This window comes from Hevea brasiliensis, chromosome 7 (assembly GCF_030052815.1).
Source record: "Hevea brasiliensis isolate MT/VB/25A 57/8 chromosome 7, ASM3005281v1, whole genome shotgun sequence".
Taxonomy (NCBI): Eukaryota; Viridiplantae; Streptophyta; class Magnoliopsida; order Malpighiales; family Euphorbiaceae; genus Hevea; species Hevea brasiliensis.
In genome coordinates, this window is record NC_079499.1 from 4089066 (window position 1) to 4141733 (window position 52668).

The following is a 52668-nucleotide window of genomic DNA, read 5'->3' on the forward strand; positions in this document are numbered from 1 at the left end:
TGACTATGAGATGATCTATGGTAGTCGCCACTCGCAAGTGGGTCAAAAGAAACTCCCTTATTTTTTTCTTTAACAAGTCATGGTACATGCATGGATCGGCTTACTTCTTATGCCATCAGTTTGACAGGAAGGAAATTAAGGCATGGGAGACATGTTAAGAAGCAAGTCCATATGTTTTCATTATTTCTTTAAAGGGAAAACTTAGCTTGGACTTAATCCATTAGTGAGTCTCACTCATTCTACGTATGAATCTGACTATATCCATAGGCCAGTCCAATTATAAACTTGTATTCTATCACATCAGCAATCTAATTATGCCATGTCTTAACATGATAAGAAGGAATGTTAAATTTAAAGATCTTATATTAGAAAAATAAATAAGAGGTCAAAAAAGGGCATGAGGAGGCGATGTAGTTAAAGGTTTCACATCTTTTACACATATATAAAAGGGAGGTGAAGTGCTTTCATTATATCCAAGGGAGTACTATTATTTTTTAGTACTTTTAATGTATGCAAAAATTTTAAAATATAACATTTAAATACAAATTGAAGAGAGTTTATAATCATGCCTGCGCAAGAGAGCAAATGACTACATAACAACGAACACAAATTCCTGAACGTCTGCGTAACTTTTGAAGGATTTACCAATAAGGCTCACTATACATTCCTTTACAAATAAATACACTTGTGAATGTGATATAGCCAAAAATTAGCTTAGTTTGTTTCTAGTGAAATCCGCCAGAAATCTTTATTGAAAATTCCGTATGAAAATAAACCAAAGTTGTTTATATATCAATCATTTAGTTAGGGCTGCAAACAGTGTAACCTCTAGCCGGCCTCTTGTTTAACACAGATTAATATTATGGTTTCTTGGCTCGTCATTGGTTTTGTCTCTTTTTGTTTGAGTTTCTACTATAAATAGAGTGACTATGGGAAATTTCTCTTCAGAAAGAGAGCTGCTATCGATATAATAAAAGCCTTTCTTCAGAGAAAATATATAAAGAAATCAAGGAAGATATGGCTAAGGCTAGCACCAAAACAACCATGTTTTTCTACTTGGTTGTGATGCTCTCTTTTCTTCTTATTGCTTCCATTGCTGAAAGCCGATCATTGTTTGGCAGTAAGATTCCATTCGACATATATTTTTCTTTCCTCGCTCCACTAACTGCATTATTTATACATGCGTGACCTCATAAGTTTAGGACTCACTACACTTTTGATAGAGTTTCACTTTTTTTTGTATATCATAGACTCAAAACATAAATAACATGTGGGTCTCATTTATTTTATAAATAGATCTCATCATACATGTTATATTTCGACGGATATTTTGTTCATTTACAATATTGACTCACTACACCAAGTATTTTTTGTTGATGATATAAGCAGTAGGATTGACAGGGAAGACAGCTACCCCAGAGTGTGACTCGGTGTATGGAGTGATCAGTGGAGACACTTGCTTTTCGGTTACACAGATGTTCAACTTGACTACTGCCTTCTTTGACTCCATTAATCCCAATCTCAACTGTGACAAGCTCTTTGTTGGTCAATGGCTTTGTGTTGATGGCTCTGCTTAGGCTGATGACAAATGGATATGCTTGAATAAGGAGATTATGAAACTAATCTCCATGTTGTTTAATTTTGCTTCTATTTTTATTTTCTGGCTTTTGATAGTTTATTTGGCTGCTGAATTATGCTCCAGCAAGCATAACCCATTGGAATCTCAATGGAGTAGCTTCTTGATAAATTTAAAGCATGCCATGTACCCTTTTTTCAATCAGTAGTTGAATTTGCCTCTCTTCTTCAATGGTGCTTGAGGATTCAAATAAAAGCTCTTTATCAAAAGTTTTCTCAAAAAAGAAAATGACACATAAAAGAGAGGGCAGCTTGCTCTCTTCTTCGCAAAATTCTCCTCAAATTTTTGTGATTAAAATGAAAAAAAAAAAAAAAGAAAAATTTAAATCTCTGAATGTTGGCTTATGTCCTTAAGACTCTTCTAAAGAGCGAAATAAATAAAATTGTACATAAATAAACCTCGAAGCTCACGAGCAAACTATCAACTTACAATGATTGTCATAGATATAGTTTGGTTCCTCTGTTTTAATTGGTACAAAAGGAAAAAGGGGAAGGGAGACAAGTTGGTGCAAAACACTGCTCTTGAGCAACTACACTTCCTTTGGCTAATACCAGCATTAGGCCAATGTCATGGGCACTACATTCCAATTTCTCCGTACTATGAAATAAGCTTCAAGTCCCAAGCCCATGCCCACCACAGCCCAGTTGCTCTTCGATCTATGGCTGTTAGTGAGCTAATTTTAGCATCTCTTCTTTCTTCGCTTGCTTTTGCAGCTGCACGGAACTCGCAGAACCAGCAATCCCAGGCAAAGCTGTAGGCATGGTAATTATTTCCGACCCGTGACAGACTAGAGGGTTGTGTATGCTTTTCGAGCCGATATATGCACAAACGAGTTGGTGGATGACAATGGAAATATCGTAATGGATGAAACAGTTAAAAGTAAGACGTTTGTGATCCGCCAATTCTATGCCTACGCTGCACGAGCAGGAAGCAGCCGATTCGAATATTGCCGTCCAACATCTTTACCTACGCAGCGGTTGTGAACATCTTTTGCATATCGCAATATGAATGCCAAACTTAAAATTGGTAAAAATATGGATCGACTATAACAGCTTATTATTCATTCAATAATTTGCCTACGACATAATTCCCTCAACAACCTATTGATTTTAAATCCACTGCTACCACGTTGGAAGCATGCAATAGCAGCAATGAACAAAGTCACGTTTCAAGCATAACGTCCCCTACCTGGGCAACATTCACAAAAGTAATGTAACATACTCTCAATGAATAACAAATGTGCCCAACGCAAACAATATACCAGCAATTAAGTGAAAGCATCACCTTGATTAATATGCATAATTGTATTTGAACCATATGCTACCATTTTAAGATAAGCAATTTGTCATTCCAAATGGCAGCAGCTATCTCCAAGCATTTGATCAATTTAACAAGAAATATCAACCCTATATAAATAGGCAAAGTACCCCAATTCTTTATTTGATCAAAATTATAAAGACACATCACCCAAAGCTTTCCCAGGAGTGACAAAATCCAGAGAAGCAGTACAAAAGAAGTGACAAAAATGACAAGGGGAAAAAAAACTAGAGGATTTTCTAATCATACATCATCTCTCAGTAGATTGTGAAAGTGAAGTCTAGATGAGGGCTTGGATACCAAGTTGCTGCATCTCTCTTAGCTTCCATATTGGGTAGATAGCGCCTTCCCCGAGTTCTTCTGGATCTACTTGTTGCATAGCCCATGCATAGTAAACAGTGTGGATTGTATCCTACAAGACCCATAATTCTCAGAATGCATTGAAAATCTATAGGGAAAATAATAAAGAAACAAGCAAGAAACCATCTTTTAAGCCACAATAAGAAAATTAGATTCATTCTACAAAGTAACAAGGTGATACAGCACAAGGTTATTTAGATTATGATTCTCAGTTTGTAAAATTAGTCCATAGTTTAGGACTAAAGGCTTAATAGGGAAAAAGTTCACTCAAATGTATTAAGATTAATATATAGACTAAAACTGTCAATTGTGTTGTGCTATAAATTTTGGAAAATCCCGTCTGCAATTGTTAGCAATACGATCTGGTGAACAGTTTCCCCATCTTGTAAGATCTGTCCAAAGATGAGTTTCAACATAGCAACTAAAATGGCAGTCCATGCAAATTTAGCTTAAAGGTATTTTAACCTACTCAATTCCACACTTGGAAATTATGCGGACAGTGTTCGATACGTGTTCAAATTGTTTAGGAGATTGTTCAAAAGGTTATACCTTGCCCCCTTCTGTTATTGCACCATTTCGATCACGTACACAGTGGACTTGCTGTGTTTGGAACTGCAATTACTCCAAGAAACAGAACCATCAATTACTGCAGTTTTTGGATGCCTTCAATCAAGTAATCAGGAAAAGAAAATAAGAAAAATAGAATGAGTACCGCTACAATAATTATTGGGGAGGTTCCCATCATTTTGGTCTCTCTTACTTCGACCTCTGATACATGTAGAATCTGCACCAAGTCAAAACATGTGTTAGTAGTAAGCATCAACCCATATATCTTTAGGTTGTAGACTATATTAACCATGTCATAAAAACCAGATACAAACTAATCACTCTGATATCTGCCATTGAAATTGAGATTAGAACCATAGAGGTATATCTTCCATTTTCATTATAAGTGCATGTAGCAAGTTAAAAACACAGCTATTTTAATCTCAAGTTACATAAAACTCAAAAAAATTGGAAGTGCAAAATTATGCACCATTATTGGAAGATGTGCACAAATATGCATTCAGCAGTGTGACTGTATATATGGGTGTATCACCACATTCTAACAATCTTCTATACTCCTCTATTTTAATAATTGCAGGGACTGGCATAATGAGAGCAATCGGCTTGGGAGAACACTGATAAAATATTATTAAGCCCAACAACTCATTTGACAAAATATTGTAGGAGGATAATTGGGCAATTTCAAGATGGACACATCTCATTATATAATAGCATACATGAGAGGGTTATCACCCATATGACATCCAACCTCAACCACACATAACAGACTTCTTTCGTCTCGAAAAGTAGAAGATGCCGATGAAATGAATTGATTTAGCAAGCATCATAAAGGGTAGAAAACAGATATTTCTTTCATCCATACAAAGTGAATACTTAAATGATTATGAAATAGCAATCAACTATGGTAATAACATAGTTAAAGCACTGCAATCCTCTCAAACACAAGGGATAAATAAACAGAATTGAACAAAAAAAAAGGCGAAGTCCTTACCTTGTTATCAAAAAATATACCATGGCTCTGAAAAGCCTTGTGCTCTGCCTCACAACGAGTAATGACTTCAGGGCTGCAGTACTTCTTCAAAGTTTCCAAGTCTCCCTGTACATACAAAACAATTTATATTACTTCACAACTAGACAATCTGAATGACTCTTAAATGGGCACCACAATGAATGATATCTCCATGACGAAAATTCAAAAAATGTAAGAAAAGCCATGAAAAGAGGGAGCAGATCATGGCACTCACAAATAAGCTCAACTCAACACTCACCTTCATGTAAGCAATAAGGACAGGTCTAACAGCTTCCTGAACTTCAGCCACAAAATCCATTAAAGAGAATGATCTGATGCAAACAAGAATAAACAGATAAAAAAGGGGAAATCAGGATAAGAACAGGGAGGCAATTAATAGGTTGTTAAAATTCTGAAACAAAACCAAAAAGATCATATGATCATACGGATCTCGACGACGTATTTCCTTCAATGATGCCGCGGCATCGGTTTCTTGAAAGATAGTATCACTAACACTGTCATGAAAGGAAAATGTCATCTATGTAACTCTTTAGGGAACTCATGTGACATAGAGAGAGAGAGAGAGAGAGAGAGAGAGAGAGAGAGAGAGAGAGAGAGAGAGGGGGGCATACTCCTGAATTTTGTGAACAATAGGATTATCACTGGTCTCCCATCTTTCCCGCATGTCCTCTGCTATCTGTGAATTTCAGCCGAATGACAGAACTATGCATTATTGCAGAGCATGAAAACTCAAACTCACTCTCAAATGAAAGACATATATATATATATATATATATATATATATAGAGAGAGAGAGAGAGAGAGAGAGAGAGAGAGAGAGAGAGAATAGATCATACCTCTTGACTCTTCGTTACAACAGGCTCACTAAAGCCAGCAAAATGCTTGAATAAAGGATGGCCTTGCATCTGGTTTAGAAGAAGTTCATTCAACATGAGATGCAAGATGATTATAATATGTAGTTTTTCTTTTCATGTTAGTGACGTATTAACAATCGAGCATAAACTTGCCTTTTTTCTAAATGCCTCCCATTTTTTACTCCATCGAGACTGCTTTGTGGGTAGAACAGCAATGTCAGTTCTTGTGCTTGTTTCACCTTTGAAGGAAGGAGGGGGGGTAAATTCCAGGTGTTTTCTCTTACTAGGATTACCATATAACTCATCCTTCACAACATCATACCCCTTCTTCACAAAGTCGGTGACCTTTGCTTCCTTCAATCTCTGGAAGGCTAAAGATACCTTTGAGGAAGGTACACTTGACTTAAATTTTCCAAAAATAGTCTCTGCATTATCTCTAGTCTCAGTTCGTTTGTCTGTCTCTTGACCAGATGCGGCCTTCCTATCATCTTTTACATCTGCACCATCTTTATCCGAAGTGCCAGTGGACTCAGAAGACTCTTCCTTCCCACTTTTAAAAGTTTCTTTGACCTGAATCGCACAATTACAATAAATAATTAATGCTGGCAATTAATAGCATGGTGCAGCAACTCTATAAAAGGACTATCAATCTAAACAGCAAGCAAACCTCCTCTTTTGCAGCTGAAATCTTCTCTTTAACATTGGCAGAAACCTGCAAACAACACAAATACCAATAAATCACATTCTACTAATGAATATACTATTTTAAATTCATGAGAGGAAGAGGCTTAATGAAGTTTGGATGATAAATGATTCACCAAAGAACTGTAAAGTAAAATTACAGGGACTTTAACCTAAGCCAGCATCACAGACTTACAATTTCAAGGCGCACACATGTGTGCAGATATCCCAGATAAACTATATATAGACCATATACATTGGCAAGAATGCTAGATTAAAGGATTATGACTGCTGGCAGAAGCAGAAGCAGGAGCAGTTGTCAAAGTGCTATCTTTTATATCAAATAGGATCCAAAGCAACATAAATACAGGTAAAATGCATGTGTTTCTAAGCATTTTAGTCCGTATTTTGTGTTCCATAACTTAAGATATCACAAAAGAGCATATTGAAGATAACCAGAAGAAAGGCATCCCAGTGTGTACTGTGTAGATCTTGTGTTCAATGGAAACATGCATATAACCAGAAATACAAATTACTCAAAACTCAATGTGGACATATATAATATCTGAATATCAATTTGAAAAAACACCTTTTTTGCTGTAGCTTCAGCCTCTGTCCAAACACCATCCACATGCTTGTACAGCTTCTCAGTTGTCCGCTTCGTTCTGCATTCGCCATTTCACCATCTCAGGCCCTCCCTTGACATACAAAAGTATGTCTCAGCCTATTAACTAATAAAAGCTAAAATTACATAAGGCATGAACATAATAATGCCATAAAATTACCTAACTTTCAGCTCATCTTTCGCTCCTTTCAGTTCTTCTGCTTTCTCCTTCAGCTCCTTGACTGACTGTTGAAATTCTTGATTTCTGCTTCCAACAAAATAACAATCAGATTAAATCTGTAGGTAGCAAAGAGAGGAGAGAAAACTGAAAAAGAAAAAAGAAAACCCACAAAAGTACTGGAGAAAGAACAGAGCTTAACAAAGCCATGAAATTGAACTGGGATTCTTAGAGGAGACTTGCTCACTCGAGCTGTTCAAATTAGAATAATAGAAACGATAGAAGAAAATAACAAGAGAAGGATTTATGTGGTTTGGGTCCAGAGAGCATACATCCACGGACACAAAATCTCAAAGGGTTAAATTTCATTCACTCATGTGTTCATATATAAACCATAACTCACTCCTTTATAAGCATTAATCAAGCCAATGATTTCGATAATCAATCACATGATTTTCTCATAATCATGAGATTTTTTAATTCTCCCCCTCAAATTGTGCATGAGTGAAGTTCACAACTTGCAAAATGTGAAGGTCGATAATTGAACAGAACCAGAATGCTTATCAATGCAGAAATTGGACAAAAATGAAGAAATAGATGAAAGGGGAAGAAAAGAAGGAAGATTGGGCTGAAAGCAACAGACAAAAATTTTGTAGCAGAACTTGAAGAAAATCACAGCATCCAAACTGTACATAAGAAAAAACAAAAACTGAATTCTATAGATCAGTAGAAGCAGAAGCAAGAAAAGTGAGCCAGCAGTAGACAACCAACAGCAAGCCAAATCAAGCAACAAGTGGAGGCAGTAGACTAAAATAGCAATCCAAATAGGAAAAAATATGGCTTTCAAAAGCAGCAAGAACAGAGGTCCAGCTTACTACGATGAACAGGAACTGAAGTAGAGACAGAAGAAAGTAAAATACTACTGAAGTAGTAGTATTTAATCCAAACAATAGCATAGACCCAAATTCAAAGAAGACTCCGCAAGCAGAAAGAGCCAAACAATAGACCAAGACTAAAAATGACTGTTGTGATGCTGAATTAGTTGAGGATTCATGCGACTGAGATGAAGAATAGAAGCACACTGGAGAAGCTGGGTTTGATGAACGTAGGCAGGTGATTTTCCAAAGTCAGTAACGAGGCTCTGTTTTGTGAGAAAGAAGCAGAGTGCTGGGCTACTAAATGTAGATCAAATAAAGAACAATAAAGGAAAGAGGGATGAGAGGAAGACCAAGAAATCAGAACTTAAGGCTCTGATGCCATGTTGAAATTTAGAATAATACAAAAGACAGGAGAAAATAACAAGAGACAGGATTTATGTGGTTTGGCTACAAAGAGGCTATGTCCATGTACACGAAACCTCAAAGGGTTATATTTTATTCACTTGTGTGTTTAACATAACACAAAAGAATCCATATTTCTAATGGACAATAAAATATATATGACATCGTATCAATAAACCATAAATCACTACTTTATATAAGCATTAATCAAACCAATGATTTTGCTAATCAATCACATGATTTTCTCATAACCATGAGATTTTTTATTACAAGCTACTGCCATAAAGATTGCTCATATTCCACATTGAAATTCAACTCCACAAAGCCTTGTATCCCAAAAACTAAACTTCACGTGAACAAAGGAATACAAAATTAAACTCAATAGCAGAAGAAATTATCTCAAACTTCAACTAGTATTTCTTTTCCTTTTCCCCCCCTTCAAAATCCAAATCAGATCAGTTATGGGCATAGCCTTAGTTAGATTTACAAAGCCACTCACAATCCCAGAAAAAAAAGAAGGGTCATGATACGTGACAAGCAACATAAAGATTAATCACAAATCCAGAAGTGAATCCAAAATTATATAATGTTAAGGTGTGTAGGATATAACCTTAAATTGGATGGTATGGAGGAAAAGGATCAATATAACCTATCCCAATTACTTTTGGGATTAAAGCTTATTTAAAAAAAAAAAAAAAAAAAAAAAAAAAAAAAAAACCCTTTAAAAGCTCAACCAGCATTCCCACCAAGCAAAAATCTAAAAATTTATAAGTCATCCCTACTAAGCACCCAAACAATAAAAATCTGAAAATTCGAAATTGTACACCCTCTTCTAGCCTCTCAGGAAGCATGTGCAGAATTTTACCAGTATGCTTGGTACAGGAAATATCCAGAGAACATACTCAGCTATAGAAGTTAAATAGAGAAATGCAGAGTTCTCAGCTTTAGATGGGCACAAAAACACCATTATCCTCAGTCCAAAATAAAAAACCTAAGAGAGTATCAGAAATATAACAAATAACAACCCACACATGCATACATCCATAAAGAGAACCAAAGCCTAAACGGAAGATTACCTAGTGGCCTCTCCTTTTACTTTCTTGGACAATTCATTGAATACACCAAATTGACGATAACCCGAGTACCCATTTGTCGATGGCAACCGTAATCTCGCACTTGAACCCTACAGCAGCAAATCCAAATCCAAATCCAAGAAACAAAAGCACTTTTAACACTAATTATAATAACAACAAAAATGACAAGTTTCCCCTATTGCACAGTTGATGTTAAGTGAAGAACCTGTTGAGACGTTAGGTGAAGAAAAAGGGGCTGCCTATAAAGGAACAAATCTCGAACCAGCTTCCTACTAGCCATTAAAATTTTCCCGAGAAATGAAGGGGTTTATATTTAGAGTTGATGCTGGGTAGCTATTTTATATCATAGATTTTCCTCCCAGAGAAAGGAAGGAGAATGACAGGATGTTTAGTTTTCGTTTCAACCAAACAATCGCTAGGGAACTAATTTGCCCTAACGTACCTGCAGCTATGATAGAGGCGACTTGTTTGGCTAGCTGGATAAGTTATACGTGACTAGGGATTTGGAAAGCCGCAGTCGCATGTAACTGTGGGCTGGATAAACTGGACTTGTCGCCTCGTATATAGGGGTGGCCGATTATCTGAATAGAAATTGAATTGGCCTGTAGTTTTGATTTAAATTTAAGTCTATTTTCATTTTCATTTTAATTTAATTCTAATTTAATTCTCAGTTATAATTTATTAAATTTAATGGTTAAAATTAAAAAAAAAAAAATTTTTATGAAGTTAAATAAAATAATTTCGATTCAATTTAAATTTAATTTTAATCTGATTTTAATTTTAAATTGATTTAATTTTTCGGACCAAATTCTAGGGATAGCCACACGATCGAAAAACTAATCTATCAACCAGCAGACAATAAAAATTTAAATTTCCAATCGAATATATATATATATATATATATATATATATATATATATATATAATTTATGATAATAATAAAAATAAAAATAATTACTTTTGAGGATTTTTAAATAAAAAATAAATTTAAACCAATTAATATAAAATAAATGTAATTCATCTATTTAAAATTTGACTAACCATTCATAATTAAAAAATTAAAATTAAGTAATTAAGTAACTAAATAATTGGTATAAAAAATAAATAATAGATGATTAATTGGTCCATCCTCTTCCCATTTATATATATATATATATATATATATATATATATATATATATATATATAAATCATATAGGTTATATACAAATAAAGCATATAGGTTTTCCCCTTATGCTGACACTAGGATTCTAAAGCTATTATATTTATGCCACATGACAATATTTAAAATAATCAAGTTTTTTCCATTATTATCACATGGATTTCTAAAACTGTTATATTTATGCCACAAATGGCAATATTAAATTAAATTTATTGCTAATAATTTTTTCTCTCACTACATGTGTTAATTTCATTGATAGCGATTTTTTATAAAAAGTAAGCTGAATTGAATTTATTAATATTTATTAAATTTCATTGAATTTTAAAATTAAATATTTTAAGTTACCAAATTTAAATACTAAATCATCTACAATTAAACACTAAATTTAATTGCAGTAAATGTGTTTAAAAATATTTCATTTTTCTTTAAAATAACTGTTATTGACATTTTTAAATTAAAAATTAGGAAACCTTATATTGAATGACAATTATATTTAGTAATTAATATTTTTCTATTATTTAAATTTGAAAGATCAAAATAATTAAATATTGTGTTTAGAAAATTAAATTATATGATAATTGTATGTTACAACTATTTAAGAAATATAGAAAAAATTGTCATCATTAAATTTAATTAAATATTGCTACTTAGTATAAATTTGTTAGACTTATAATCATATTTACTCTTAAATTTATTTTACAAAAATTTAGACTGCCTCTTTATCAGAAAGTAAATGAAACATATATAAAATTAATATTTATATTTATTGGGTATAATTAATAAATTGATCTAATTAACTCTTAATTTTTATCTACCTCTAATCAAATAGAGCTTTCTATGCATTTTTAATAATTAAATAATAATAATAATAATAACTTATTATAATAGTAAAGTGCAATAATTAAATATTTTATAACTTATATATACATAATTGGAGAATTAATAACTTAATCATAATTTAAAAAAATTGTATAATTAATAATAAAAATAGGAAGAATTTAATGAAATTACTTCACGCATATATATAATTTAAAAAATATTAATTACACTATAAAAGATATAAAAAAATAAAAATTAAATATTAATACATATTTCTTACTTATCATAACTATAAAAATAAAATTTTATTTCATTTTTTTATAATTCATATATATATCATTCAATATATCACTAAAAATATGTCTTTATTAAATATGTAACAAAATAAGATAAATAAAAAATAAAATAACATTAAAGTAAATTAAAATTTATTAAATATATAAAAAGAAGAGGGAAGGCAAAGTATTTAGTTTTATGTGATTAATTTTATAGTATAATTTTAAATTATTTTATTAATCTTAAGATATATAATTTTTATTTTTTTATAATTAAATAAAATAATTAAAAATTTAAATATCATTAAATGAGAAATTTATAAAATTATTAAAATATATCTAATATTTTTAATTAGTTAGCCATAAAAGTTGGTAACAATGACAATAATAAAAATACTTAATGGCAATAGTAATTATAATAATTATTTATATTAATTATTATAATTATTAAATATAATAATTTCTATATAATAAATGTCACGTGGCAGCACTAAAATTTATACTGCCATGTAGCAATAGCAAAAGGAAATTTTCTTACTTTATAATGCCACGTAACAGCATTAAAATTTAGAATGCTAGGTGGCAACAATAAGAAAAAAAACCTACATTTTTTATATATATTGTCACGACCCAACCTATGGGTCGGACCGGCACTATGACTTGGGCCAGCCTAAAGCCGCCGAGGCCCGTAGTAAGCCTAACTATTCCTCAACCCAACTCTAAGGCCCATTTGGGCTCAATTTCAAGAATTCAACCAAACATAGTTTGACAATAAAATGGACCTTTCAACGGAGAGTTTTTGACTCACCCGACCTGTAAACACAATATATAATCAATTGGGGAGCTGAGCTCACCCTCCACATATTCAAATGTCATAAAAATAAATGAGAGCTCAGCTCCCTCATCCAGTCCAATATACATGCATATAATAAGTTTACAGGTCCAACATGGTAATTATATTACAGACCCAAATCAAATAAATATTTCTAACACATGCGAAATTCTAGGAGTTAACAGAATTATACAAACATAAATAAACGACCTGCAAAGAAGAAAAACAGGTTAACCACAACAATAATCCTCCTGTAGCCTGGAAAAATAATGAACAGGAGTGAGCGTTCAACTCAGAGAGTAAAATATCAATTTTTATCCATAATCTCTATAACTATCTAAAGCTAATGCACACCTGTAGAGTGAAATGCAACATCGGCAATATTTTCACATCATAATAGCAAAAAGGTAATTTGGAAAAGTCACACACCCGATAATGTCAAACAATACATATATGGGAGCTGATCCCCTATTCAGCCCTCTTAATCCAAACTGTGCCAGCGAAGAACTCAAACTCGGACTTTCGCTTAATAAACCAAATCGGAGTCCCAACGAAGAACTCAAGCAGTGTCTATCCCAAAGGATCGGGTCCCAGCGAAGAACTCAAGCCGTGTCTACCTCGAAGGATCTAGTCTCAGCGAAGAACTCAAGCCGTGTCTACCCGTCCTGTCCATAGCCAACACCACACCACACGCATGCCAACTCACGCACACTGCTCCAAATTACCATAACAACATCCATGGCACTTTAACAGTTGTGAATGCAACATAAAACGTGCCTAGAGTTTAACTACATAGATACATACATATAAGTGATGCATGGCATGCTTAAACATATAATAATATTGAAATTATAATTAAAATTAATATTTTACTCACAGACTCAATCGAAATCACTGTGGCGGCTGGACGGAGGAGGAAGGCTATCCCGACTCACCTGACAATTTTATTACAATTATTTAATAAATTTAACTCAATACAAGCTAAGAAAAAGACCAAATACATCATAAGTTGTGCCGAAAATCCAGTAGAGTCTTCCCTATACCTCGGACCTACCAAACCTGCAAAAAAGCTTAAAACACATTTCTATATCCACAAAACCATATATCCACAACTCAATCATATCACGCAGCCATTCCTGGGCCCATCCAAATAGTCATCAATCACAATATATAAAATTACAGTTTAATCTTTATGATTGACGATTTTTGCAAAAACTACCCAAATAAACTCTAAAAATTCTAAAATTTTGCCCCGCGGTCCTTGGCAATATTACTAAGCTAATGCAAAAAGAATCATGATTTTCTGAGCCACCACAAATATTTTATGAATTTTTAATATAATTCAAGTACTAGAAAATTACGAAAAAGCAAGGTTCGATTTACCTATGCCGATTCCGATTTCAAGAACGCACTCGGGACATCTGATAATGGTGGGGTAGCCAAAATATCGATCAAATTTCAAGACTTTTTTGATAGCCGGTCTGTCTTGCCAGAAATTCACAGACCCGAGCAACTGTCAAATTCCCCATGAATTGAAGGTACCTACACGAAGCCCACAACACGGGGGTTAGTATATAATTTTTACAAAATTTTCTAAGTTTATTTAATGTTCGGAAAAACACTACGAAGTCTCATGGGACCCACCAAAAAACGGTGTCGGAAAATTTTAAAATTTGTATTACCGTGAAGCTCTCGACGAGTGGAGGGCTCTGGTACTCTCGGTTTTCTCGTGGGGTTCACGGTTTGCGAGAAATCTAGCCCAAAAATCAAAATGGACTAAAACTTCCTGAACAAAAATTGGACAAATCGCTCGATGGATTTTGGTGTTCTTGGTGTTTATAGAAAACTCTCGAGGTGCAGATGGTGTTTGACACAAGACCCGATCCAATCAGTGACCGGATCGACCAGATTTCATCCGGGAAGCTAAAGCGGCGCACGTGCGCAGGTGAGTCTTCGCGCAGGTTTTCCGGCCGCCTGGAGCGTTGGCCGGCCGTGGGGAGGTACTGGGGCGGTGTGCCGGCGAGGTGGGGAAGGCTGGGTGGAGGAGGTGCGGCCTGGGGAGGAGGGAGGAGAGAGAAAACGGGAGAGAGAGGAAGGAGGGTCGGGACGCGAGGGGAAGAGAAGAAAAGAAGAAGGGAGGCCGATCCGATTTGATCGGTCCGATCCCATCCTGTTCGATTCGGCCAGTTCGATTCAGGATACAAAATTTTGAATTTTTACTCTGCCTTGGGATCGAAACGATGCCCAAAAATTTTGAAAAAATTATAGAAAACTCAAAAAAATTTGTAGAGTCCAAATATATTTTTAGTTTTGCCACGTGGTCTTTTAATTAATTTTTTAAAAATTATCAAAGTTTTATATTTTCGGGAAATCAAACCCGATTTCGAAAATTCGAAAAATTTCAAATAATTTCCTAAATTTTAAATAAAATAAAATATTAATATTACTCATTAAATAATAAATTTAAAAATTTATTATTTTGTGAGTAATAAAAATTTGGGGTGTTACATATATATATATATATATATATATATATATTATTTTTTGAATAAAATATTTTTATTATATTTTAAATGAAATAATTATGGAAACTACTATTAATATATTAATACATGTATAAAAAGAATTAAATAAATATTTTAATTAATTATATCATAAATTAATTAAAAATCTATTATTATAATAAGTAAAAATTTATTCAAATTAAACAAAAAAGAAATTTTAATTTAAAATTAGCTTAATAATAATAATAATTTATCTTATTTAAAATATAATTAAAAATTAAATTCAAAAATAAAAATTATAAATGACCACGCATAGTATGGGTATTATGCTAATTATGTAATAAAAGAAATTATATAGTTGATTAATTATTTCATATCTATCAGGTTTGATTTAGTTTAGTTTAATAATTGAAAGTATATTTTTCACCTGATAGATTTATATCCGAATTATAACTCTCCTATTTCTTTACTAAAAAGATTTAATATTTAATAAAATATATACACATAAATAATTATAATTATTTTAAATTATACCATTCCATATTGTTTTATATGGAATAATGGATGTAGGATATAAGAGGAGGTAAATTGAGGGAAGAGTGGGTGTGATCCAGCCCAGGTTAGCAATATTCATATATTTGGATTGAATTCCAGGCTGGAGATTAATACGCAACCAAATGAGTCCTAGCGCTACGCAGGCGGGCTCAGAGTTGGCACTGGCAGGCAGCCTGCCTTCTCTTTCCCAGGGCAAAGCAGCCGTGTTCAGACTTCAGAGCTGTGAGACAACTCTTTCCAAGGTATCAAATTTGTGTTGATGGGCGTGTTGATGGGCTTGTGCTTTGTTAGAACATTTACACGATTTTTCTTTGGTCAGGCCTTTCCTCTATTTTGGATAACCCTTGTCCTTTAAAAAAATAATAAAATATTAAAAGCAGTTTCAACTCAACTTTTGAGAGTCATTGAGATTGAAACACCAAAATTGCTTTTCGTGAAATTTTTTTTTTCCTGGAAAAACAGCTTCAACACCAATGCCAAGCAATCCGTTTATGATCTCAGGATCTTGTCTAGTTTTACCACTAAGTCAAAATCTCATTGGCATAAGTATATAAAATCCATAGCATATGTAAAATAAGCAAGCTCCTATGCAGTTATAGACAGAATACAGAAAAGAAAATTCCAAGACAACACCAAAAAGGAAAACTAGAATTGGTATTGGAGGCATGTAGCCACTAGCTAACTAGTTACAAGCCTCATTGGCAATAGAGAAGAATTTGGCTTGTCTGGCTGCAGCCTCCTCCGAGACCAATGCTTGTATAAACAGAGTCTTCACTTCCCAAGCTGCATATGGAAACCCCTTTCTAGCATAAGAGTTGAGAAGGGCTGCACTCCCCTGCTTTAACAACCCAGCGAACGCATTCTCATCATCGTTCCTACCCGTTGATTCTAACAACGTCAATCCAGATCTGTACCGCTCAAACGTTCTCGACCCAAACACGTTCGATACCGTCGACGTCTGTGGGACCATCCTTGGCCAATCCTCTCTCCTGCTGCTCCAGTACCTGACTCTCACACACACACATCAACATTTCAATACCTCCTGGGTCAACTCAGATTCAACCAAGTTTTTGTATACATCTATTAAGAGGGAGAGGAAGAGATCTTACTGTGGAGTGCATCTTCCTCTGGCTCTTGTGAAGAGAAACCCAGGTCTTGAAGCTGCTGCTCTTGTAGCTGCAAGAAAGAGAGTAACGAGCAGTAGTCGACTCAACGAAAAAGACCTCTCCATCTATCTTTTTAGGTTGCTTCCAAATCTAATCAAGCTTCCATTTTCTTTTGCAGTTTCGATTTGGGATCTTGAAATCAGTTTCTTGTAAGTTAGTATAAATGGTCGGAGCGGAGAGCACTTTGAATTCCAGATGGATTATGGAGGTGCTTTTTTGGAACCTGAGCCATCGTGTTTTGTAAACAATTGTTTTTTATAGAACCATTTGGACAATATTACCCTTCTCATTTCCTTTGAATTATTTATTTATTTATTTAATGCAAAAATTGCATTAAGGGTAATAAAGAGTTTTTAATGTATAAAAATGTAAAATTAAAAAAAAAAAAGGGGGGAAGTTTAAAGATTTAGAAGCAGGGGAAGGCGTTGGCTGTAAACAGTGAGATTCCCACGTTTCACGTGTCATGACAAATCAGCAACTCCACCCAAGCAAACGAGCATGAATATCAAATAAAATACTTTAATCACCAAAAATAGTTTCCAACTACAACTGCTATGGCTCCCAACTTCCTTCCAGCATTGATCCCAGCATCAAAATTCAACTTTATGAAACCAATAGGAGGGGGAGTCCAGATGGAATGCTATTGATCTCCTAATTAAGGAGATGTACGCGGCTCCTGCTGAGGCACAGGGAACTCTTCATAGAATTTAATTGCTTTGGCTATTACCTCTTGATAAATTAGAGCATTTCTGCTCTTCCAAATAGCCCATAACATATGCACTAACAACAAAGTGATTTGCTTCCCCTGTGCTTGATGTTGCAGGAATGAAGTTAACACAATCCAACAGTCAGCCATGTGATTACTAGTAAGCAATAAAGATTTAAGTTTTAAAGAGAATTTACCCATATTTCAACTGCTCTCGGACATTGAAAGAAAATATGCTTCAAGGATTCAGTCTCACCACAGAACCTCATCGTTTGTTCCATTCCACAGGATTTTGTTTTCTATTGATTGTTGGGTAAACTCGCCAATTACTAGATCCTGAGACCTGCTATAGGTGAACATCGATTATTTCAGCTGGAAATTTGAATTAAATTAAATTAATTTGATTTAATGCAATTTATTAATTTTAATATTAACCTTAAATCTATTTTTCATATTTATTTTAAACTATTATTTTAAGTTAATTTTAGACTTGATTAAAATTATATTTATTTTGATTTTGGACCCAATTTTGAGCCGTTTTCTGATTTTATTTCAGATCATAAAATTACTAAACTATTCATTTTCACTTCTTCAAAAATTAGCAATAAATAGAAATTTCAAAATAAAATTAATCTCAAATTCCATATATCCCAAATAAATAATTAAAAACCTGTATAAATAATTAATGATTCACTTTTTAGAATTATAAAATTAATTAATCGTACGTCTGAATAAATGATCTCTTCAAACCAAACTGATTAAGAAATTTTTATAATACAAATTAATTAATAAAAAAATCAAATTATATATATATAATCTAAGAGATTCAAACTGTGATTTCAGGGAGAGAAAAAAAATATATAATATTATTCATGGCAACCAGAGTTCCCTCTGCGTAGGGGGAGAGCAGTTTTCGGTTTAAATTGAAAAATTGAATTGAATTGATTTAATTCAGTTTAATTGATTTGATTTTAAAATTTAATTGGTTTGGTTCAGTTTATAATTTTTATAATTTCTGTTAATCGGTTCGGTTCGGTTCGGTTCGGTTATTTTCATAAAAAATAAAATAAACGAACCGAACCGAAATTATTAATATATATAGAAAATCAAAGAAAATCAAACCAAATCGAGTTCGTATCGAATTGAATCAAACCGAAATCAAAGAAAACCAAACCGAACCTTAAGATTTTTGAGTTTTGATTTCTAATTTTTTTTGTTTTTATGTTTTATTATTTAGATTTAATGTTAAAAATATGAAATTTTATAAATTTCAGTTTGATCGATTTTAAACTGAATCGATATTTATCGATTCAATTCGATTCGATTTTCTCTTATTAATCAGTTTGATCGGTTTTTAAAATTTTTTATTTTTAATTTTAATTTTATCGGTTCGATTCAGTTCAAAATTAAATCGACTGTTTGCACACCCCAACCTGTGCCAATCACTTGCCATTTGAAGACCATCAGAAGTCCCTTTTTACTCTCCACCTTATATTTACCGGAGAAATTATAAAGTGTGTATGCATATTTTTTTATATTTGTTATCTATATCGTAATAAGGATATACTTATGTGGGAGAGATAGCATTATTTTTTAATACTCTAATATATTTAATAATTAACCTATTTACAAACGCAAAGAAAAGGGGGATAAAAAACACTAAATTTATGTTCATTTTTAATAGTTTTACACCTAATCCTTGAGCATCTGCCCTCCTACCACCCTGACTGCGACCTTTAACTAGCAAAGATTGGTCCCTTGACTTGAGTGTCATTGCATCATTTCCCCGAAGACCGAATGCGTTGGTGAGCACGTCACTCGGAATGGCCCGGATGAACGAGTGCGGCCAACAACAGGGTTGATCTTCGCATTGCCATTGGTATTGAGGACTATATGTTCGAATCTGTCACTATTCGCACACGTAGCTGCTACATAGTCTTGTGGCACCACCAGGACCTGCCCTTTCGTTACATTGCCGTCGAACACACTTCTTCCTTTCTCATTAACCACCTGAACCCGCGCACTACCCCTTGTCACGTAGCTTATGCTGTGGCCGTTCATTTCCAGCTTGGCAGCATCATAGCATCCTGCAATATATAGTAATAATAATAAAAAGAAGAAGAAAAAGAAGAAGAAGAAGAATAAGAAAAGAAGAAGAAGAACGTTTGAGAGTATATTTTGTCGTAGATCAGCAATTTGTCCTGTTGACTTATTTTGTGTAGAACGACATGGTTAGCTCTGAGTTGGAGCAACTTAAGAATGGGCAGATTGTGGCTGTCCACGGTGCTTACACGACCAACCCCTGGGGAATACACGTCGGCGCTTGCGAGATTATCTATGTTTTCTTTCATCCTTAAGGTGCAGAAGCTGTCCTCCAGGTCGTATAAACCTCCTCTTCCTCCTCCTCCTCTTGGGTTTTCTCGCTTTTGTTTCTCCTCCCTCTCTCCATCACTCTTGGATATTGGCTTGACTAGGTTAAGTTTATCTCTCACTTTCACAATGTTACCCCCGTTGTCATTCTCTCCACGAAGTTTTCTAGCAATGCTTGAGTCGATATCGAAAGCTTCAGAGATTAAACTCTCACCCATTACACAGAAAAGATTGTTGCAAGAGCCCTGTTGTCGCTGGCGAGGGCGACGAAGGGAATATTGTTGCTGGCCACGCTCAAATCTGCTTTCATGTTGTTGTGGGAACTCATCTTCTGGGTTACCAGCTAGATAGAACCTCTGTAACACATAAAACAAACCAAGAAATTATGTACTATTATCTAGCCAACCCCAGGCTAAACCCAGTTTAAATATAGAGAGTTTTTGTTTCTTACTCTAGGCGTCATGTCAAGCTGGTTGGCACTGTTGGTTGTGCCAAGGACAGAAAGGGCAACAACGTCTTCACTGCCGTTGTTGAAGAGCCAAATGGGTAATCCACCAGGCACAGCAACAATATCGCCCTTACCGTGATAATTAATCTTCTGGTGCCTGTCCTGGTCCTTATTGCCCTGTAAAGTTTCGGGGCATCCAGGAATTACGATCCCTAACACTCCTCTACCTGCATAAATTCACAAAAACAACAATTTCAATCACGGAAAAGCATGCAGCTTGAAAGTTGAAACTAATTTTGAAAGTGAAATTCACATTTGGAATCAATTTTAATTACGTACCTTTGATAACGTACATGATTTGGGGAGCATTGCTGGAGGATAAGGCCAGAGGTTTTAATGGTGTGCTTGACGACGGCCACACCAGCGCATTGGAACTGGTCATCATAGGGATTCCATGATTCAATCGTGCCGGCTTCGCAGGGAGTACTTTTATCAGGTTTTAGTGTATCCAGTCTATCAAGTCGGCACAGGTGTTGCTGCTGAAATTGCTGGCGAGCAAGGGAGCCATGGAAGGGAAGAAGAAAGCAGAGAAAAAGAGAAAAAAGGAAAGTAGGCGTCTAGGTACGTACGTAGAGGAGTTACATTACGAAAATGGGTTTTTTTATAAAAAAGGTAATAAAAACAAAATTTTATCAAAATAAGTGAATTTAAAATTAATTATAAAAAAAGAGTGAATTATTTTTAATTAGACGAGCTGAGTATAAATAACTAATTATAATAACATTTTTAATATTTGGATACTATTTATAATAGCGTCAAGGAAAGTTAGATACTATTTAAAATGGCATTCAATTTTTTTTAAATAATAAAAAATTAATAAAAAAAAATTAAAGGTTAGATACTATTTACAGTAGCGTTCAACTTTTTTTTTAATTTTTAATTATTTTATTTTTATATTTTAAATAAAATATAAATATTATTTTAATAAATAAAATTATAATATTTAATAATATATATTATAATATTTTTATTATAAATATTATTTTTTAATATTTATAATAACTAGCACACAATCATTCTAGATTGGAAACTACCCACTCCATCACCCTGCATATCTGAAGAAAGAATAGGCGGTGGATCATCACGGAAGGAAATGAGCCATGTGAGCCAAATGGTCAGCACAGACATTGGCCTCTCTATAATTATGCCGCAATTGCACCCTCCAGTCCTTAGCTAGCAAGTCTCGAATGGAATCCGCTAGATGACCATGGTGTGAAAGATCCGAAGAAGTTCCCAAAATGGCATTAACTGTAGCCATATTATCAACCTCGGCAACTAATTGTCTGAACCCAAACTGCCACGCAAGTTGGAGCCCTTGCAAGATCCCCCACAATTTCGCACTATAAATGTCACAACCACCCAGATTAAGGCCAAACCCGCCAACCAAAACCCATTCGCATCTCTGATAAAACCTACTGCCGAACTAGAATCAGCAATGACACTTCCATCCGTGTTAAGTTTCACCCAGTTAACAAGAAGCGGAGACCAGCTTATCTGAATCTCATCACTACAGGGGCCAAGAACTGTAGAGCGAGACAAAGAGGCAGCATGTACAAAATTCGAGACTCGTTTCATGATTAAAGCGATAGGAGTCGACGGAATATCTAAACCCGCAAAGATACATTCATTTTGCCATTTCCATATATACCAGATAGCCACACCAAAAACAAGATGCCAATCACAATTCTCCCGCCCAAAAGTTCCGCTTAAATTAGCTTCAATCCATGTCCGGATATCACCGGAGAAAAAAACAGACCAGAGACATTGAGGAACTAGTCCCAACCACACCTGTTTCGCATTGGGACAGTCCCGAACGGTGTGGAAGGTATCTTCTCTAGCCTCACCACACAAAGCACAACTGGGATCGGAAGACATTCTGCGATGCACTTGCTGAACATTAGTAAGGATCCTTCCATGATAGGATAGCCAAAGGAAGGTACGAATCCGCTCTGGACTAGCCCAGCTCCAAATAACTAGACAAAAAGGATTGACAGAATGACTAATATTACCTTTAAGAAAAGACAAGGCTGATTTGTTACTAAACCTGCCATCTTTAGAGAGACCCAAACCAGCTTATCTTCCCTAGCATAAGGAGAAGGGGGTAAGATAGCTGCAAACCGCTTCACAACATCATCATCAAAATCCTCAGTTCCAATGACCTGAGTCCGTAACAAAAGAACAAACACATGCTTCGGTATCCACTACAGTAACCTCTGGCTTGATAGATCAAGTAGAGGAGGTAGGTCTGGTATCCAGCGGTCTAGCCAAAACCAAGCAACATCTCCCTGCCTGACTAATTATCTATTATTCTGGATAACATAGGGCCAGACAGAGGCAATACCCCACCAAATGAAAGAACCTCGACTGCTATTCAACATTAATGGAAGTGGAAGCGTGTTACTAACATACTTGGCCGAAAAACTCTAGACCGGAGATCATTACTACCACAAAAGCACAAGAAGCCTAGTTTCATCATAAATGCTTTGTTCACGTATTTCAATTTGTTAAGACCCAGCCCACCAACTTGTTTAGGCAGACAAAGAGAGTCCTATTTGATCAAAGAAGGCATAGAGGCTGAAGAATTGGAGCTCCAAATAAAGTTGCGTATAATTCTTTCAATTTCCTGGCAAGTGGAACTCGGAAGGCACGTTGTTTGCATCCTATACACAAGGATGGCACAGAGAACAGACTTAGCCAAAGTAATGCTCCCAGCTAGTGATGTTAGCTGTGAAATAGCTTCCGCAATTGTACGGATCATAGTACTATAGTTTTAAAAAAAATATATCATTCCCACAGGTAATTGTACTTAAATTAGAATTAAAAGAATAAGCTAATTAGAATGTTAAAATTTAAAGATATTAAAAATTGAAATTTAAAATTAAAATCCGTATTTGAGGAATTTAAGCCAAATCAAACAATCAATTAAACTAATTAAACTAGATAACTAAAATTTGAATTAAAATTACTAATTATCAAATTGGGAGGAATTAAATATAACTTCAATAAAAATTAAAGTGATTCTAGACATAGGGTTTTCAATATTGTTTGTATATGATTTATCCCCAATTTAGCCAAACACATGAAAATTGCAATTTTGAGGGAAATCAATTCTTAGTTCTTTGAAACATTTTTTAAGCATTTCAAAGTTGGTATTCATCAAATCAAACTCTGTTTTCACGGTATTTCAAACCTGATAAAAACCCAATTAAAGCTCTAATTGATTTTGAAAGTCCCCTTAATCCTCTTAGCTTATCTCTAACACTAAGAAAACTACATTTATTGCAAGATTATCTATCACAAACATTCACTTTTCAGTTCATCTGTCAAGTATTAAAACTTAACTTAATGAGAGCCCATTCATCAAGTAAGGCAACAAACTCACAAGCAATAAATCAAAATGCAGCAAATCTTATTTAAATGACTAAATCAGTTCAAAGACCACAATACAAAGTAATATTTACAAACCCATCTCTAGAATCTTAAATATCTACTCACAAATCATGGTTTCAAAACAAATCGAAGTATAAAAATGAAGAAATAACGAAAATCTAAGCTAAGAAAAAGAAAAACCCAGTAAAATAATGAAGAATCTGCTGCTGGAGTGTTGCAGAAAATATCCTTTACTGCTACTGCAAAACGATCTTACGTGCTCTTCTTCCTCTTTTTCTCTCTTGCAAAATCTCCTTGTTTTTCTCCTTCTGGAAAGAAAGAGAGAAAGAAGTTTTTTTTATGGTTCAGAGGTCTGCCCTAGAATGGGTTAAAAGGTAGAAGATTCTGGAGAAAGTGATGTATTAAATCAGAGGGACAAAAGTGCTACGTCAGCCATTTTCATTAAAACGACACAAACTGAATCGGTTGTGTTGCGCCTTGTATCGCAAGTTGTGTAACTTTCTGTCTGAGAAAAACTTCATATCTAACAACGACACAACCTGTGACACAAGCTGTGTCATAGGTTGTACAACTTTCTGTTTCTTTAACTCAACTTCAAAATTTTACAATTCAACTCTAATTTCTTCCAAATGGTTGCTCTGATCAAAATACACCAAAATTCTCTAAATTTAACATACAAAACAAATAAATTCTAAAAATTAAACTAAGAATTGTAAAAAGGTAAAATTAACTAAATATATGCTAATATCCATAGTAATAGCAATAAACAAGGTTAAATTATGTGCAAAAATTATACCTAAATGATGATATAAAATGCATGTATCAGCTAGCGAAGGTAATTTTCCTTTCCACCAAGATAGAGATTGAAACACCTTCTCCACCAATGGCACATAAGTATTTTTGGAAATCCGCGAGTGCACAATAGGAACACCAAAGTACTTGCCCATATTAGTGACCACTGAAAAATTTAAATTAGTTGCAATACAATCCCTTGTCTCTGGTAGGACATTTAAGGAAAAGAAAATGGTTGACTTAACATTACTAATGGTTTTTCTTGAAGCTACACAAAAGCTTCCTAAAATATCCTGAATCACACCAACATGAAGAAGAGAAGCTTCAGAGAAAAGAATAAGATCATCTGCGAAAAATAGATCACTGAGCTGAGGGCCTCTCCTACCCATATGAAAACCATTCCACTTACCCGACTGAACAACAAGTTTGATGCTATGAGCTACACGCCCAATACATAGAACAAATAAATAAGGCGATAGAGGGCAACCTTGCCAGAGGCTCTGAGAAGGCTTGAAACTAACAGAGCTATCGCAAAACATGATCAACTGAGTCAACTAAGGTGGGAACTAAGCATCTAGGAGTGTATCATGAATAAAACGCTAGCTTAACTTATTATAGGCTTTCTTTAGGTGAAGCTTGGGGGAAATTACCTAAAGAATGCAATTTAAAAATTAAATTACCAAAAGGGGGTGAGGGAAAAAATATTTACCAAAAAAAGTATTTTTGATGACATGGAGGAGAGAGACAGGCAGACTCAATTATGAGTAGCGACTAAGGACTAACTTGTAATAATAATTTTTTTTTACTGAAATGTAAAAAAATAAAAAATAAAATGGCAGGGACAACTGGGTGATACCCATAGTAGAGTCTAACTGCTGCTGTCAACAGTACAAATTTCCTCGTTTTGCGAAAAAGTTTATCATTTTACGAAAGACGAAAGAGGAAAAATGCCAAAAAAAAAAAAAGAAGTATGGGCAGCTAGGTGCTACCCATGGTACCGTCTAGCTGCCACGTCGTCAGATGCGGCAGCCAGTCGCTACTATGAGTAGCACCAAGCTGCCCAGCTTCTCCTCCTGCGTCTGGCATCAGCTTCTCGTTCCACATGTGGCATCAGACCCGTGAGGAGTCAAAACCCATGATGGAGGGGTCTCGTCGTGCAGGTAGACGCGAATATTGGTAGCGTCTTGGTCCACTATTTATACCACCCTCCACCACGTCCCTCAACAACCCATCAGCCAACTTAAGAAAAAAAAAAAAATTCAACCCTACTCTGCTCTCCCTCTAAAATTTTGTTGTAGATCAACTTTGTAGGAAATTTAGTGATCATTTATTTGCTTATTTCTTTTTTATTATAGAAGAAATAAAAGGTAAATAAATATATTTATAGTTAATCTTTTATTATTCATGATATATAAATATTATATAATAATATATCTATCTAACAATATTTGATATATTTTTTTATATGCTAATAATATTTTAATCTCTGTGTCTCTCTCTCTATTTATAGACAAACTAAAGTCCATTGAATTTTGAGGTAATTTTATTTTGAGACAATTTTTTTATTATTATTAATGTTAAATAATAATGATAATATAATAACAATTACTGTAGTATGATTTGTTATAATACTCCAATAAAAATACTATTTATTAAAATTTTTACACACTAATAAATAAAATAATTTTTTATAAGTGTAATAGTATAATTTTTTTTATTATTGTTGTTAAATAGTATTTTTATAATAAAAATGACTGCAACATAATTTTTTATAATACTTTAATGTCTCCCTCGCCCTCTCTTTATCAATATCTCTTTCTCTCGGCTTGTAAAAAATGTAAAATACAGTGCATTTTGAGGTATTATTTTAATTATTGATTTATTTTATAAATTGTTATAGTATAATTTTTTATGACTTTCTAATCTCTCTCTCTCTCTCTCTCTCTTTCTCTCTACATGTAGATAACTTATAGGTGCAGTGAAGTTTGAGGTAATTTTTTATTTTGAGATTTTTTTTTTTTATTTTTGATGTTAAATACTAACTTTATAAGAAAAATTAGTATAATATAATTGTTTATAATATTGTAAAGAACTACTGTTTATCAAAATTAGTAGATACTGTAAAAGAAAATAATATTTTGTAAGTGTAATAGTTAAATTTTTTTTTATTATTGTTGTTAAATAATAATTTTATAATAAAAATTACTGTTATATAATTTTTTGTAACACTTTAATCTTCCTCTTTCTTTTTATTTTTCCATCAATATCTCTTTCTCTCAGCTTGTAGTGAAAGTAAGTTCCAATGCATTTTGACGTATTTTTTTAATTATTAATATCATATTACAAATTGTTGTACTATAATCTCTCCCTCTCAATCTCTCTCTCTGCCTATAGAGAAATTAAGGTGCAGTGAATTTTGAGATAAATTTTACTTTGAGCTATTTTTTTTATTATTCATATTACATTTTTTTTAATTATTAACGTTAAATACCAATTTTATAATAAAAATTACTATAATATAATTTTTTATAATACTGTAAAAAAAATTACTATTGATTAAAATTCCTGCACACTCTAAAAAAAATAATCGGATAACTGGGTTTGACACACTACTGTTATAGTAATTAACCAAATTCAAATTAGCACCATAAGCATCATTACTTGTGTCATCATCGTAACAAAAAAATTCATCTTCGTCTTCTGAATCTTCCTCATATTTTTCATTGATGCAATAATCATTGTCATCCGATTCATGTTCGATATCCAATTCACTTGTACCAACATCATGACCTTGAATTCAAACATCAATTGCACTGTTATTGACATCATCCTCAACCTCAGCATTTTCTGATGTACCAGCTTTTGATGGGCCTGCTTCATCTACTACATTTACACTACCATCGGGTACGTAAATGTCAACGTACAATTCTATCTATTCCAAGCCTGCAATTTGCTCAATGAAATTAAACATTATTGACACTTCATCATCATTTCTCAAATCCATGCAAACCCAATTCAAAACACCTTTGCTCAGTTTTGGTTCCCTAAAAATGATACGCTCAATGAATTCGCGTCCTTCTATCAGGGAAATTGTGCGTACTATTCTCATCGTAAGATTTGCATGTTTTAATCTACTACCAATATTAAACACAGATAATCTACCCCCACAATAATCATATCTATCATCACCTAAAATAATCTCGTCGTCCCAGTACATAGTACCAAAATGTGGACTTGACATCTTCACATATAAAAAATAACATTTCTTACAATTTATAATATACATGTAGAACAACACATAAACAGGATATAAATTTTGAATATAAAAATTTTAATACTGTTTCATACAATTAGACCCGTTAATGTATGAGGGTAAAACAAAACATAATATAGTTAGCTTTCCCATTAAACCAATTGGACCAATAATTGCAATAATATAAAATTTTAATGTAATTATTTGTAATAAATTTACGATTAACTAGGCAAAAAACAAAAAAAATCATTTTTTTTGTAAATCAAATAACTTATTCACAAATAAGTTATACAATTCTATTTTTTTCATAATAATAAAAATGTAAATATTTTAATTATAAGACATATTAAAATAAATCATTTCAATCTATTTCCTTTAAATTATTATACTTTAAACAATTCTTTTCCTAATTTCAATTTTGCAACATAATATATCAATTTCACTAATAATAATTTTTCTTTTTATATTTTTACTAATACAAACTTTTTTACCACACTACTAAATTTATTAGACATCAAAAATAATATATATGTAGATTTTATTCTATTTTCCTAAATCTAATAATATATTGACATTTATACTACATAATAAAATTTTTCTAATGATATAAATTTACCTCATATTTATTTTAAGTACTCTATGAAATTTTTCTTAAAAAAATACTTAATATATTATCAATATTTTACCTAATTATTTTTATCAAAAAATATAATACACATTAAAAAAAATTACCTCAACATTTTTTTTAGTTTTTATACTTTTAATATTTTTTATTATTTACAACTTTTCAATTACATTTTACATTATTTTCACATAATTTTTTCCCTCAGAAAATTTATGAATAATATTCAAAATAATAAAATTATTTTTTTCCTTTTTTTATCATTTTATTACCTTCTTTAGACATAAAATTATGTTCTAGACCTAATAATTTTTCAAATTTAAATTCTATAACATAATATTTAAATTTTATTACTAATATTTTTTATTTTAACTAATACAAATTATTAACTACACTATTATATAATTTTTAATTTCACTACAAAATTTTAAAAATATTTTACTAATACATTAATTATTTTTTTAAAATGAAATTTATTATTACATATCATAAAAAAAAACACATAAATATATACACTATACATACCTTAAAATGTTAGAGAGAGAGAGAGAAGTTGGTCCGGTGCTTCAAATGGTGAACAGTGCCGATGCATAAAACTAGGGCGGAAAATGAGAGGAGTTGGTCCGGTATATAAAATGCCACTAGACGCTATTATATTTAGAGACTATCTGTCAACTCACGGGCAGAATGGGCTGGACGCTACTTTTGGTAGCGTCTGACTAAGCTAAGCGCTACCACTGGTAGCACCCAGCAGTTAGGCGCTGCCAATGGTAGCACTCTGCTCTCTTCTTTTTAACAATCGTGCAGATTCTGGCTTCTTTTTCGAACGACGAGATAATCTAAACTATTCACCGCAGATAGACTCTACTATGGATAGCACCCAGCTATTACTGCCATTTTATATATTTTTTTTTACATTTTAGTTCAGAAGAAAATTTATTATTACAAGTTAGTCCTTAATCGCTACTCATGATTGAATCTGTCTGTCTCTCTCCTCCACGTCATCAAAAATATCCACTTTTGGTAATATTTTTCCCCCAACCCCTTTTGGTAATTTGATTTTTAAATTGCATTCTTTAGGTAATTTTCCCTCAAGCTTGACTACCATAAAACCCTTTCGCCCTCGTAACCGTTCCATGGAATGCATAGCTTCTTGAACAAGAACAATATTGTTTGAGATATGTCACCCAGGGATAAAGCTACATTGTTTCTCTCCAATTAGCTGACGCAAACATGGCTTGATTTTGTTCACCAACACCTTCGTGAGAACCTTATATACAACATTGCAGAGACTTATCAGGCCGAAATTATTGATACTCTGGAGACGATCAGTTTTAGGAATCAGAACTAAATTAGTTCTATTCAGATCCGGATCAACACTACTATCACTCCAGGCTTGAACCACCCACTGGACTAAAATTCGTAGAAACCTTACTTTAGAATTTCTAGAAAAAAAGAGGAGAAATTCCGTCTGGCCCCGGTGCCTTGTGGGCATCCATACTGAACGGTGCAGTTCGAACATCATTAGTATTTGGAATTCGACACATGTAATCCAAATGAAACTGTGAGATGCCAGGAAAGCATCCATGGACCAAAAAGTTCAGCCGATTCTGGTTTGGCTTCGTGTATAAGTTGGAGAAATACGTAACAGCCATATCCTTTAATCTCTGGGCATCAGAACACGAATTCCCCATTTCATCACGGAGAGATAGGACTCTATTACGCTGTTATCTCATAACCATAATGGAATGAAAGTATTTTGTATTCCTGTTGCTATTATTGATCCAGTCCACCCGAGACTTTTGAAACCAGAAACTCTCCTCCTAAGCAAGATTTGTATTAAACTCATCTTTTAGAGAACGCTCAATGTTAGTAAGATAAACTGAAGTTAGGTGAACAGATAATGCTCGCTCAACCCCACTGATCCGGCGTAGAAACTGCTCATTCTTCCTTCTGATACACCTAAAGATATCCTGATTCCAGGTATAAGCAGCTCTGGTAAAAGAAGTAGTACAGTCCTTCATAGAGCTTGAGCTTGTCCAGGCCAAATCAACCACAGCTCCAAAACTATTATCTAATAACCAAGCCTCCAAAAATTTAAATTGAGGTTGCCTTCTACAAGTAACAAGTGACAACTTGATAATTAAGGGGCAATGATCAGAATTTAAGTGCTGGAGATGATAGACAGTTGCATTCGGGAACTTCATACGCCATTGAATGTTACACAAAGCACGGTCTAATCTTTCCTCGACACCACCTCTTTTCTAAGTGAAAGGGGAATCCGCAAATTCCAAGTCAATAAGATTACAAGAATCAATCCATGCCCAGGACTCTCTACATCTAGAAGCATTTGCAGGAGAGCCTCCTTGCTTTTCAAAAGTATAAGCAATACAATTGAAGTCCCCGACAACACACCAGGGATCAACCATGCTATTTGCAATAGAAGTAAGGGCAGGCCACAGTCTTCGACGATGATGAGATTGCAGACTCGCATAAACAGAAGTAAAATAGAAAACATTTTCTCCACCAAAGTCAGCTTTGCAATGAACGGACTGAAAATGTTACTGAATAATGGAAACAGCAAAAATTGAAGGATTCCAAAGAATCCAGATTCCTCCAGAGAAACCAATGCACTCAACCCTGTGTGAGCGAAGAAACCCCATCTTCATGATAACTTTATCAACTGAGACACCACTAATGCGAGGCTTAACAATAATGCAAACAGAAGGGCAATAGGAAAAGAACCATTCCTTGAAAACACGCAAGAAGCCAGGCTTAGCAGCCCCCTGACAATTCCAAAAAAACAAAGGCAACGGCATTATAAAATTCATAAGAAAAAAGAGACACAATCAATCCTCCAGATAAGGGTCAACGACCCTTTCTTGATCCAGTATACGTTCGCCCGAAGGTAAGTCATCATTAGAAAAGTACCCATCATCTGAAGAGGAACCCTCAGAATCACTCAAATCCTCTGAAACATTAACACCGGCTGCAGGGTCTGGATCCATATTCTCTGCAGCTGTAGACTAAACTGAATCGGGCAGTTGAAGGATGGGGTTGAAATTAGCATCCACACAAGGGCCCTTTTTATCCAGCCTAGCAACAGAATATAAACCCAAGTTAGTGGACTTGGGATCAATGGTCTTGGCATTTGGTGGCTTATTAAGACCCTTGGCACGAGTTGGGCTTGGGGATCTCTTCCTCTCTGATCCAAAGATAAACGAGTATGGGCCTTCAGGGTCAGTGAAAGCTGGGCCAGACTTATCAGCAACAGGTCCAGGAGTAACCTTTTTGGCCTTTGTGGGACTCTTGCTCGCGCCAGAGGCAAACTTTAAACTTCACAAATTTTCTTCCTGGATTTGTGGGTACACATCCGCTTGGAGATTAACATTATCGCGATCATTTTGTTGCATCGGATCCTCAGCCATATCTGATAAAACTCCAAAGCGAGAGCCCTCCCCCACTGATTTCGAGTTGCCATTCTGACCCTAGTTGGATTTGTCCTTCTCCAGGTGGCGATAGCAAGTTTTTCGATTTTGCACTGTTGTCCAGTTACCTTGCTTCTCCAGTACTGTTGCAGAAGATGAATTATCCCTTACATTCCCCAAAACATTTGCACCAACACCCTCTGGAGCACTATGTGAGGGATCTTCATAAGTTTCCTCAGGGACTGGATTCTTAGTTGGGCAATTGTGAAGGGAATGTCCAAGTGAACCACACGTCAAACACACTGGAGACACATTTTCATATTCAATCTTTATATCATTACCTTTAAAAGAGTATGTGGCATAGAGAGGCTTAGTAATATCTATTTCAATTTCTAGACAAGCAAATTTGCCTCTATTTGCAAGAATTGTACAATCATCTACTTTGATAACCTTTCCCACTTTAGCTCCAATTCTGTGAAGGACAACAGTGAATAGGCAGCTTAGGAAACCTAACCCAAACTACAACCTTAGCAGGAAAATCCGTCGCAAGATCAAAATCTGGCGACCACTTCTGAACAGTAAGGTAGTGCCCAAAAACCACCCAAGGTCCACCCATCAAGGACTTCTCCACATCCTCCTCCTTCTGAAATCTGACAAAAAAATAATCGTTATCCAGATCAATCACGGTATATCGACCCAGCGGCTTCCACAAGCATTCCATACGTGCACGTAACACCTTGTCACCAAGCTTGCTCCTCAAGAGTTTGACTACAACCGTATTTTGCCAATGAGTTAAGAGTTTCTCGCGAAGAAGTGGTGAAACACTTACCGAGAAACCAAGGCCAGAATCGGTAATGATAATATCATCACTCTAAACGTCATCATCAAATAGGCCATAGGATTATCATGGACGTCGAAATTAGCAATGTTAACCACTTTATCACGAAAAGAAACCTCGTCCGTAATCCGTACCCTTTTCCTCCCATGTACATCCTCATCATCACCAGGTTTTGCTGGATTGTCAGGGATCCCAGAACTAGGGTTCTGAGATCCAAGATTGAGAAAACCATGAGAACTCATTAAAATTGGACACCCCACAATTTTTCCTATTTTTTACTAATTAATTTATTTTCAATCACATGCGAAAATTGAAAAATCTATATATCAGTCGCTAGCTAGCTAATTAATTAATTTTCCTAGAAATCTTAATTATTGGGTATTGTCTTTCCATTAATGTTAGGAAAAAAAAAAAAAAAACGAAAACATGAAAGATAGAAAGAAACAAAACAAAGAATAGGCGGCCCGGATGTCATTAGCGACTGACAAACAGTTTTGCACAGCGTCTGTTCGTCGCGCCACATACTCTGTTCTTCACGTGGGATTCACCTCTCCACTGATATTAAACCTATCTCATGAAAACAACCTCAGTTTTAGTTTGTTCTTTTCTACAACAGAAGCACATGTGAATTTGTCGCAGCTTTGGATTTCTCTATGTTCATGTCAATCTAATTCACCTGTTATAATGTATCAACTTAATATTTAGACGGTTAGTATGCTCTCGCAGGGTTGAAATGGTGGAAGATAAAAATGAAATCAAACACTCAGAAGAAACCTAATAGGACGGTTAGAGATCGTCCTCTTCTTCTTTTCTTCTCCCTAGATAATAATTGTATTATTCTGTGAAGCTTTGAGACACCTGCCTAACTCATAATGAGGTGTGAGACATCAAGGCCAAGTAGCCATGCAAAGCGAAGAGTGGCTAAAGAAGCCATTCGCACCATCTCTTATGTGTCACTCGCTCGCCTTCCTCCTTCTTCCTTAAATACCACGCCTCCACTGTAGCCACCATTATCACTTCAAACCATACAAAATAAGCTGCCTCTCTCTCTCTCTCTCTCTCCTCTAAAACACATGGCTAAGCCTAATTTCCTTTTCACCCTTTCTCTTTCCCTTGTTGTTCTCTTTAATGGCTCCCTCGCTAGCCGGCAATATCAGCAGCAAGGCCAGTGCCAATTCGATAGGATAGATGCCCTGGAACCAGATAACCGTATTGAATGCGAAGCCGGTGTAATAGAGTCTTGGAATCCCAACGACGATCAGTTCCAATGTGCTGGAGTGGCCGTTGTCAGGCGGAGCATTGAGCCCAGAGGCCTTCTATTGCCATCCTACAGCAATGCTCCTCAACTCATTTACGTAGTCAGAGGTGAATTTCGCTTTCAAAATTATTTTCATGCTGTTAAGTGTTTCAGTGAGAAATGAGATTATATATTGAATTGATTTTGTGTTCATACAGGGGGAGGTGTGACTGGGGTCATGCTTGCTGGATGCCCTGAAACATTCCAGGAGTCTCAACAAACAGGAGGCAGCAGTAGGTTCCAAGACCAACACCAGAGGGTTCGTCGTTTCCGCCAGGGCGATGTCATCGCTATTCCCGCCGGAGTATCGCACTGGTGCTACAACGACGGCGATGAACCCGTTGTTACAGTTTCTGTCCTTGATGTCAAAAATAAAGCCAACCAACTTGACTTGAACCCTCGAGTAAGAGATCAAATTCCTCCCTCTGTATATAGGAAATAATATCCACATTGATTTAAGGTTGCTGGCTAGCTAATACATAATAATTTCTCGGGTGTCACAGCACTTTTATCTAGCTGGTAACCCAGAAGATGAGTTCCAGCAACAATATGATGAACGCCGCGATCCTAGAGGCGCAAGAGAGCACATGGGGCCAGAACAGGGCGATTGCAACAATCTTTTCTGTGGACTGGACTCAAGGTTAGTGGCCGAAGCTTTCAATGTCAATGAACAGCTGGCTAGGAAGCTTCAAAGTGAGAACGATTACAGAGGCAACGTTGTGAGGGTGGAAGGTAACCTTCAGCTAGTCAGGCCACCAAGAACTCAACAAGAGAGACAAGAGCAATTAGAGCGAGAGAGAGGGCGAAGCCCAGGACGAGGAAGTCACTACAATGGCCTGGAGGAAACCTTCTGCACCACGAGGATTATAGAGAACATCGGTGATCCTTCACGCGCTGACGTCTTCGTTCCAGAAGCTGGTCGTGTAAGCACCGTCAACAGCCACAAACTCCCCATTCTTCAGAGGCTCCAACTTAGCGCATCCCATGTGGTTCTCCGCGATGTAAGACATGATTAACAAAGGTTAATTTCATATTAATGGAAAATAATATACATGATTAATTTGATAAATATGTTGATGGTGGCAGAATGCGGTGAGGTTACCCCACTGGCACTTGAACGCCCACAGCGTAATATACGCAGTAAGGGGTCAGGCACTGGTACAGGTGATAGATGAAAACGGCAACGCTGTCTTCGACGGAAACGTTAGGGAAGGGCAGGTGCTGACTGTGCCACAGAACTTCGCGGTGGTGAAACGGACAGAGAGGGATGTGTTCGAGTATGTGGCCTTCAAGACCAATGACAATGCCATGACCACTGATCTTGCAGGGCCTACCTCGAGCGTTAGGGCCCTGCCAGTGGAGGTGATCGCCAACGCATACCGAGTATCGCTGGAGGACGCAAGGAGGCTCAAGTATGGGACGCAAGAGACGACCTTGACAAGCGCAAGGCCTCGGTCTGGAAGGTGGGCTGAAGCATAAGGTGTATAAGTATAAAAAAAAATGTAAAATAATGGTAAAGGAGGCAGACAGCTAGCCTCTTTTGGTGTGTTCGTAGTTATAAAAAAATGAGAGATCTGAGATTACAAGAGTTAGAATCTCCTACGCGTTGCAATAAAAATATGCATCCTTTTACGAATAAGCAATGAAATAATGTAATTACCCTATTTTTAGTTTTAAGGGTTTTTCTCTTAATTAAGTTATTTACTTATATCTCTGAATTTTTTATTGCTGGCGTTTATGTTAATTAGGACAGAAATTGAAGGGAATGAAAGCATATGGAAATTTAAAGCTAATGATATAAATGGGTATGTGTATAGGATTTGGTTTTTTAAAACATTGTGGCAATCCAATCCAAACTAAAAAAAAAAAAATTCAAATCCCAAATATCTGGGGTCAGGGAAAAGGGAGAGAGAGAGAAATGAAGGTCCAATACAAAATGGTAGTCGTCTGTGATGCAAGTAACTTACAAACCAACATGAAAGAATATCAGACTGCCTAATATAACAAACTTTATACAACAATCATTTCATATTTACACGCTCTAATTGCAGGGATGTTAGCAACTAAGGTATTCACAGAACAATGAATTAACTAGCTGCGATCTGCAATTGGATTCTCAAGATGTTCGATATCCAGTCAAATCAAACGTCAGAGTTCTTGAGCAGCTGCAGGAGAAAGAATAATCATCACAGATTAAATTTATTGATATAGTGAAACACAGCATAATAAAACTGCATATGCAAACACAATGAAGGAATTTAAAAAAAAAAATACTCACCTCCTCTCGGAGTCCCTGTAAACCCCAACCAGAGCTTCAGCCTTGTCATAAAAGCTATCCTTCAAAGATATCACAATACTTTGAAAACCGCTGCCAACATCAGCATCCTGAATATTCCGGCCTCCTTCACAAGATTTCGAGCGAATAAATCCAGCAACCTTTGCAACATTTAAATTATCCAATGCAGCATCGACTTCATCCAATATGAAAAAGGGCGATGGTCTATAACTGAAACCATTCACAAAATGAGACAAATCAGTTAAAATAAAAATTGCTATAATTCCTTTTTCCTTGAAATAAAAACTGCTATCCTTCCTGCTCCCCAAACAAAATTGATTGCTTAATATCAAATTTATCTAATTTAAGAAAATTTTCAATACACAAGCATTTATAAACCACAATGCATTTTAATTAAGTAAAAACTACCAAGCTTAGTGGATATTGATGCAGACTTGGCATCCAACAGAGTTGAATGAAGAAAGAAGATCCATATAGTCGCTTTATTTTTGTTGTTGTACTACGCTCAGTGGAAGAAAACTTGTGTGGCAATTGCAGCCAAGGAAAGGAGAGAGAAATTTAGGACTTTGCAATAAGCACAACTTATCAAATTAAAGTTGGGTGTGATGGTAATATATAAGTTGAGACAACATTTGCTGCCTGCCAGTGATTATATACAACTAAAATCTAAAACTAAACCTTAAGAAATCTGGTTGCTGCTAATATAATATGGTGGTAGCATGAGTAACATTGATTGACTTGAAAGACGCCAAATAAGAACAACTACAACAAACGAGCCCATCATTATGGCTCAGACTTCTGCAATAAAGGCAGGGCAAAAATGCATACAAACTGTTACCATTCAATCCTGGTTATAATAAATAAATAAAAGTTGCAGCTGGTGAGCAGTGATGATTGCTCTTGGTAATTCCTATGGGTTCTCTCCCAACTACTTTCTTCCCAGTGGTAGACTGGACATATATTGGTGCCCCATGGCTAGGACTCCATATTACAGTGTGGACTTCTATGGTTTTGAAAGATTTTCATTCAAAGGGGAGTGTAGCTTAATTTGAATGTCTCACGTGTGAGATCATGGCAATGGCAATTGTATGTTAATCCCATATCAGCTTTAGAACCAAAATCCCAAGGTGGTTTAAAGCTTGCACAGTGACCTCATTTAGGCCTCAATGCATGACCTTCCCAAAATGGTTCCCCATGGCCTCTGGTGCATGACAGTGGCATTTACATGATAGGCCAAAACCTCTCCCAGATTTACAATATAATCATGAAAAAAAGAAGAGAAGTATCAATTTCTACTTGCATAACTCATTAAACAAGCAGTTCATCTACCTATGACAACATACCTGTGGATAGAAAAGAGTAATGCCAGTGCTGCTACAGTCTTCTCCCCACCAGACAGCTGTTCCATGTCGCGGAATCGCTTTGTTGGGGGCATAGCAGTGTATTTGATGCCATGTAAGAAGGGGTCGTCCTCATTTTCTAAGTTTAAATATGCTGTACCACCCAGTGGATGCGTGTTACTCTTTGTCAGCTGTTTATAAATCTTGTCAATATTATTTGATATGTGATTAAAAGCTTCCATAAACAACTCGTATCTGTAAAAACCAAAATGAAGTCAGAGGCATTATTGATAAAACAACATAACCATTTGATTTTGTTATTTTGACCTGCAAGACTATGAACAAGGATAAATATGCGCAAACAGGCGGATCCGGTGACAAAATATATATATATTAACATCATTGGAAAGACTGCCACGCATGTAAATTAAATGTTACAAGTGTATGCGTTTCTTATTAAAGCACATGAATCAAACATGCAAGAATAAAATGATATACTAAAGATTTCTAAATTATCTAAATGAAGATTCTATACCCACTTCTTTTTACTTACATTCATAGGAGTTTCCACATTCTCAAAAGTCCTCAATCTCACTCTCCTAGAAGGCCATGAATTAGCCAAAGGGAGCAGCGCTCCTTAAACCCAGCGCTCCTTAAACCCAGCGCTTTAGTTCTACATTCTCCACACACTCAAACTATTCTAAAGAGTTTTAACCCAATCAAAATAGAGAAGGAAATTATCTAAGCCATGTGCTGTTTTCATCAAATTATGTAGACATTTTTTTCTTTTGGGCCAAGAATCTCCCCACTAGAAGAGGGAGAGAAAGAATAAACTTTATGGGCAAGAAAAACAAGAATAAGAGCAACAAACTCCTCTCTACCACCTGCAGCAAATGCACTAAAAGATAATTGGCCCTGTTATACATGTCCTAGGAGTAGACATTATAGCTAGACAAAAGCAAAGAAGAGCACATTACATTGCATTCACATTTTTTGACAAACATTTATATTTGGTTGAAACTAAATGCCTTTTCAAGCAGAAGAGAATTGAGAAGTTAGGATAGCAACTGATGAAAAATGTTGCTCAGTTATTTTTTATGCATACATCAAAACAATCAAATTAACAAACAGTTTTAGCGATTGACAAGCCGTCAAAACCTGTTCTCCCAACACCCGTAGAAAACAATAACAACAACAACAAGAGGAACAACAATGATAATGAGAGGGTGAGAGAGAAAAGAAGAAAAAGCACATTGTGAAACCCATATAGTTCACCAATTCTATAATGTTGAAGTGCACTTAAAACTTTTTTTTTTTAGCTGAAAAGATTAAAATACACATAAGCACATAGTAGTGGTGTATTGTGCAAGCAATACATAGTAATGGCATGCTATTTGTTTTTCCCTTTACAAACCATGCATATATGTGTTTTGTATGCCAGGTATATGTTTCCATTTTACAAGTATGTAACTTGCACATGATATCTTTTCCTTTAGTAGGAAAATAAATAGCACCTTAGAAAGAAACAGCGCCATCAATAACAAATCGCCATTTGGCAAGGAGGATTCTTGGAAGCTATTTTTGCAAGATATATATATATATATTAATACAATTGAAGATAAACCACTAGTGCAACATTTTTTTTGGAGGGGGAGCAATGTTATGTTATTCATTTATTCCTCCCTCTATTAGTCAATCAGAAAATATTGTTGTGTTATTTATAATACTTTCCCTGATTAACATTTATCAAGTAGCTTGTGACAGAACAGAATACTATGTAATTGTTACCTTCTCTGCTTAACTGAATTGTAAGCATCAGCTACTTGCTTCTCCTCCTTTCTTGCTGCTTCAAATTCTTCAGTCACTGCTCTTTCCTTCTCTAGCAGAGCCTCATACTGATCCAGAGCCTTCAAATTTGGAGCCGTTTTTTCAATTTCTGATATTATGGCATCCATTTTTTGCTTAAAATCTGCCTCAAGCTTTTCTCGGTCAGAAGGTCTCCTGTCCTGAAGAAGAGATCTATTCAGCTGATTAAAATCAAAATATGGGCCTGGGGTCTCGGAGTCAATTTCCATTGGGTCTGAAATAGTGGGAAGGCTTATGTGTTCTAATTCACACTTCTCCACAATATCTTGCTTCCGAGACAATAGTTGCTCAATCTGTCCCTCCTGTAAAACAAGGGAAAAAAAGATGTCAGCATTAATTCAGTAGGTTACAGTTCAGTTACAACTTCTTCCTTGCCAACCATGACGGAAACTTGCACTAAGGAGATTTCATGAAAGAGAGAAACCACTTTGAGACCTTAGAGTTTATCTGACGGTTAAGCTTCGATATGCTTGTTGCAGCTGCAGAAGCCTGCTTCTTCCATTCAAGCATCTCCTTCTCGCACTCTTCTGACTTGGATTTCCACTCTATAGAAGAAAAGTCATCCACTTAAAGAAGAAAACAAAGAAAAAAGAAAATAACATTAAACATTCTGAGACACTCTGAGATGCCAGCTTGGAATCTCCGTCTCTCAATGATGTGGGAATTGATTTTACATGATTCTCATTTAACGCAAGACTCAACCAGGAGCTATCATGCATAATCAAATTACTCTATGATATGAATGATAAACCTATGCCAAAATAAAACATCAAAGAGAAAGGAATATCAAATTCTTGTTAACATCCATGGGTTCTTTTCAGAATAGATGTTTCTTCTTTTACATTTCCATATGGTGTCTACAACCAAACTGAACTAAGTTTCTAGCACAATTCCAAAGAAGTCAGAGTTGGCTAGATAAATCCTTTTTCTTCATTCTATTTTACACATGTTCTCTCTACCTAAAAATAAACACAACAATTTGCATTTTCACCCGTAATTTAACTTGTATATTCATCTATGTTTCTTAGAAATAGCTTATGATTAGGGAAAAACTAAAAGAAAAGAAGGGATATCTAAGAAGCTCATAAAAACATGTAGAACAATGTTAAGAGGCCTTCGGTTTCACATTCCAAGAATGCATTTGGCAAAAAAAAAAAAAAAAAACAAAAGATTTACCTCTCAAACATATGTTGGCTAGTATTGGACTATCAATGATGATGCGTTTTTCAAGATGATATTATGCATCTTTTATCAAACAATTGAGAATTTGTTTTCTGATGCTTTGGACATTTTGTAATGAATTCCTCATTGTATCCTTGAGCATTTAATGCACATTCTTTATTTTGACATACTAACATTATTGAAACCAAAATCATGGAAACATTATTGCAAACATCTATGAGTTACAAACCATAATTTTTTAAAATTCTTTCCTAGTATTGATTTTTGTGCATTCTAAACAACAAATTTGGCATACAACTTGTTGTCAACTGAGGAATCCAAGCAAGTGATGCCATTAAATTGTTACAAATGCTTGGTATACTACAGTGGAGCACATGAAGGATGAGTTTTATTAGCTCTTGGTTCTATTGAATTTTCATTTGATTACATTCCGTTACATTCAATTACTTTTTACCAAATATGCACTTAGTTCATTGCTTAATCAGAATAAATAATTAATGCAAATTCCCAAAATTTATTTAAGATTCCAAAATGAACCTGCATGTTAGCCACAGACCCAGGAAGTAAAAGAAAAAAGAAATGAACCACATCATACCTCGCACTTCTTCCTTCCATTTATTTATCTCACCAGTAGCTTTCTCTGTTGCTAACTTAACTTCAGCCTCTTTTTTTTGAACTTGTTTTAGCTCATTTTCTAAAGCACCAATAGAAGTTTCCAATTTCTTAATTCGTGAGTCCATGTCTCGCTTTTGCTCATACTCCAACCTGAAAATAAAAGTAATGGAGGTGGAAAAGAACCATTATATACAAAAGAAATGGTAAAGTAACATGAAAACAGCACGGAGGCATTCTTTTCAAGTTCTAGAAATAAGATAGGGTCAATCTCAGCCTAAGAGAGGTAGAACATCGCACCAAGTTGGTAGCATCACATTAATGTTACCAATATCTATGGCAAAATAAAATGTTTAGAGAAATTTCCTCGCACATTCGCGTCTCTCACATTTTCTAATGTGTGTGTGAGTTCATGGGTATTTTTCACTAACATGTGTAATATCTGAAACACAAAAACTAGACTAAAGAGTTTGAATAGACATTAGCAGTTCATTGCCTTTCTTCATAGTTACAATACACCATTATTTACGCTAAGAAACAAATGCTTAAGCAAATGCTTTCATTTCATACATGTTAAGTCAGATAAGAAGTGCTCAGCAGATAACATCTAAATCCACCTCATCCAAACCATCATATTGGCCGATGAATGCTGAAAAAATGTCTCCAAAAAAAAAAAAAACTGACAGAAGAAAACTGGGTACACAACTCAATTAACCCTCAACATATATAACTGGGTATTTCCTATCATTTTAAAATGGCATCTGCAATTCCAAGCATTTCCAGTTTTGCTCCAGTTCATGAAAGAATCCAGAAACAACTTTACCCATGACCTGATCTGAACCTTAGAAGCTTACCCTTCAAGGGACAGAGATATATAGATAACACAACAACTACAACAAAGCCTTAATCCCAAATAAGTTAGGGACGGCAGATAAATAGATAACACGTGGATAGAAATCCTGGAGGCAACTTGAATATCAGCAAATGGTTTCCACACCATGCATGATCAAATTTATCAAGTTTACAAGGCAATGCTACATACAACTCTAAGATGGCTGGAAAGAAAAAGCAAGAAATATAGCATTGTCATAACTAGGTCAAAATATTGACACTCTAAGATGCCTTGAGAGTTTGGAGATCAGTGTCAATTGGATGGTGAATTTGCAGTTTTATATGGATGAACCATCTCTCTTAAAGATACTGACACTCGTAACGGTGCCAGCAAGAATATCAGATGCGTGAGAGTAAGACAGTAAACAAAGGAAAACCAACTAGATTGCATGGGCAAAATTGTATACTCATAGACAATTCAAGGCTTTCCTCTCGATGGCCAAAAACCATCAATAAATTATTGGCACAAAAGAGACTGTTCGTCTTAGAATAATCATGCATGCTGTAAAAATCCAGTCTGCTAGGGTTATAGATAAAATATGGCAACAAGAAGAAAAAAACATACTGATACTTCAACTTTGCCAACTGATTACTCAAGCTAAGCCTTTCTTCAGCCACATGCTGGGCAGCCTTGACATGGTTTTCTTCATACTCACGGATGTTTGCTACCCCAACAGTCTTACTAAAATCTTTGTATATTCGGTCAACAATCTCATTGATTCTCTTCTCCAGCCTACTGATTACAGTCGCCCTCTTATCAACAGCATCTTTTAACTGCAAGCAGGATCAAAAGTTGTATCAGCAGATGTAGCACAATAAAGAAGATGACACACATAGTTATGATCCTTCATTACCTTATGAAGTTCAGGTTTTAGACGATCAATTTCCTCTTTAATAATATGCTTTTCCCTTTTCAAGTTTTCAAGTTTGTCCTCAATGCTTCGCTGCAACAAAATCAACAGAAGCATAATTAAGCAACCTAGATTACATAAAAGGACCAAAGCTTATTAAAGTATATTTTCAAAACTAATTTAAACAGCCCAGAAGATTGAGACCATTTTATCTTTACAAAGAAGAAAAATATTAATCACTATATGAATCATGAAAATAACTACCTTCTCAATCTCGGCATACTGAATCTTCTTCTCAAGTCCACTAATTTTCCCAGATGCTTCAGACTCTTTTAGATGCATCTCTCTAATTGACCCAAGCTCTTCTAACTCTTTTTCAAGCTGTTCCTTCTTCTTCTTTAGCTCTACAGAGAAACAACCATTAGTATTGCAACCTAGTGAGAGAGAGAGAGAGAGAGAGAGAGAGAGAGAGAGAGAGAGAGAGAGACGAAGTAGCAGAGTTTACTCAGAATGGATTCTTCAATCTTTTTATCATCCCATTGTTTTGACCTTGCTTCCATTCCACCACTTGTACCACCAGTCATTGTGCCAGACTTCGAGAGTAGGATCCCATCAACAGTTACAACTAATGCAAAAATATAAAAACTCAATATCTTTAATCATTACAAAATTAAAAGATATAAACCATAGCTGAAGGGTAGTAATTACCTTTGAACCTCTCCCCACTCCAACTAAGAACCTTGGCTTCATCTAGGTCATCACAAACTAGAGTATTTCCAACAGCAAAGAGAATTGCTTTCTCCAGGACAGGATCAAATGTGCAATCGTTAAGTCAACAAAATCATAGCATTTTTAATTTCTTACTTCAATTCCTCTTGTAGTTCACTTGATAGGTAAATATCAACATTTTTTTTTTCATATTTCTATTAACTAACAAGTAAATATCAGCTTCCAGAACAATACAGAATTAACCAAAAACTACTATAACTCTTAAAGCTAACCAGAAGTTACGTCCTGGCTGTGAAAACAGGTTCATGGCACACAGAATATATTACAAAGTCTTACAAAGTATTATCCACCTAAGAGTAGCAACAGAAAACCAAGACAATTAACAAATTTATCCTTAGAAACAATGAAGCTGATTACACTAGAGTGCAAACTTCTCGCTCGATGTGGTTACAAGCAGTTAACAGAACAGTGAATTGGTCCATCTCCAATAAAACAGAGAACATGTTTCCAACATCAAATACAACATGAATAATAAGATGTTTTAAATCCCAACATATCTCTTTTAGCTTAAAGTCTATCAACTTTTTGCTTAAAACCTACCAACTTGGATGGGTTTCAAAATTGAGACACCTAATACTGAATTTTGTATAAAATACCTATGCTAGTGCTTCTTTACTTAGGCATTTGCCATGGTAACAAAAATGAAGTACTAGTTACAAATACAGTAGATCGCCATTAATAGAACCCAACCATGTACCAGGAAAGCATAAACCATAAAATTTATGTTTGTTAACCAAATAGGAACAGTTCAATATTTACTCCTAGAGGTAATTCTGCATGGAGCTCAGTTCATGGGTTCAAACACAGCACCTCCCCCAAGAACATGGAGGGGAAAAAAGAAATTCCTTAACTTTGTACATGATAGCTCAGGATGGTATACTCTTTAGCTTTTCAACCTTCAGAAAGTGATAGTTACATGTCAAAAGATTGAAAGAGTACCATATACATGGTCAGAAATAACTAAATAAAAAAAAATGTTACCACATACCAACAGGTGCAAGCAGATTCAGCCACTGGGTCAGTAGCCCAATGGTCAAAGCGCCTACCTCATAATGCATAAAGTTAGGAGTTCAATCCCTAACCACTCCCCCTTCCCCTTTTAAATTTCCAATGTACCCAAATATTACAGGCAAATTCATAAAATTATAAGATTGGTACAGCTTAACAGACATCAGACTTGTTCTTACAATAGTCCCAACTGAGCTAAGGTTGGCTAAAATCCATAACATCTAAAACAAGATGACCTAAATTTAATATAGTACACAAAGAAATTTACAACTAATAAAATTCATTTAGCAAGATTGGGAATACACATGCAATTCATGAGTAAATAATCATAAACTAACACCATCCTGTTGGATATTTAGACTTAATCCAACAAAGAAAACAGAGAATAAGAACAAAGGGAAACACAGGAAACAAACTTTGGCACATACAATACATTCCATAATACAGTATAAAGAAAGCTAATTTGAATTATTGAAATAGAAATGAAAATTTTCACAATAACTAAAAGATGAGCATAACCAAATTTTGTAAAGGATATTGGATCACATCAAAGACCAACTTTGCGGTACCACCTAAGGTACGCAACCGTTCAACAATTGGCTTTACACGAACTGACTGAAGAGGTATAAATGTCTGAGGAGGAAGCCTTTGCTCTTTCAAATACTGCAGAAAACAAATTGATTAATACTGATATTACCTTCAAAGGAGCTGTAACCTTACAAGAGTCAAAATTATGGCTGCAAATTGGGAAATCAATGGCAGCACTTCACCAATAATACAAATGCAAGGCAAGTAAAGAAATAGTGCATGATATTATCACTATATACTAAAAGAGAGCAACCTTTTACTTTTCCTAAGAATAGCCAAGGTCCTCCCTACCCCTGCTTTCTTTTTATCTTTCTTTTGCCGCACGCACAAGTGGACCGTAAAGAAGAGTTTATTTGTTTAGAATTTTGCTATAGTTTCCAACTTTGATGGCACATTGTCTATCAATGTTCAATCATATATATATATATATCAATTTTCCCTCTTTCAAATAAAACTTATAATTTCAAATCCTAATTTGTTGATATATCAGTTATGAGAGACAAAATAAAAAAGAAAAGTATTACTTAATTGAGATTATATTTCTCAATGCATAAAAAATTATTTTTTTCTTTTTATCATAAATTTTATTTTTTATTGCAAAAAATATATTAATTTACCACTAAATTTATTTTATATATATATATATATATATATATATATATATATATAATTTTCTCATTTTAATTTTTATTTTAATTACTTTTAAACTATTTAATTATTATTATTGAAATAATCTTGAAACAATTTTATTTTGCAATAAAGTGTAGTTTGATGTTTAACAACAGTGTTGTGATCATTTTACCCTTTCATGGTTTTTTATTTTGGCGTCTGTATTTTTAATTTTTTTTTTATTTTACTACCAAAAATAAAAACTTTAATTTTTACATGATATATATTGGAATCTTTTACATGCTACCACACTTTTTTCTAAAAATAAAAATTTTGTTTAATTTTTACATGATATAGCTTGGAATCTTTTAACATGACACCCCACTTTTTCTTTCTTTTCAATTAGTTGAATTTTATGAACTAAAAGTAACACTTAAGCACCCTTTAAATTCTTATTGAGGCATTGTATTTTATCAAATTAATTTTTAAATTTCTATTTATTTATTTTAATATTTAAACCACTTAAGTGTTCATAAAATGGATTCAAATTAACTTTTTTACAATTTTTATTTTTCTACTATTGTATTTTTTTAATTAACTATTTAATTATTAAATTCGCATCAATTACTATTATTATCTCTCTTAAACCAATTTTTGGATGAATTTTATTTTATAATAAAAATAAATTTTATTTTATACACCAACATTATATTAATGAAATATCAGACTTTCATCCCATTACAAGTAAAATATAATAACATCAAATTGTTATCTATTTTAGCAACATTTGTTACACTTTTGTCATTTTTATTTTTTGCTATAAACACTACTTTAAAATAGTAAGATTTTGATTGACATTATTATTCTTTTTTATAATATTGTAATTATTATTATCTAAAAAAATATTAAAATAATATATATAGGCTTTTTTTATAATGTCTATTTAAAGTTGATAGTATATTAAATGTGTAAATTTGATTTTTAAGTAACAAATAATTAAATTTGCTTTGTTCTTGCATTCTAATGTAATTTTCAATATATTGACTTTATTTTTTAATAATTAAAAAATAATTTAAAACAATGTGCATATACATTGTTTTTATATACTAAACCTATTGATATAAGAATAGTGTTAGTCACAATTTTTTTAGATAGGTAAACTAATTTCCTTTTTTTAACCACTATTACTATTATCTTCTTTTATAACGAGAGACTCTACAATTAAATATTTTTATTATCAAATTATATTTTATTTAATATATTATAATAAGTAAACTAGACTTGATAAAGTCCATAATAAAAGTATTAGAGAAAAAGTAGGAGCAGTGCCAATTGAGGATAAGTTGAGAGAAGGGAGATTGAGGTAGTTTGGTCATGTAAAGCGTAGACATACGGAGGCTTCAATTATACAAGTAAAGCACATTAGATTAGAGGATAGAAAGAAAAGAAGGAGTAGACCCAAACTGACTTGGAGGAGAGTAGTACAACATGACCGAGAAGCATTATACATTTCTGAGAATTTAACCCAAAATCATTTAGAGTGGAGAAAGAGAATCTATATAGCCAATCCCAATAAATATTTTGGATAAAAAACTTAATTGAATTGACTATATTATAATAAGTAAATAATGATTATTATATTATTAATATTAGTTGGCCTTAAACTAAACTATATACACATAACTAATATGCAATATAGTAAATTATTAAAATTTTATTTTAATTAAATTGACGAAATAATTTTAATAATTATTAATAAAAAAATAGCTTTATTTTTAAGATGTAAGTATAATAATTTATATTATTATAAAACATAATAGATACGTTTTTCTATTTATTTTTTTATTCATTAAATTTATTAAATAATAAATATAAAAAATATGACATCCGCAGATTTAGAGCTTGTAAGTAACTAATGTTAGACAACCATGCTAAAACATAAGCAGCAACTTACAGATCGATAATTACTACCTTAATGCACTCTTTTCCTGTATTTTCGTCTTCAACCACTACTGCATCCATGAATTTACCCATAGCTACAGTAACAGCAAGATTGTACTTCTTCTGGGTTGGCCTGCAGAGGTCAGTCATCCGACCATGAACTCCTTGAAATAGGCGCTTGAGAGTCTCAACTGCCTGAGACAACCTAGCATCTCTCTCATTCTCATGTCTATCCGCTTTCACTTCACGTAGTTGGATTTCTACTTCACCAATTCTAGACTTCAGATTCTCATATTTATTCCTGATAACATAAATAATCTCTGGTCAACAGTACATATCATTTTCATTTTGTGGGTTTCAAGCAATGAAAAGTTTCATAGAATATATCTAACCAAATGAAGACATAAGAACTTGATGATAAAAGAGCACATGCATCTAAGCCTAAGATAATACAAACATAGATGAGACGAACTCTTACAAAGTAAACAAATAATTTACATACCTAGAATCTCGATGTTTATCTTGCATCTCTCGCAATTCCTTTTTCAGATCTGTCAGCTCCTTCTTATTCTTTGTGGAAGTATCATGAATCTTTTTTTGTCTTGCTCGCATTTGAGCCTCCTGGGCATCCAGTTCATGCTCCCGATTTATCAACTGCTGGAGGTTTTCTTCCAAATTCTTTTGAGCTTCCATATCAGCATGCTGTTGCCTGTCCAGAACCTCCTTTTCATCCCTTAGCTTGACAGTTTTCATCCCCGCATCCTCCTTACTGCAGCATTATAATTCCAATAATGAAGGATGTATGATGCAAAAGCAAGTTTCACAGGGCAGAAAGAAATGCTAATCAGTGGATGTCACCCCTATTTGATCTGAAATCATAATGGTTTTACACAATTTATATTAGCTACCACAGCTTGGATAAAAATATGACTGCCAAGTCCATCATAGACAAATTTATTACACTACCTGACAAGATGGATCTAGAACGGTAATAATTGCTGTGCATACAAAATAAATTTAGTTTTAAGGGCATACTCATCCAAGTTAGCAAATAAATTCTATATCCATTAAGTTAAGCCTCAAGTAATATGCTAGTAACAAGTATGAAGAGAGTTAAAGAAGTGAGTTAAAACTAAAAGAAACTTACATCCGAAAATATTCAGTTAGTTGACTGTCAGCTAGGGGGAGTTTTTCACCACCATCCCGACTTTTTTCATGCAGATCTTCTAGTTTTGCAGCCAGATCCTGTATGCCCTTCTGGAGCTCATCTATCTCATCAGAATGCTTCCTCCTTTCTTCTCTTTTCTTATCAAGCTCCTTACGGTTACTCTTAATTTTTGAATTTATACGAGACATTTCCTCATTTAGTTTCAAAAGTTCAGGTTGCTGTGAAGAAAAAACAACAAAACAAATAAACCACAAACTTTTGTTGGCTCAAAATAATCAATGAATAAAAATAAAGAATCACAGTTCAGAAATAATCAACAAATGACCACATGAAAATCCAAAAGAATTCACAAATATATTGAATTTTATTGACAAATTTACAGAAACACACTCATGACGTACGCACATTCACAACATGTCTATAAAGAAATTGCAACATATACAACATTTTTCATGAATTACCATGTAAGATCCTTTGAAACATTTTAAATAACAAATCTATTCACAAAGAAACAAGAGTAGAAGTACAACAACAAGAACTCATTTAGCAATCAGAAACGAATATCCCTAATCACCCCATAATGTGTGAGAAAATTGTTAAAGTAACAACTCCATAAAATATGCCCCAAAGTTTCTTGCAATTCAATCTCTCTTCCAAAACAAGATATCCTATCTCCAAAACTTCCTGATGCCCCTCTTTGTTATGGATAGCTAGTCATAAGGTCTTCACAATTGTAAAACTCATGATTTTTGACATTCCATCAAACAATGCTGGTCGGCTTTATTGTTAATCCCAATTTAACTCCATAAAGCTACAATCTGATCCCACTTGGGTTAAGCTACCTACCTTCTCCATTCCACTCTATTCAAGAGAATCAGTACCATATTCTCCATAACTTATGTATTTTAAACTTGGACCATACATGTACATGTGCTTTCACATGAGAGCGTCTTCCAACCTGATTAAGATGGTGTCCGCTTCATGCCCTAGAAATTAAAAATCTATGCGAAAGCTTAAAAGGCCTAACTATTAGAGACATACAAAAAAATAAACCTTGAGTATGAAACAATAAAATGTCAAAAGAAACTCACATTTTTGTCAATCTTAGAACTTCTCTCTGCAATCTTCTTTTCACATTGTGCAATCTCTTTCAAGTATTTCACTTGTTCTTTCTTCTTTTTGCTTGCTTCAAATTCAAACTTCTCCAGTTCTTGCATGACACCTTCTCGATTTCTCTTTTCAGCTTCAAGGTCATCATTCATCTTTTTAATGTCCTTATCTATAATAAATAATTGCCATAAGAAGTGTTCTTTCTTCAAAGCTTTCTGTGGACAAAAAAGAAAACAAGGATAATGATAGCAGTTACTTCTATGAGAAGACCAATAAGTTATTCACATAATTCATGGTCACATGTTGGCATCTGATCACAAAGAAATGAAAATTTCCACAGTGGATACCAGTTGATCTTGCAAGCGAAGATGTTTTTCTGCTTCTTCCTTCTGCTCTTTTTTTTGCTTCCTCTCCATAACTACTGTTCTCTTGTTCTGATAAGCCAGCGCTGATTTTTCTTCAGCACTGGCTTTCTTCTCTTCCAGATCCTCATATTCTCTCTTGAGCTCCTCTGACCCAGAGATCTGCTCAAGCAGTGCAGTCAATTCTTTGGGGTTTTTAGATGCAATGGACTCCACATCGCCCTAAATAAAAATAAATATTTGTCAGCTGTAAGATCCAATTTGAGAAAATTCAACTATTGTAGCCACCTTAATGGCTAAATAAAGAATTTCAGGTAAACCTTGAAATCAAGTTAACAACCTACTGAACTTGACCAGATTAATTTTTTAAGGTCTACCTTCAGGCAAAGTTGTAAGACCAGCTTAACTCTTTTACTTTAGTGGAAAAGAAATAAAAGACAACTATTACAATATTCAAGTCCCAAAAGTATTCAGCATTGACAACATCAGTGAACATTGGCTGAAACACTGCAACAGAAACATATATGGGGAAAACCTAACAAATTCCGGACTAGCAAAAGAACATAGGATGTAGTCACAAAGATTCCCCAAATAAAAATTACTAACAATAACAATAACAATTGTCTTCAAGAATGCTCACACATTACATTAGGAATTAAAAATATATATATATATATATTCTAGCCCACATAAAATGAACAGGAAATTGGTGATCAGCTAAAGTGGAACTCAAAGACAGCAGTTCAGAACCCTGACCAATTAAACCTCAAGTAAACGTAACAAAATTTAATGTGACCAACCAAGAACTAAGAAATTTAAAAAATAATAATAATTTAAAAAAAAAAGAGCCACGCGTATAAAACCAAATAAACTAGCTCAAAAATGCCAAAAGCTTAAAGCACCATAATCACACATTCAAAACGGTAAAGAATTCAAAGACATTAAAAATAAATGACCTGAAAGACCAAAAAATTCCTGGCCTTTACAAGAATCCCCAGCGACCTTAATCTCGCATTATACTCATCCCAATTAACGACCTTCCCATCAATCCGGTACTCACTACCTCCAGCGCTGGTAATGGTGCGAGTGAAGTGGAGCTCCGACCCATTAGCCAACAGGTAAACCAAACGCACAAAAGCCCTTCGACCTTTCTGCTCCTTCTCGCGGTCGTCATAGGCGTAGATGAGGTCCTTGAGCTGGGCCCCACGGAGCTGGCCCGTACGTACACCAAGGACGAAGCTGATAGCGTCCATTAAATTGGACTTGCCAGCGCCATTGGGGCCAATTATGGCCGTGAAGTCCTTAAAAGGACCAATTGTTTGTAGGCCCTTGTAGGACTTGAAATTCTCCATCTCTAATTGGAGGATTTTGCCGGAGGAGATCATTGAGGGCATGGTTTTGGAGAGAGAAAAGGAGAGTTAGGGTTTTTAGTTGAAATTTTTGGAGGGAGATTCAAAGAGGATAAGGAAGCAAGGGTTTAACAGAGTAGAAATGTGGATTTCTTCACTGTTGGTAGTGCAAAACAGGGGTTTTGATGGATGGGAGAATTGGCGGGAGAGAAATTTTTTTGGAGGAATTTTTAGAGAGAGCTTGGACTGCCATTTACCAAGGGAGAGAGTTGGTTCTAGAGAACGGACCAGATGAGATAGAACTGCCGTTTTTTTTTTTTTTTTATTTCATGGAACAATTCAATTATTATAGATACGTTATGCCCACTCTCCTTATCTGATTGGTGGTGACGCGTTTGTGCTATGCGCGCTCCTCGTCCTCCCTCTTTAAATCTCTGGTTAGCGTCAGCAATTATAATTAGAGATAAATGACAAACAATAAAATAAATTATGGAAGTCCAACTTCATACAATAGTAATTCCTGGATAATAAAATTTCTTAATTTTAAGGGGTTAACCTTTGAAATTCATTTGAGAGTGATTATTTCTT

The 52668-nt window shown here is 34.5% G+C and overlaps 5 protein-coding genes across 5 annotated transcripts; 1 reads left to right on the forward strand and 4 right to left on the reverse strand.

Moving 5' to 3' along the window:
- Window positions 1-2894: 2894 nt before the first annotated feature.
- Window positions 2895-10076, reverse strand: LOC110647270 (mitochondrial import inner membrane translocase subunit TIM44-2). Its single transcript, XM_021801018.2, has 14 exons — window positions 9807-10076; window positions 9584-9690; window positions 7231-7314; window positions 7035-7110; window positions 6432-6476; window positions 5918-6334; window positions 5747-5815; window positions 5522-5586; window positions 5336-5404; window positions 5149-5221; window positions 4872-4976; window positions 4026-4097; window positions 3863-3925; window positions 2895-3365 (listed from the first exon to the last, which is right to left on the reverse strand). Exons 1-14 carry the CDS (start codon window positions 9879-9881, stop codon window positions 3234-3236), a joined length of 1452 nt encoding a protein of 483 aa, XP_021656710.2. The 5' UTR covers window positions 9882-10076; the 3' UTR covers window positions 2895-3233.
- Window positions 10077-16270: 6194 nt separating this feature from the next.
- On the reverse strand, window positions 16271-17150 carry LOC110647278 (protodermal factor 1). Its single transcript, XM_021801039.2, has 2 exons — window positions 16858-17150; window positions 16271-16752 (listed from the first exon to the last, which is right to left on the reverse strand). Exons 1-2 carry the CDS (start codon window positions 16977-16979, stop codon window positions 16431-16433), a joined length of 444 nt encoding a protein of 147 aa, XP_021656731.1. The 5' UTR covers window positions 16980-17150; the 3' UTR covers window positions 16271-16430.
- A 2240-nt stretch (window positions 17151-19390) lies between these two features.
- On the reverse strand, window positions 19391-20880 carry LOC110647273 (legumin A-like). The gene is made up of 4 exons (XM_058150486.1): window positions 20778-20880; window positions 20442-20665; window positions 20010-20346; window positions 19391-19707 (listed from the first exon to the last, which is right to left on the reverse strand). Exons 1-4 carry the CDS (start codon window positions 20878-20880, stop codon window positions 19391-19393), a joined length of 981 nt encoding a protein of 326 aa, XP_058006469.1.
- A 12504-nt stretch (window positions 20881-33384) lies between these two features.
- On the forward strand, window positions 33385-35795 carry LOC110662110 (11S globulin seed storage protein Jug r 4). Its single transcript, XM_021820987.2, has 4 exons — window positions 33385-34186; window positions 34277-34521; window positions 34622-35119; window positions 35205-35795. Exons 1-4 carry the CDS (start codon window positions 33895-33897, stop codon window positions 35595-35597), a joined length of 1428 nt encoding a protein of 475 aa, XP_021676679.2. The 5' UTR covers window positions 33385-33894; the 3' UTR covers window positions 35598-35795.
- A 242-nt stretch (window positions 35796-36037) lies between these two features.
- Window positions 36038-52398, reverse strand: LOC110662109 (structural maintenance of chromosomes protein 1). The gene is made up of 18 exons (XM_058149781.1): window positions 51688-52398; window positions 50717-50953; window positions 50351-50584; window positions 49239-49477; window positions 48594-48860; window positions 48122-48392; window positions 45490-45616; window positions 43865-43972; window positions 43662-43781; window positions 43421-43560; window positions 43160-43249; window positions 42871-43079; window positions 41398-41567; window positions 40056-40165; window positions 39543-39922; window positions 37758-38009; window positions 36397-36624; window positions 36038-36283 (listed from the first exon to the last, which is right to left on the reverse strand). The coding sequence occupies exons 1-18, from the start codon at window positions 52123-52125 to the stop codon at window positions 36235-36237; spliced, it is 3669 nt and encodes a 1222-aa protein (XP_058005764.1). The 5' UTR covers window positions 52126-52398; the 3' UTR covers window positions 36038-36234.
- Between the last annotated feature and the right edge of the window lie 270 nt (window positions 52399-52668).

Excerpts from the sequence above, each read along its gene's own strand:
- LOC110662110 (XM_021820987.2), top strand. The coding sequence starts at position 33,895 with ATGGCTAAGCCTAATTTCCTTTTCACCCTTTCTCTTTCCCTTGTTGTT. Across the intron at positions 34,187-34,276 it reads ACTCATTTACGTAGTCAGAG|GGGGAGGTGTGACTGGGGTC; the intron begins GTGAATTTCGCT and ends GTGTTCATACAG. Across the intron at positions 35,120-35,204 it reads CCCATGTGGTTCTCCGCGAT|AATGCGGTGAGGTTACCCCA; the intron begins GTAAGACATGAT and ends TGATGGTGGCAG.
- LOC110647278 (XM_021801039.2), bottom strand. The coding sequence starts at position 16,979 with ATGGAGAGGTCTTTTTCGTTGAGTCGACTACTGCTCGTTACTCTCTTT. Across the intron at positions 16,753-16,857 it reads AGAGGAAGATGCACTCCACA|GTACTGGAGCAGCAGGAGAG; the intron begins GTAAGATCTCTT and ends TGTGAGAGTCAG.
- LOC110647270 (XM_021801018.2), bottom strand. The coding sequence starts at position 9,881 with ATGGCTAGTAGGAAGCTGGTTCGAGATTTGTTCCTTTATAGGCAGCCC. Across the intron at positions 5,222-5,335 it reads GAAATACGTCGTCGAGATCC|ATCATTCTCTTTAATGGATT; the intron begins GTATGATCATAT and ends TGTTTGCATCAG. Across the intron at positions 4,977-5,148 it reads TCCTTATTGCTTACATGAAG|GGAGACTTGGAAACTTTGAA; the intron begins GTGAGTGTTGAG and ends TTGTATGTACAG.
- LOC110662109 (XM_058149781.1), bottom strand. The coding sequence starts at position 52,125 with ATGCCCTCAATGATCTCCTCCGGCAAAATCCTCCAATTAGAGATGGAG. Across the intron at positions 43,782-43,864 it reads GAGTGGGGAGAGGTTCAAAG|TTGTAACTGTTGATGGGATC; the intron begins GTAATTACTACC and ends TTTTTGCATTAG. Across the intron at positions 40,166-41,397 it reads ATGGAAGGAAGAAGTGCGAG|AGTGGAAATCCAAGTCAGAA; the intron begins GTATGATGTGGT and ends TTTCTTCTATAG.
- LOC110647273 (XM_058150486.1), bottom strand. The coding sequence starts at position 20,880 with ATGACCAGTTCCAATGCGCTGGTGTGGCCGTCGTCAAGCACACCATTA. Across the intron at positions 20,666-20,777 it reads AATCATGTACGTTATCAAAG|GTAGAGGAGTGTTAGGGATC; the intron begins GTACGTAATTAA and ends GAATTTATGCAG. Across the intron at positions 19,708-20,009 it reads AGGAGGAGGAGGAAGAGGAG|GATGCTATGATGCTGCCAAG; the intron begins GTTTATACGACC and ends TATATATTGCAG.